A 72,089-nucleotide genomic window follows, 5' to 3' on the forward strand; every position below is an offset into this window, starting at 1 on the left:
ATATGCATGTGTAGACAACAGATTAATACATTTGTCTAGACAAAGTTCAATACACATGTGTAAACAACAGATCAATATGCATGTGTAGGCAACAGATCGATACACAGTTGTAGACAACAGATTCATACATTTGTGTAGACAACAGATCAATACGTTTGTGCAGGCAACAGATCGATACATTTGTGTGGACAACAAATCAATACACATGTGTAGACAATAGATCGACATGTTTGTGTAGACAACAGATCAACACACAGGTGTACACAACAGATCAATAGGCAAGTGTATAAAACAGATCAATATGGCTGTGTAGATGACAGATCGATACATTTGTGTAGACAACAGATCGATAAGGCTGTGTAGACAACAAATCAATACATTTGTGTGGAGAACAGATCGATATATTTCTGTAGACAACAGATCGATATGTCTATGTAGACAACAAATCAATACATTTGTGCAGTCAACAGATCGATACGTCTGTGTAGACAGCAAATCAATATGGTTGTGCTGTCAACAGATCCATACTCGTGCAGACAGCAGATCAAAATGTATGTGTAGACGGATTGAATTGAATTCAATTGTCTTTATTTCTTACATCCTTCACATACGAGGAGTAAAAATCTTTACATTACGTCTCCATCTAAATGTGCAATGTGCAATCATAGTAATTTAAGATAATTTATAATAAATAGAACAGTCAATGTAATACAGAGTACACTCAAGTCAGCGTGAGTTCATCAGTCTGATGGCCTGGTGGAAGAAGCTGTCCCTGAGCCTGTTGATCCTGGCTTTTATGCTGTGGTACCATTTCCCGGATGGTAGCAGCTGGAATAGATTGTGGTTGGGATGGCTTGGGTCCACAATGATCCTACGGGCCCTTTTTGCACGCGCAGTGATGCTACGAGGTACTCGCCCTACTATCTGATGTTCGGACGGGAAGCGAGGTTGCCCATTGATCTGTGTTTTGGGACTGAAGCCGGTGAAATACCCTTGAAGCCATGTCTGAAGTACGTGTCCGATATGAGGAGAGAGTTGAAAAGGGCGTACGAGTTGGCTGAGGCGGCAGCCACCAAGCAGAACCAGTGGAATAAGAAGAGGTATGATTAGAAAGTAAAGTTCGTCCAGCTATTGCCGGGAGACCGAGTCCTTATCCGGAATTTAGGACCACCTGGTAAGCACAAGTTGGCGGACTGTTGGGCAGCCACCCCCTATGTGGTGGAGAGTCAGATGCCGAATCTCCCGGTTTACCGGGTGAGACCCGAGGATGGGAAGGGGCCTGTCAAGGTACTCCATCGGAACCACCTGTTGCCTCTGGGTCGAGAGGTGAAGATGGACCCAGAGCCCGAATGGGAGATTACGCCTAGTACGAGGAATCTGCGAGGGCGCGGGGCGAAGGAAGAGCCCGCTGCAAAGGAGACTGGGCCGGCCCCCACCTGGAGAAGGGATACGTCATCGGAAGATGATGATTCGGACGTGTGGTACCTGCTTCCATTCGCTGATTCCCCTGTGCCGGGAGAAGAGACTCCTGGCCCTTCCCTCACTGAGTCAGGGGAACCGAGGGAGGGTGTTGCAGAGCCGCCTGTATTACAGCCGGGACTGGGGGAGGAGAGGGTGGAGCCAGAGGGCTCACAGGAGCAGAGGGATCCCGGTGAAGGGGAAGGTCCGTCAGTTAGGCTCGAGGGGTCAACTGGGGTGTCTGAACAGGGAGAGTCAGCAGAGGAAGTACAGAGGCCTCAGAGGAGGAGGCATCCCCCGGAAAGACTAACTTGTACAGCGCCGGGAGAACAGGGTGTGATCTCTACTGCCCTGCAAAGTTATGTCACTGCTTTATGCACCTGGGTTGGGTTTTGTGTTTTACAAGGAGCACTGGTGAACTCTGTTAACGTTATGAGGGCATGACTTTTATTGGTTGGGGGAGAGTGTACGGGGTCTTTCTTTTTGTTAGATTTAAAATGGCTTCTTTTGTTATGTTATACTGGGGAATGCTGAGACAGTCTCTAACTAGACAGTTGCTTGGGTTATTTAGATAGCAGGGTGCTATTAGCCAATGGGTGGTCATGTATCATTTTGTTTTCGGATACCATGCTGTATCAAATGACTGGAGACGGGGTTTTTGGCGGGGAGTCGGAGGAGAGACGGGGTTTTTGACGCGGTGTCGGAGGAGAGACGGGGAGTTGGAGGAGAGACGGGGAGTCGGAGGAGAGACGGGGTTTTTGACGGGGAGTTGGAGGAGAGACGGGGAGGACGGGTTTTTGACGGGAAGTCGGAGGAGAGCCGGGGAGTTGGAGGAGAGACGGGGAGTCGGAGGAGAGACAAGGAGGACAGCGGATGTGCGGAGAGGCTCCAGTCGATCACTTTGGGTGGTCGTCAGGAATCAATTGAGCTCCAACGGTTGCGCGCGAAGACTTGGACTTTGATAAGTGTTGGCGCCTTTTTTTCCATTACTTCCCTTTCTGTATCAAATTTATATTAATGTCATAGAATTAGTAAAATTTATAAAGTGTACTTGTTAAAATTTACCGGGTGTGCTGGCTGATGATTGACGTTTGAGCTTGATTCAGGTGGCAACCGACCCTGTGGGGAGTGTTGAGGCAGGTGCTGGGTGGGATTTCCCCTAGACATATACAAGCCAATATAACGGAATGTTACATAAGGTTCAGGAAGAAAGGACCAGACAGGTTTCTGGAGAGTTACAAGGTAGTCAGCAAGGTGCTCAGAAATGAACTTAGGAAAGCAAGAGGGGGACATGAGAAGACCTTGGGGAGTAGGATTAAGGAAAACCCAAGGTGTTCTACACATATGTGATGAGTAGGAGGATGACTAGAGTGAGGGTTGGACTAGTCAGGTATAGAAGAGAAAACATGTGCCTGGAGACAGAGGAGTTAGTGAAGTCCTTAATGAACACTATGCTTCTGTGTTCCCCAGTGAGAGGGACCTTGGCATTTGTGAGGATAGTGTAAATCAGGCTTAGATGCTGGAACATGTTGATGTCAGAAAGATGATGTGCTGGAACTTTTGAAAAATGAAAGGATAGATAACATAAGACCATAAGACCATAAGATATAGGAGCAGAAGTAGGCCATTTGGCCCATCGAATCTGCTCCACCACTGAATCATGGGCTGATCCAATCCTTCCAGTTATCCCCACTCCCTTGCATTCTCCCTATACCCTTTGATGCCAGGTTAATTAAGAACCTATCTATCTCTGCTTTAAATACACCCAATGACTTGGCCTCCATAGCCATTCATGGCAACAAATTCCACAGATTTACCACCCTCTGACTAAAGTAATTTCTCTGCATCTCTGTTCTAAATGGACATCCTTCAGTCCTGAAGTCATACCCTCTTGTCCTAGACTCCAATACCATGGGAAATAACTTTGCCATATCTAATCTGTTCAAGCCTTTTAACATACAGAATGTTTCTATGAGATCTCCTCTCATTCCTCTGAACTCCAGGGAATATAGCACAAGAGCTGCCAGACGTTCCTCATTCGGTAACCCAATCTTCTCTGAACCCTCTCCAAAGTAGGTACATCCTTTCTAAAATAAGGAGCCCAAAACTGCATACAATACTACAAGTGTGGTCTCACAATTGCCTTATAAAGCCTCAACATCACATCTCTGCTCTTATATTGTATACCTTAAGAAATGAATGCCAACATTGCATTCACCTTCTTCACCACCGACTCAGTCTGGAGGTTAACCTTTAGGGTTTTCTGCATCAGGACTCCCAATTTCCTTTGCATCCCTACATTTTGAATTCTCTCCACATCTAAATAATAGTCTGCCTGTTTATTTCTTCCACCAAAGTGCATGAACATACACTTTCCTTTCTTTACTTTCTTTTTAAATCTTTTTATTGAATAAGTATACCATAGGTAAACCATATAGGCACTAATACACTGTTAGAATATAATAAATTACAGGAAATATTAATACAGGAAAAAAAATAATACAAACAGTGCAATTTAAACATAAAATAATAAGGCAAAATAATAGTATACTAATTTTTATATATATATCAATAGAGAAGGGGAAAAAAACCCAAAAAAACCCAAAAAAAACCCACCGTGCAACTAAACTAAAAGCAAAGCAAAGCAATGGGCTAACTTGGAAACAAATAGAGTTAAAGAACTTAAAATCACGTCCTCAAACCTGACCTCCATTAAAAACAGTTAAAAAAAAACAAGAAGGGAATATAAATATGGACCAAAAGAGAAAAAAATTACATTAAATGAAAATGTTGAATAAAAGATCCCCAGGTCTGTTCAAATTTAAGTGAAGAATCATAAAGATTACTTGTAATTTTCTCCAAATTTAAGCATAATATCATCTGAGAAAACCAAAAAAAAGTTGTTGGAGCATTAGGCTCTTTCCAATGTTGTAAGATACATCTTTTCGCCATTAAAGTAAGAAATGCAATCATTCTACGGGCTAAAGGAGAAAGATTACTAGAAATTTTAGGAAACCCAAAGATAGCAGTGATAGGATGAGGAGAGATATCTATATTTAATACCTTTGAGATAATATTAAAAATGTCTCTCCAAAAAGTTTCCAGAGTAGGACAAGACCAAAACATATGAGTTAAAGAGGCTATCTGCCCCGGGCATCTATCACAAAAAGGATTAATATGAGAATAAAAACAAGCTAATTTATCTTTGGACACATGTGCTCTATGGACAACTTTAAATTGAATTAGGGAATGTTTAGCACAGGTAGAGGAAGTATTGACTAATTGTAAAATCTGCCCCCAGTCATCCACTGAAATAATAAAACCCAATTCCTGTTCCCAATCTGACCTAATCTTATCAAATGGAGCTTTCCTAAGTTTCATAATAATATTATAAATAATGGCCATTGCACCCTTCTGACATGGATTAAGGTTAATTATAGTATCTAAAATATATGTGGGAGGGAACATTGGAAAGGAAGAAAGTATAGTACTTAGGAAGTTTCTAAATTGAAGATATCTAAAAAATGTATTCTTGGTAAACTATATTTATTAGATAATTGTTCAAAAGACATAAGGGAACCATCTAAAAATAAATCCAAAAACCGTGAAATACCCTTAGTCTTCCAAATTTGAAAAGCACGATCCGTGAAAGAGGGAGGAAAAAATATGTTACTTAAAATAGGGATCGCTAGCCCAAATTGGTTAAGATCGAAAAATTTTCTGAATTGAAATCAAATACGTAAGGTATATTTAACTATCGGGTTACAGGCCTGTTTGTGGCGTTTCAAATCAAAAGGAGGAGAAGAACCTAAAATAGAGCCAAGTGCATAGCCCTGAGCAGATTGTAATTCCAATACTACCCATTTAGGAATGGATAGTGTATCTTGGTCAAGTAACCAAAATTTCATGTGTCGAATATTAATTGCCCAATAATAGAATCTAAAGTTAGGTAATGCTAAACCTCCATCTCTCTTAGTTTCTGTAAATGTATTTTACCCAATCTCGGGTTTTTATTTTGCCAAATAAATGAAGAAATTTTAGAGTCAACTTTATCAAAAAAAGATTTTGGAACAAAAATCGGTAATGCCTGAAATATATATAAAAATTTTGGCAGAATAAACATCTTAACTGCATTAATACAACCAATCAAAGTTAAATATGATGGAGACCATTTAGATGAAAGTTGAGTAATATGATCAATTAAGGGTAAAAAAATTAGTCTTAAATAGATCTTTGTGTTTACAAGTAATTTTAATCCCAAGATATGAAAAATAATTATTAATCAATTTAAACGGAAAGTTGTGATACAAGGGAAGTTGTCTGTTAATCGAGAAAAATTCACTCTTACTAAGATTTAATTTATAACCTGAAAAAAGACTAAATTGTGCTAATAAATCTAAAGCAGTAGGGATAGATTTTTGAGGATTAGAAATATATAAAAGTAAGTCATCAGCATAGAGTGATATTTTATGGGACTTTTAGCCCCAAGTTATCCCAATAATATTTGGAGATTCTCGAATGGCAATTGCAAGAAGTTCTAATGCAATATCAAATAATAAAGGACTAAGAGGACAGCCTTGTCTGGTACCTCGAAAAAGAGGGAAAAAAGGTGAGCTTAAAGAGTTAGTACGGACTGAGGCCATAGGAGAATGATATAACAATTTGATCCAGGATATAAATTTCGAGCTAAAGTTAAACATTTCAAGCACCTTAAATAAGTAAGGCCATTCTACTCTGTCAAAGGCTTTTTCAGCATCTAAAGAGATAACGCACTCAGGAACATTTTGTGAGGGGGTATAAACAATATTTAACAGTGTGCGAATGTTATAGAAAGAGTAACGACCTTTAATAAAACCCGTTTGGTCTTCCGAGATAATAAAAGGAAGTACTTTTTCTAATCTGTTTGCTAATAATTTAGAAAAAAATTTAGAATCAACATTCAATAAAGATATTGGTCTATAAGATGCACGTTGGGCAGGATCTTTATCCTTCTTTAATATTAGAGAAATTGATGCTCTATAGAAGGATTTGTGAAGTTTACCAAGTTTTAATGACGCCTCCAAAACCCTATAAAACCAAGGGATTATGAAGGTGCAAAAAATTTATAAAATTCCGCGGTAAACCCATCAGGGCCAGGAGCTTTCCCCAGGTTCATAGAGGAAATAACATTCTTAATCTCATCAGTGGTAATGGGAGTATCCAGCATAGAAGACATATCCTGTGAAATCTCAGGGAAATCTAGGTTATCTAAAATGTCATTCATATATTTAGAGTCCCGTAAAGACTCTGATTGATATAAGGAGGAATAAAAATCAAAAAAGGTTTGATTAATCTCAGCATGATCAAATATCAGTCGATCATTTTGATTATAAATCTGATTAATTTGAGATTTAGTATAATTAGTCTTCAGTTGGTTAGCCAACAGTTTGCCAACTTTGTCACTATGTACATAAAATTCACTTCTTGTTTTCTTTAATTGATTTACAATCGAGGACGAAAGTAATAAACTGTGTTCCATTTGAAGTTCAGTTCTTTGTTTATACAACTCCTCAGAGGGAGCTGTAACATATTTCTTATCAATTTCCTTAATCTTGTCCACAATTACCAGCTCCTCCTTCAGCTTCTTCCTCAAAGCAGCAGAATACGAGATAATCTGACCACGAATATAAGCTTTAAAAGTATCCCAAAGGATGTTCACAGAAATATCCTCTGTGTAGTTGATTGTAAAAAAAAGATCAATCTATTCATTCACAAAGTTAACAAAATCGGAGTCCTGAAGCAACAATGAATTAAAACGCCATTGTCTATTATTTTGTGTATTGACCTGAATTTTAATAGAAAGCTTAAGTGGAGCATGATCCGAAATGGTTATAGAGTCATAATCACATTTAATCACTGAAGAAATGAGACGAGAATCAATAAAGAAATAATCAATTCTTGAATAGGAATGGTGAACATGTGAAAAAAAGGAAAAATCTTTTTCCTGAGGATGCAAAAAACACCAAGTGTCTGTCGACCCAGAATCAGAGAGGAATGAGTTAATCAAAGTTGCAGATTTATTGGGTAAGGTCCGTAAAGGAGCCGAACGGTCCAAAACTGGAGATAAGCAAGTATTAAGGTCTCCGCCCCAGATCAGTGAAAACTCATTCAAATTCGGGAACAGATTAAATAGTGATTTATAAAATTCCGGACAGTCCATATTGGGAGCATAAACATTAACCAAAACTACCTTTTTATGAAATAGTAGACCACTAACCAGTAGAAATCTATCATTCGGATCAGAGATAATATCATGTTGTACAAAAGTAACTGAGGAATCTATAAAAATAGAGACACCTCGAATCTTAGCGTTAGAGTTCGAAGGAAACTTTTGGCCCTTCCAAAATTTTAAAAAACGTAGTCTGTCCCCCCTCCGCACATGGGTCTCTTGTAAAAATAGAACATGTGCTTTAAGTCTCCGGAATACTTTAAAAACTTTTTTCCTTTTAATTGGATGATTAAGACCGTTAGTATTCCAAGAGCCAAAATTAATAATAGACTCCATAAACCCTAAAGTCAACCCGCAAAAAAAAAGGATTGACAATAGGTTCGACCCACGAACCCGGAAAGGGAACAGAACAAACCAGAGATAACGGGAAGGAGAACGCAACCAATGCTTCAGTAATGTAAATAGCCCAAGAAGAAAAAAACTAAAACGTGAAGCCCCTCCCACCACCCCCCACCCCATGACCCCAAAGCTAATTCTAAAGCAGACCAGCCAGAAAGAAGCAAGCACTAAGACTACCCCCATGACTTCCGATAGACGCTCACTAAAAAAAAGTATAAATATAAAAAAGATCAGTTAGTTATAATACAGTAAAAGAATTTAAAAAAAGACCAAATAAGACAAACATGATATAAAACAGAAAAAAAAGCCAGTAAATATAAAGAAAACCATAACAAACCACAGACCCTATGACTAAACAAAAAAAAAGAAACAAAATTATTAACATAAACTAGTTAGGAAAAACTACAAAAAAAGTACATTTGAAAACTACGAAATTTAAGGCCTCAAAGGAAATACGTGAAATGATGCTGAAGGAATAACCGCCCAGAATCCCCAGGGAAAAAGAAAGAAATGACGCAGTTAGAAAAAAAGTTTGGCAACCATATTAATTAACCAAAAATAAACTTTTCTGCCCATATAAAGCAAAGAAAAAAATTAAAGCCGACAGATTAACAGCCTCCGATCAAACGGAGATAATTAAAAATTACGATTAATATGTTGAAGGTGAAAATTGATCCAGATAACTCTGGGCATCCGATGGAGATTCAAAAAAACGTCAGGCGTGCGAATCCTTAAACGCGCTGGGTAAAGCAGCACTGGTTTTAAAACCATCTTGTAGAGTTCCGACATCACATATCTGTAACGAACCCGTTGATCTCGAATCTGTTTGCTGAAGTCCTCCACGAATCAGAAATAAAAATCCAAAAAAATCAATGTAGCCTTTAGATCGAACAAATCGAAGCAGTTTCTCCTTGTCTTGAAAGTAATGAAAGCGTAAAATGACATGCCGAGGTTTATCTGACTTAGACAAATATGATGGAACTCTGTGAGCCCGATCCAATAACGGTGGTTGGTCAGGAAATACGGTAGGAAATGCGTCTTTCAAAAGTTGAGAAAAAAACTTTATAGGGTTGTCAGATTCAACAGCTTCACGAACACCAATAATTCGAATATTCTGCCGTCGCATTCTGGATTCTAAGTCAGAGTTTTTAAAAGTCAGAAAGTCAAGTTTTTTCATCATTATAGTAATTGTTTCTTCAATTTCCGCATGCATCAGCTCCGTTATAGAGGTTGAAATTTCCGTTTGAATTAGATCCGATATAGCTTTCAAAGTCAACGATGGTTCAGTCGGAGGAAGATCGGTACCTTTCGGTCTAACCGGAGGTTTGCCGTCTTTCCCATTTTTCCCGTTCTTAGACATAGCAGACCTTAAAAGCATCCGAATATCAAAAAGCCCAATTTGTTTCAAAGTATTGTAAAAGTAGATGCCTTAATGGTTAGCTTAAATATAGCTGATCATAGAAAAAAAACTCAGAGGTAATGGAGCGAGTCAAGAACACAACTTCACTCCATGAGCTCTACCGGAAGTCTCATACATTTTCCAACATTGTACTTCACTTGCCACTTCTTTGCCCATTCCACTAAACTATCTAAGTCTCTCTTCAGGCTCTCTGTTTCTTCGACACTACTCGCTCCTCCACCTATCTTTGTATCATTGGCAAATTTAGCCACAAATCCATTAATACCATAGTACAAATCATTGCCATACATTGTAAAAAGCAACGGTTCCAACACTGACCCCTGTGGAACTCCACTGGTAACTGGCAGCCATCCAGGATAGAAACATAGAAACATAGAAAATAGGTGCAGGAGTAGGCCATTCGGCCCTTCGAGCCTGCACCGCCATTTATTATGATCATGGCTGATCATCCAACTCAGAACCCCGCCCCAGCCTTCCCTCCATACCCCCTGACCCCCGTAGCCACAAGGGCCATATCTAACTCCCTCTTAAATATAGCCAATGAACTGGCCTCAACTGTTTCCTGTGGCAGAGAATTCCACAGATTCACCACTCTCTGTGTGAAGAAGTTTTTCCTCATCTCAGTCCTAAAAGGCTTCCCCTCTATCCTCAAACTGTGGCCCCTCGTTCTGGACTTCCCCAACATCGGGAACAATCTTCCTGCATCTAGCCTGTCCAATCCCTTTAGGATCTTATACATTTCAATCAGATCCCCCCTCAATCTTCTAAATTCCAACGGGTACAAGCCCAGTTCATCCAGTCTTTCTTCATATGAAAGTCCTGCCATCCCAGGAATCAATCTGGTGAACCTTCTTTGTACTCCCTCTATGGCAAAGATGTCTTTCCTCAGATTAGGGGACCAAACCTGCACACAATACTCCAGGTGTGGTCTCACCAAGGCCTTGTACAACTGCAGCAGTACCTCCCTGCTCCTGTACTCGAATCCTCTCGCTATAAATGCCAGCATACCATTCGCCTTTTTCACCGCCTGCTGTACCTGCATGCCCACTTTCAATGACTGGTGTATAATGACACCCAGGTCTCGTTGCACCTCCCCTTTTCCTAATCGGCCACCATTCAGATAATAATCTGTTTTCCTATTTTTGCCACCAAAGTGAATAACTTCACATTTATCCACATTAAATTGCATCTGCCATGAATTTGCCCACTCACCCAACCTATCCAAGTCACCCTGCATCCTGTTAGCATCCTCCTCACTGTTAACACTGCCACCCAGCTTCGTGTCATCCGCAAACTTGGAGATGCTGCATTTAATTCCCTCATCCAAGTCATTAATATATATTGTAAACAACTGGGGTCCCAGCACTGAGCCTTGCGGTACCCCACTAGTCACCGCCTGCCATTCTGAAAAGGTCCCGATTATTCCCACTCTTTGCTTCCTGTCTGCTAACCAATTCTCCACCCACACCAATACCTTACCCCCAATACCGTGTGCTTTAAGTTTGCACACTAATCTCCTGTGTGGGACCTTGTCAAAAGCCTTTTGAAAATCCAAATATACCACATCCACTGGTTCTCCCCTATCCACTCTACTAGTTACATCCTCAAAAAATTCTATGAGATTCGTCAGACATGATTTTCCTTTCACAAATCCATGCTGACTTTGTCCGATCATTTCACCGCTTTCCAAATGTGCTGTTATCACATCCTTGATAACTGACTCCAGCAGTTTCCCCATCACCGACGTTAGGCTAACCGGTCTATAATTCCCCGGTTTCTCTCTCCCTCCTTTTTTAAAAAGTGGGGTTACATTTGCCACCCTCCTATCCTCAGGAACTAGTCCAGAATCTAATGAGTTTTGAAAAATTATCACTAATGCATCCACTATTTCTTGGGCTACTTCCCTAAGCACTCTAGGATGCAGACCATCTGGCCCTGGGGATTTATCTGCCTTCAATCCCTTCAATTTACCTAACACCACTTCCCTACTAACTTGTATTTCGCTCAGTTCCTCCATCTCACTGGACCCTCTGTCCCTTACTATTTCTGGAAGATTATTTATGTCCTCCTTAGTGAAGACAGAACCAAAGTAATTATTCAATTGGTCTGCCATGTCCTTGCTCCCCATAATCAATTCACCTTATTTCTGTCTGTAGGGGACCTACATTTGTCTTTACCAGTCTTTTCCTTTTTACATATCTATAAAAGCTTTTACAGTCCGTTTTTATGTTCCCTGCCAGTTTTCTCTCATAATCTTTTTTCCCCTTCCTAATTAAGCCCTTTGTCCTCCTCTGCTGAACTCTGAATTTCTCCCAGTCCTCAGGTGAGCCACTTTCTGTGGCTAATTTGTATGCTTCTTCTTTGGAATTGATACTATCCCTAATTTCTCTTGTCAGCCACGGATGCACTACCTTCCTTGATTTATTCTTTTGCCAAACTGGGATGAACAATTGTTGTAGTTCATCCATGCAACCTTTAAATGCTTGCCATTGCATATCCACCGTCAATCCTTAAAGTGTCATTTGCCAGTCTATCTTAGCTAATTCACGTCTCATACCTTCAAAGTTACCCCTCTTTAAGTTCAGAACCTTTGTTTCTGAATTAACGATGTCACTCTCCATCTTAATGAAGAATTCCACCATATTATGGTCACTCTTACCCAAGGGGCCTCTCACGACAAGATCGCTAATTAACCCTTCCTCATTGCTCAAAACCTAGTCCGGAATAGCCTGCTCTCTAGTTGGTTCCTCGACATGTTGGTTCAAAAAACCATCCGGCATACATTCCAAGAAATCCTCTTCCTCAGCACCTTTACCAATTTGGTTCACCGAATCTACATGTAGATTGATAGGATCCCTTTATTCCCACTGTCTGTTTTCTGCTGATCAGCCAATGCTCCACCCATGCTAGTAACGTCCCTGTAATTCCATGGGCTCTTACCTTGCTCAGCAGCCTCGTGCGGCACCTTGTCAAAGGCTCCTTTGTCTACCCTGCTTGTAATTTCCTGAAAAAATTGCAGTAGCTTTGTTAGGCAGGATTTTCCTTTCAGGAAACCATGCTGGCTTTGGCCTATCTTGTCATGTGCCTCCAAGTACTCTGTAATCTCATCCCTAACAATCGATTCCAACAACTTCCCAACCACTGATATCAGGCTAATGGGTCTATAGTTTACTTTCTGCTGCCTCCCACCCTTTTTAAATCGTGGAGTATCATTTGCAATTTTCCAGTCATCCGGTACAATGCCAGAATCTATCGATTCTTGAAAGTGCATCGTTAATGCCTCTGCAATCTCTCCAGCTACTTCCTTCAGAACCCGAGGGTGCATTCCATCAGGTCCAGGAGATTTATCCACGCTCAGACCATTAAGTTTCCTGAGGACTTCTCAGTTGTAATTTTCACTGCACATACTTCACTTCCCTGACACTCTTGAATGTCCAGTATACCGCAGACATCTTCAACTATGAAGTCTGATGCAAAATATACATTCAGTTCCTCTGACATCTCCACATCTCTCATTACAATATCTCCAGTGTCATTTTCTATTGGCCCTTTATCTACCCTCAACTCTCTTTTATCCTTTATATACATAAAAAAAAGCTTTTAGTATTTTCTTTGATATTAGTCACCAGCTTTCATTCATAATTCATCTTTTCCTTCCTTATGACCATTTTTGTTTCTTTCTGCAAGTTTTTAAAAGCTTCCCAATCCTCTATATTCCCACTAGCTATGGTTTCCTTGTATGCCCTCTCTTTTGCTTTTACTTTGGCTCTGACTTCACTTGTCAGCCATGGTAGTGTCCTTCTTCCATGCAAAACTTTCTTCCTATTTGGAATATATCTGTCTTGTATTTCCCTCATTTTTCACAGAAACTTCAGCCATTGCTGCTCTGCTGTCCTTCCTGCCAGTGTCCTTCTCCAGTCAACCTTGGCCAGTTCCCCTCTCATGCCATTGTAATTTCCTTGATTCCACTGAAATACCGACACATTGGAATTTAGTTTCTCCTCAAATTTCAAAGTGAACTCAGTCATAGTGTGATCACTGTTCCCTAAGGGTGCCTTAACCTTAAGCTCTCTTATCACCTCTGGATCATCGCACAACACCCAATCCAGCACAGCCGATCCCCTAGTGGGCTCAACAACAAGCTGTTCTAAAAAGCCATAGAATGTAGAACCATAGAAACTACAGCACAGAAACAGGCCTTTTGGCCCTTCTTAGCTGTGCCGAACCATTTTTCTGCCTAGTCCCACTGACCTGCACCTGGACCATATCCCTCCATACACCTCTCATCCACGTACCTGTCCAAGCTTTTCTTAAATATTAAATGCATTTACTTCATCTGGCAGCTCATTCCATACTCCCACCACTCTCTGTGTGAAGAACTCCCCCCTAATATTCCCTTTAAACTTTTCCCCCTTCACCCTTAACCCATGTCCTCTGTTTTTTTTCTCCTCTTGCCTCAGTGGAAAAAGCCTGCTTGCATTCACTCTATCTATACCCATCATAATTTTATGTACCTCTATCAAATCTCCCCTCATTGTTCTACGCTCCAGGGAATAAAGTCCTAACCTAGTCAACCTTTTTCTGTAACTCAGTTTCTCAAGTCCTGGCAACATCCTTGTAAACCTTCTCTGCACTCTTTCAACCTTATTAATATCCTTCCTGTAATTTGGTGACCAAAACTGTACACAATACTCCAAATTCGGCCTCACTAATGCCTTATACAACCTCACCATAACATTCCAACTATTATACTCAATACTTTGATTTATATAGGCCAATGTACCAAAAGTTCTCTTTACGACCCTATCTACCTGTGACACCACTTTTAAGGAATTTTGTATCTGTATTCCCAGATCCCACTATTCTACTGCCCTCCTCGGTGCCCTACCATTTACCTTTTATGTTGGACCTTGGTTTCATCCCTTAGACATTCTACAAATTCTCTCTCTTGAGGTCCAGTACTGGTCTGGTTTTTCCAATCCAGTTTCATGTTAAAATCCCCAACGATTATCATGACATTGCCCTTCTGACATGCCTTTCCTATCTCCTGCTATAATTTGTAATCCACATCTTAGCTATTGTTTGGAGGCTTGTATACAACAGCCATTAGTGTCCTTTTACCCTTGCTATTTCTTACCTCATCCCATTGAGATTCTACACCTTCTGATCCTATGTCATCCCTTCCTAATGATTTAATATGATTTCTTATACACAGGATCACACCACCCCCTCTGCCTCCTAACCTATCCTTGCGATACACTGTATATCCTTGGAAGTTCAGCTCCCAATGGCAGCCATCCTTCAGCCAAGTTTCAGAGATGGCCACAACGTCGTACTTGCCAATCTGTAGCTGAATTTCAAGATCGTCCATTTTATTTCTCATGCTGCATGCTTGCAAATATATACACATTCAGCCCAGTGTCACTTTCACTTCCAGTCCATTATGATGAAAGTGTTGGTGAGGTGGTCACATCCAGAGTGCAGGTTCAGACTGTGGATGGGTGACCACCAGGAGAAATAAGGTGAGTCAGCAGCCCCTCAGTCACAACTATACCTCTTTGATACAGCTGGGCTTGGGGGCTGGGTAGGTTGATCTTAGACAGGATAAAAGGTTGGTACAACATTGACTCACAGGCTCACCAACACGTGGACCTGAAACACTGACCCTGTTTCTCTCTCCACAGATGCTGACTGACCTGCTGAGTAATTCAACGATTCTCTGATATCAACCCAGGAAAAAAACCTGCAGAATCTTCATTACATTTCCTCGGGAGAAAGTGCAACATTAATTTACTAAGGACAACAAGTTTGTATCCAGTCCTCCTGGTGGGGTGTCACCAAGGCCAGGTATAATTCTGTGACCAATTCCAGGTTGCCATGGTGATCACCTACTGACTGTACTCAGTTACACACGGTGCCAGAACAACGAGACCTGACAGAGGATCACCAGCCAGAGGCACGGAACCATTCAGCCCTGTGATCCTGGGACAAGAACTGTGTGTTCCAGTAGGACATCAGGTAGGGCAAAGATCCTGGACTGGGATCAAGTCAAAACAAAAAATCTTTGGAGAGAAGTTTTACCTTCTACGGAATTTCAGAAATTCACATGTATCTTCAAAGCACTACCACCCCTGAGAAAGATAACACAGATTCCAGGAGAACACAGAGCATATCGGAGACGATGATGAGCATTTTACCAGCTGGAAATAATGAGTCTGAAAATCTCAGCGTCCCACAAATTGTAAAGGATTTGGGATTACAGGATCATTATCCTCACAAACTGACCCTTCAGACTGTGCAGGAGGTGTCAAAGATTAAACTGGAGGACAGCAAACCAACTCGAGCAGAAGATCTTCCCCGGAGATTTCTCCAAAGGATCCTCGCAGCCAATTCACTGGCAAGGAATCCCGAATGGCCACCTGATCTGTCCTCTGAAGGTGAAGGCAATAAACATGAAGACTTCAGTGATTTCTTTGAAGTTAGGGGACCAGAGGATGATGGGATGAATCCTCTGGATATCATTGCTGCCATTTTCCTCTGTGCTGACCACTTTCTCCAGCAGGAACTGATGCTGAAGATGTCTCTGTGCCAGTTTGCATTACCCTTTCTGATGCCAGACACACACAGTCACCCCATGGATAAGGTGAGTGGACACACAGAAGGGTCTGGTGCCACCCTTCTCCTCTGGGCCATGAGGCCCATTGTTAAATCATGGTGCCCACATTCTCCTACAGACAGTAGCCCCATTGTGGAGGTGCCCATCGTGACAGCAGCCATGCCAATGGTGTCCTTCCTCAGACTGGGAAGGTGCACAGTGTCCAAATCCCGAATCCTCAATCTCACCCTGAGTCAGGCACAGCTGCAGCAGAACATCTTCCTGCACTCCGAGATGAAATGTGGGAATGTGCCCCGCAGGATATCCGATGGAATGGCTGAGATCAGCTGGTATCTCCCTTCTGGGAAGAGTAACGCGGATATTTTCCCAGAGGCTGCTGCATTCATTAACCTCCGAGGTGATGCTGAAACTTTCCAGGGAAACGCTCGGTTTCTGGCGAAAGTATCTGCTGCTCTCTTTATTTTCATTGACGTTATCGGTGAGAAGGAAAGAGAATTCCTCACCCCTCTCACACAGTCACCAGCAAAACTCTTTCTCATAGTCAACACACACATCAATCAGCAACACATAACCCCTGAGCAGGTGAAGAAACTGTTCAAAGATCTAAAGTTAGAACCTCAACAATGCCTTCTTCGGGCAAATGTAAATGAGGCTAAAATTGTGGAAAAGCTCCGTTCTCAGATCAAACAAGTAATTCTAATGAGGGACGGGGACCAGACCTTGCTGAGCCTGGAGCAAATGGCTGACATTGCGATGGAAGGTGGGATTGACGTCGATGAACGTCAACCTGAAATACAACGAGCCAAGGAACTGACCAAAATACTGGACAGACTTGACTCAGGAGACATTACTGGGTATAAAAGGAGAGTGTTGCCCTTCCATGGAGAGCCCTGGCAAGGGTTGTCTAAAGTTGAAAAAGAGAAATCTCGGATGAAACTCCGTGGGGACAGAACCACAGAAATGTATAACCAGGAACTGGACCGGAAGAAGAACAGAATCCGGGAATCTCAGCTCAGACAGAGTCTGTCGGAAGAGATGCGGCTGTTCATTGAACACCTCACCCGTCATGGTGGGGATGACAGAGCCATTTCCCTACAGTGGCTGAAGCTGGAGCTGGACAGTAAATCACGGGAAATTATGACAGGATTGTGTAGAATTTATAAAGAACTGTGTAAAGACTCAAAGCAGAAGGTGAAGGAACTGAAGGAGATGGATCAGAAGATGTCTGATAGTTCCCTGGGACTCGAGCATTTCATGAGGGAACTTGGCCAGGTTTATGAACTTTCAGTGACAGGACACAAAGTCACCCGAAGGACACAGATCCACCCAAAGGTGTCGCAGTTCCCGGGTGTTGCTGCTGAACTGTTGCTGGAAGGGTTCCCATTGGAACTCATCGATGGAGATGTTTCCAACGTTCCCATTCCATGGATCAGAGCCGTACTCACAGAAGTTGCTGACAAAGTGGGAAGAGCTTGCCGAGTGTTTGTGCTGACGGTGATTGGAGTTCAGAGCACGGGCAAGTCCACACTCCTCAACACAATGTTCTGTTTGCGGTTTGCTGTGAGCAGCGGCCGATGTACTCGAGGGGCCTACATGCAGTTGATCAAAGTCACAGGGAGCCTGGCCAAGGAGCTGGGCTGTGAGTTCATCCTGGTCATTGACACAGAGGGGCTGAGAGCCCCAGAACTCGCAACACTGACAGACAGCTACGAGCATGACAATGAGCTGGCAACGTTCGTGGTTGGATTAAGCAATTTAACGTTGGTAAACATCGGGATGGAAAATCTGTCAGAGATGAAGGATATTTTACAGATTGTTGTTCATTCCTTAATCCGCATGAGGGAGACAGGAAAAGGGCTAAAGTGCATATTTGTGCACCAGAACGTCGGCGATGTGAGTGCGCACAATCAGAATCTGAGAGGCCGTCAGAAACTCCTGGAACAGCTGGATAAGATGACAGCTGCTGCAGCAAAGCTGGAGAAGGTAGACCGAGTAACGTTTCGTGATGTGATGGACTATGATGCTGACAAGGACAACTGGTACATCCCTGGTCTGTGGCATGGTACACCCCCAATGGCTGCAGTCAACACCGGCTACAGTGAACACGTCTCCCAACTGAAGAAGAACCTAATTCAGTGTCTACTCCAACGGAGCAAAAACCAAAGAGCTTTCACTATCCCGGACTTTATCAAATGGATGGCTGGGCTTTGGGAGCAGGTGAAACATGAAAATTTCATTTTCAGCTTCCAGAACAGTCTGGTCGCAGAGGCTTACAACCACCTGTCCGTGAAGTACAAGGACTGGGAATGGGAACTCCACAAATTCACTCACTCCTGGGGAAATGGGGCTGAAAACAGAATCAGCAATGCCAGAGGAGATCTCACCGAACTGCTCCATAATCTGGAGAGGGAGATCAGGACAGAGATGAACAAAAGGGAGGGTGACACTCTGGATAAACTACAAGCTCTGTATGAAAGTGGGGCTGATAACGTGCATCTGATGGAGAAATACAGAGAGGAATTTAAGCTCAGCATCTCCAGTTTATGCAGCCGACTTCAGCACGATTCAATGCAGAGATGTAGAGATGCCGTGAATAGACGGGTGGGACTGCAGGGAGTGGATAATATTTGGAATAACAATCACAAGAAGATTGGAGAACAGGTCAAGGAGCTTTTACAGAAGTGTAAAGCAGCAAATCGGGTGTTGGGTGAACAGGAATTGCAAACTGAATTTGAAGGGATGTGGAAAGATACACTCTCTCAGCTGGAGTATCAGCCCTGTAGAGAAAGATACATCGAACAGGAGATGGAAAATCTTCTCAGAGAGGAAACAAAAACTCAAGGGAGAGTGATTAATGAACGACTGAAAGGTAAAAATCTCTGTAGTCTGGGAACCCAGTACTTTCAGATTGAAGAGAAACACATCAACGTGTCATATTGGAGACAGGGTGCAGGTAAACTCATTCCATCCAGATTGAAATCAGATCTCGAACAAGCAGCAATGATTACAAAGCCCATCGAGGATGAATGCATACATTGGATCACTGACATCACAGACCAGGATATGGATTATGACAACAAATATTGCATTGAACTTTTGAACATGATAGAGGGAAAAGTTGACAATATCTCACATCAACACTTGTCAATGTCTGAGGTTTTCAAGGCCGAGTTTAAACTTCACCTGTGTGGTTACGCTGTACCAAGATTCCAGCAGATGCACAGGAGGTTCATCCACAAACACGACCCACGGAGAAGACTGGAAAACATGAAGAGTAAATACTTTGATCTCTTCATGGATATTTACACAGAGCAGGATGTGAACCAGAGACAAGCAGATCGATTTGCACAATCTTGTTTCTTGCCAGCTCTCCGAGACGCCACCCTCAAGAGTCTCAGTGTGAAAATCATGGATGATATGAAAAAACACGACCCTGAGCGAAAGTACAGTCTCCGCAACAACTTCACTGTGGCCCTCCTGGTCCAACTGAAACAAACACATCAATTTGATAAATATCTCCAGTACATCAGACACTTTGAGAATTTCGCCAAAGACTGGCTCCATCAGCAAGTTATTAAACACTGCAAGACAGAACGTGATGGAGAGAGCACATTTACCCGTCTGGCTAAAGAAATCCTCACAGAGATCACTGAGCAAGCTAAGGACATTGTTCAGGATGCAGTGAAGCAGAACTTTGCTGGAAACGCTCAGACCTTCCTAAACACGATTATTGAAAAGTTAAACACAAGAATCTCGATGCCCAAAGATGAGATGAAACTTGTTGTGTTTCAGAGTGGCAGTGATGGCAAGAAATGTGCAGAAGCCATTCTGCCATGTATTGAAGAGGTGGAGCAGGATCTCCTCCGTGAGGTAAAAGGCTGGGATGTCAAAGCAAAGATTGAAAAATTATCCATTAAACCCAGGAAGGAGTTGTTCGAAGGGTTATTCAATTGTACTAAGAAATGTCCTTTCTGTGGGGTTTTCTGTGACTCAGAGACCCCGGTACACTCACAACACTCCTGTAAGCAGCACAGACCTGAAGGACTCAACAGATATCGATGGGCAGACAGTGAACGTCTTGTAACAGATATCTGCACAGCTTCAGTCACAAGTGATGCATCATTCCAAAATAAGGACACAAATGGGAAATACCATCCCTACAAGGATTATCAAACAGTGAATGATTACTACAAATCTTGGATTATCCAACGGGAAATTTCCACACAGGCAGCATCCTATTGGAAGAAGGTTTTCTACACTTTCAATCAGCAGTTTGCTGATGCATACAAAGCAAAGCCTGCAGAGATCGATGGAAGCTGGAACATTGACTGGGATGTGGTGAGGGAAGAAATGAACAAGACGTATAATATGACCATTCCGTCTTGGTAATGTCCGTTCAAATGACATTACTCAGTGAGAGACAGACAAAGGAAAACTCTCTGTCTCGGAAGGACTGGGCAGAGTAAATCACAGAGCGTTCAAATCCAAATCCAATCTCAAATCATCAAAAGAATTAGCAGAGCAGAAGGAATGTTTTTGATTGATAGTTTACCAAATCAGGGAATAATTGATGAATTAGATCAGGGATCAATGAGAAGTATTACTGGAGAGAGGTAACAGGTATCCAGAGGGTAGGGACAAAATGTGAGGGTGAAGGATGGGAAATGAGGATCTAGTGTTGGAATTGAGGTACTTTGAGTGTTGGGATCAGGGGAACTCCAAAGTGGGACTGACATACTGTATAGGTTGAAGAGGGAAAGAGAGATATTGTGAGGATGGATTGAAGGATAGGGTGGGGGAATTAAGGGAGATGGTGAGGAGAGATTGAGGAGTAGAGTGAGGAGGGAAGTGATTAGAAACCATTTCAGAAGGTAGTGGAGGATTGAGGGATAGGGTGAGGCGGGATTGAGGGGAAGGGGTGAGGAGAGACTGAGGGACGGGTGAGGCAGGATTGAGGGATAGAGTGAGGAGGGAAGTAATTAAAAACTATTTCAGAAGATAGAGGAGGATTGAGGGACAGGCAGAAAGTGTGATGCTCGAAGTACAATGTTCGAAGAGAATCTAAGGATATATCAGAGAGCAGCAGGCTGTTCAGCCCATCAAGTCTATACTGTTCTTCATCAACGACATGGCTGGTCTTCTACATTGAGCACAATAGCACAGAAGCAAACCCCTTGGCCCATCTAGTCCATGCTGACTCAATCTTCTCCCTGGTCTCATCTACCTGCAACTGAAATATTTCCTCCAAACCCCTCCTATTCATGTAGGTATGCAAACTACCCTGAAATTTTATAATCAAACCCACATCTACCACTTTCACTGGCAGCTCGTTTCAAATTTGCACCACCTTCTGAGTGAAAAAGTTCTCCCTCATGTTCCCCTTAAATATTTTACGTTTCACCTAAAACCTATGAACTAATATCACACATCCTGCGGGAGAAATCCTGCTAGCATGCACCTCAATTGTGTACAACTCTCAGTCTCCTACGTTCATGGTCAATAAAGTCCTCACCTACTCACCCTTTCCCCATAACTCAGGTCCTCAAGTCCTGGCAACATCCTTGTAAATTGTCTCTACACTCTTCTAGGGTTATTAATATCTTTCCTGTGGGGAGATGACCAGAACCGCACACAATACTCCAAATTAGCCTCTCCAAAGTGTTGTCCAGCTTCCAAATCCCAACTCCTGTACTCAGTGTCCTGGTTTATGAAGGACAATGCACCAAACACTCTCTTTATGACCCTATCTACCTGTGAAGCCACTTTCAATGATGGCTCTCTATTTCCATGTCCCTTTGTTCTACATCAACACTATTTCCCACCCTTATCCTGATATCCCTGATTCCTCTCATTCCCAGAAATCTGTTGATCTTGTGTTGCGCCCAGCCAGTCCCTGAGCCTCTCTCTACAGCTCCAGGGTAGAGAATCCCAATGATTCATCATCCCCAGTGAAGATGTCTATCCTCACTTCAGTCCCTGATGGCCTCCCCCTTAGTCTGCCCTCTCACTCTGGACCCCTCCGTCACAGAGACCATCCCCTGTGAAGCCCCTCGGGATTTTACGTCCCCCAGGTCCTGCCTCATTCTTCCAAACTGCCAGGAGTCAGTGGCCAGCCGACTCAGTCTCTTCTCATGTGTCAGAGCTGCCGTCCCAGGAACCGGTCAGGTGAAACTTTGATGCTCTCCCCCTGTGCCGGGTACATCTTTTACAGACAAGGACATTAACCCTTTCCCCAGTACCCTGGGTGCAGTCACACCGAGACTCTCTATAGTCACAGTGAGTCATCATTCCTCAAATCCCCTTGCATTAAAGGCCAACATTTCCATCTTACCTGCCTGCTGTCTGTGCATGTTGGCTGCCAGTGACCTGTGTACAAGGTCACCCAGGTCTCTGTGAACATGAACATTCCCCAGTCCCTCACCATTTAAACAATGGTCAGTGTTTCTGTTTCTCTCCCCATTTTCTACACTGGCTCCGTCTGCCCTGCTGTTGTCTTCTCACTTACTGTCTTTATCCCCTTGCAACCTCTTTGCCCCTCATCTCTACTCACTTCCCCATTTTAGCAAACTTGGAAATGTTACTTTTGGTCTGCTCAGGCAAATAACTGACTGTGAATAACTGGGACCCAAGCACTGATCCCGGTCTGAAATACCCCACGGATCACAGACCTGTCATGTGAGAAGGACTTATTCCTTCCTACCATTTCCTTTCTCTGCATTAACCAATGTTCAGTCCATGCTGGAAATCTCTCCCAGTTCCAAGTGCTCTCGTCTTCTCTCCCCAACTCCTCCCTCAGATGCTGCCTGACCTGCTGAGTACTTCCAGATTTCCAGCCTCACTGACTCTGTTTGACCGTGTGAGATTTTCTAAATACCTTGTCATCGTTCCTTCAGTGTGTGTTCAGCATTTTCCCAGTGACAGACATCAAGACACCGAGTTTCCTGCTTTCTACCTTGGGAGTTAGGGAGGGAAGAAGAGAGCACTTGGAACTGGGAGAGATTTCCAGCATGGACTGAACATTGGTTAATGTAGGGAAAGGAAATGGTAGGAAGGAACGGGTCCTTCTCATATGACAGGTCTGTGATCCATGGGGTGTTTCAGACAGGAATGGGATCCTTACATTTGTAGTTTTCCAATCAGCTGGACCCATTCCAGAATCTGGGAAATTCTGGAACATCCCAAAAAAATGGAAGTCCAACATTGGAACATGGAACAGTGTGTCACAGTACAGGCCTTTTCCCCATGAGATTGTGCCAACACTTTAAACAACTCCAAGATCAATCTAACCCCTCCCTCCCACATAGCCCTCCATTGTCCTATCACCCATGTGCCTGTCTAAGAGACTATTAAATGCCCCCAATGTATCTGCCTCTACCACCACCCCAGGAGTGTGTTCCACACACCCACCACTCTCTGTGTAAAAATAACTTACCTCTGACATCTGTCCTGTACTTTCCTCCCAACACTTTAAAGTTATGCCCCTCGTATTAGCCTTTTCCCCCCAGAAAAATATCTCTGGCTGTCCACTCGATCCATAGCAGTTATCATTCTCTACACCTCTATCAAATCACCTTTCATCCTCATTGCCTCCAAAGGGAAAATTGCTTGCTCACTCATGATATATAATGTTGGAAAATGCATGGTGATGCACTTTGGTAATAGAAATAAATATGCAGGCTATTTTCTAAATGGAGAGAAAATGCAACAATTTGAAATTCAAAGGGACTTGGGAGTCCTTCTGCAGAACATCCTAAAGGTTAACTTGTAGGTTGAGTCAGTGGGGAGGAGGGAAATGTTAGCATTCATTTCAGGAGGTCCAGAATACAAGAGCAGGGATATGATGCTGGGGCTTTATAACGCACAGGTGAGGCCTCACCTTCAGTATTGTGAACAGTTTTTGGCTCCTCACCAAAGAAATGTGCTGGCATTGAAGAGTGTTCAGAGGAAGTTCACAACGACGATTTCGGGAATGAAAGGGTCATCGTACAAGGAACGTTTGATGGCTCCGGGTCTACAATCACTGGAATTTAGTAGAATGGCGGGGGGGGGGGAGGGTGGTGGGTGGGTGGCATTGCAACCTTTTTATGTTGAAAAGCCTGGACAGAGTAGGTGTAGGTGTGGAAAGAATGTTTCCCGTGGTGGGGAAGTCTAGGACAAGAGGGCACAACCTGTCATAGTCCGTTCCGTGAAGTCCGTGTTCCGGTTCACGGTCCGGTCCATGGTTCCTTGTTCTGGGGTTTCTGTTTTTCCCTAGTTTCTGTTGTGGGCACGTTTCTTGTTTTGGAGCTGAGACATAAATACCTCTGTAAACCAGGGATTCCCTGCTGGAGTGTTCTGTTCCCCTGCTTGTCTTTCTCCCCCTTGCCTGACTCCTGCCTGGATACCTTGCGTGACTCTCTGCCTGCTCACCTAGCCTGGATACCCCGCCTGTATTGCTGAAGTCTTACTGCCGGAGCAAGACTGGAGCCTCGCTATGTCAAGATAAGGAACTGTCTTTCGTTTTGTGGCATTGTCTCTCTGTGTCCATGCCTTCGCTAGGTAGATCTGGCCGTTTGCTGCTACCTAGTGTTTAGATCTGGTTCTGTGTCCATGCCTTCACTAGGTGGGTCCGGCCATTTGCCGCTACCTTGTGTTAGGATCCATCTCTTCATGTTCAGTGTTCTGTTTATGAGTCCCGGCCCTACGTCCTGTTCCCAAGGAGGGGTCCCGGCTTTGTGTTATGTGTGTGATTCCTGGCCCTATGTCCTGTTCCCAAGGAGGGGTCCTGGCTCTGTTTTCCGTGCTCCTGTCTCTTCTAGTCCAAGGCTCTGTGCTGCAGAAGGCCCTCGTCTAGTCCATGCCTAGTCCAGTCCTATCCAAGTCCTGTCCACGTGCCTTTGCCTGTCCCTGTGTCTCGCCCTACCCAGGAGTTCCACACCCAAGCCATGCCCAGTCTCTGGCTCAGAGTCCATACCCAAGCCTCGAAGTAGCCTAGACCCAAGATCCTAGACCCCAAGCCTGTCTCCAAGCTCAAGCCTCTAGACCCAAAACCTGTCTCCAAGCTCAAGCCTCTAGACCCCAAGCCCGTCTCTAAGCTCAAGCCTCAAGACCCCAGCTTCCAGTCCTGCAGTCATGTCATGTCCTTGCCTAGTTCTGGGGCCCAAGCCTGAGGCAAGACCTAGGTTCTGGGTCCTTGTCCAGTCTCTGGCTTGGAGTCCAAGCCCAAGTCGCGTTCTAGTCCCTGCTCCTTGTCTGTATCCTGTCAGGTCCCTACTCTAGTAAAGTCCTGTTCTTTGTACTTCAGTGTCTGTGTCTTGCATTTGGGCCCACTACCAACTTTGCGACACAACCTCAGGCTAGAGGGCTGTCCATTTGGAAACCAGATCATTGGGTGTACTTAAGGCAGAGATTGATAGGTTCGTGATTGGCCACAGCATCAAAGGTCATGGGCAGAAGGTGAGGGAGTTGGGTTGAGGAAGGGAGAAAAGGATTAGCCATGATTAAATGGCGGAACAGACTCGATAGGTCCAATGGCCTAATTCTGCTCCTCTGTCTTATGATCTTTTGGTCTCATAAAATGTTCTCTTTATTCCAGACAACATCCTGTTTCATCTCTGCACCCTCTCAAAAACTTCCACACCCTCCCTATAATGAGCAGCCAGAATCTCAGGCTATTGAACTCATTGTCCTGACGAGTGAAGGTCAACATACCATACACCTTCTTCACCATCTGTTAATTTACAGCAACTTTGAGGGATCTATGGATTTGGACCCCAAGATCCCGCTGTTCCTCGACACTGCTATGAATCCTGTATTCTGCCTTGACATTTCACCTTCCAGAATGAATCACTTGACACTTTTCTGGATTGAAGTCCATCTGCCTCTTCTCAGCCCGGCTCTGCACCCCGTCAATGTCGTTGTAACCTACAACAGCCTTCTACACTATCCACCACTCCACCAATCTTCATATCATCTGCAAAGTTACTAACCCCCACTTCCACTTCCTCATCCAAGTCCTTTGTAAAATCCACAAAGAGCAGGGACCCCAGAACAGATCCCCATGGAACACATTGGTCACGGATCTCCAGGCAGAATAACCTTCCTAACCTCCCACCCTCTGCCTTAGATGGGCAAGCCAATTCTGAATCCATGCGGCCATGTTTCAGATCCCATGCCTCCTGGCTTTGTGAATGAGTCTACCTGGGGAGAGGAAGAGGAAGAAAGGGGAGGAGGATGAGGAGGGAGGTGGGGAGAGGGAGTTAGTAGGGGGAGGTGGAGGGGGTAGGGGATGATGGATGGATAACGTTTGAACTGTGTAATTACTCCCTGAACACATCCTGATCAATAAAGACAACAGTTATTGGGCAGTCATCGTCTGGTATGTTCTATCATGTGATGTGTTTAACTGGGAATAGGGTTCACCAGTGAAGTTCACTCTGTGATCAGAAAGCCGTGGAAATGTCCAGCTAAATGTGAGTCAAAATACAACAGTCCAATCCTAGAGGGGTGGGGATGGAGTTTAAAGGAGATGTCTGAGATTCAGTATTTGGGAGAAAGGCTGGAAGCAGGGAGTGAGCAAGATCCTCGTCACTCAGGACCAGTGAGGATTTCTACATTCACATTATCTAATGATTCATGGCTGGAGATACAACTGGCTGCTGTGACCTTGCTGAGTTCAAAAAGGCCAACGTTTCAGAACTTGTACCTGTGGAAATACAGACATACTCCAGAATATCAGAGTACCCTTCCAATAACTTTCCACTGTCTGCATCCTCCCTAGCCTTTACTGATAAGTAGTATTTATTTAGGATCTCTCTCAGACTGCTGTGACCTTGCTGTGTTCACAAAAGGTCAACGTTTCAGAACTTGCCATCATTATGTGCCATGTCATTTGATGTAGGTGAACATGGTCCCGTGACCATAATTGTTCTTGGCATTTCTTTCTACAGAAGTGGTTTGCCATTGCCTTCTTCTGGGCAGAGTCTTTACAAGACTGGTGACCCCAGCCATTATCAATACCCTTCAGAGATTGTCTGCCTGGTGTCAGTGGTCACATAACCAGGACTTGTGATATGTACCAACTGCTTGTACGACCATCCACCACCTGCTCCCATGGGTTCATGTAACCATGATTGGGGGCTCTAAGCAGCTGCTACACTTTGCCCTCGGGTGCCTGCTGACTAGAAGAGGGAAGGATCGCCTTACAGCTCCTTTGGTAGAGATGAATCTCCACCCAACCATCCAGAACTTGTACCTGTGGAAATACAGACAAACAATACTCCAGAATATCAGTGTAGCCTTCCAATAACTTCCCACCATCCACATGCTCCCTGGCCTATACTGAGGAGTGGTATTACTTTAGGATCTTGCTCAATACCCAAGATTAATAATTCACATACATTAGATTAATATTTACCGACTATAGTTTTGCTTTCATAAGACCAGGAGGCACAGGTACAGAATGAAGTCATTGAATCTATTCTGGCATTCCATCACGTCGGAATTATTACTCCTCTCAACCCTATTCTCCTGCTTTCTCCTGTAACCTTTCACTTCTTACTAATCAAGAACCTATCAACTGCTGCTTTAAACATACCCAATGATTGTCTCCACAGCCGTCTGAGGCAATGAATTCACTACCCTCTGATTAAAGAAGCTCCTCTTGATATCTGTTCTAAATGGACATCCCTCTGTAACACTTGTGTAGCACCCGTCTATTCACGTGTGACTAGACGACACAGTCTTTGAGAAAAATCAAATTACACTAGGTGCTAGTAGGCCATCAGAATTCTAGGTATCGGAAGGAGGCAGTGAGTAGAAACCACACACTTCTGGAGATGAGGTTTGTTTATAAGAAAAAAGTGTACAAAGTATTTACATGAGCAAGAACAATTCAAAATTCAAACATTCTGTTTAGGTTCCGAATCTCAGATATCAAACCACAACAAATTCCTTTTTAATTAGAATCAGTGAGATTCCTGAATTACTCTAATCTCTAATTAGACCTAATGGTATCCCCTATTTAACAGTTTACAGACTAAACTTTTCTTTTTACTTATCCCTAGTTTCTTAGAAAACCAAATATAATTCCAATTCTTAAGTATTATAATTAACTTCAGGTTCAGTACCAGGCGGTATATCTATAAGTTTAAATTCTAATTCAACAATTATATATACACAGTTTAAGTCCTATCACAATAATTCTCCAACATCACAACTTTTAAACAAAGTAAATCTCATTCAGTAACTTATCAAAATCTTTGTAAAAATAATCAGTTCTTGCAGAGAATCAAATTCGGATTCTTCCAATGAAAATAAACTTACACATCCGACTGTATTAAATCCTCTCCGTCATCACACATTGGTTCGTCAACTCTTGGGTAGCTCGCCATCTTCGTTCTTGGTTCATGGGAATGAAATAGTTTACCATCCACAGTAAGTCAGTTCACAAACTTATACAAAAATTTGACCAAATCCCTTGGTGTGATTTTACGGAACCAATTCCTGACTACACGGTAGGGATTTTGGACACTCGTCTCTGCCGATATTGTCTCGTTATATTTGCTGTGTGTTATAGCCGTAGCTTGAATTAATCTTTTATCGCTATTGTCTCTCCTCCAGGGGTTTCACCCTGAGGTTTTCAAATTAGTAGGGTAAAGATACTCACTACTAATTCCACTCTTAACAGTTCGTCTTCAGCTTCTAATCATTGCTGCGTCTCTCCCCTTGTCCGTCCTGCTCCACCACATCTCCTCTCGCCTCACGATTTTTTTTTCAAATTCTTTTTTTTCAAAATTGGGGAACCTCATTTATATCCCTCTGCAGGTGGGGCTTTCTAACATTACATCTTTGGATTTAGCTAACCTGGGTTACACTTCTGTTCTGAGGCTGTGCCCTCTGGTCTTATACTTCCATGTGATGCATTTAATATTTAAACAATATTTCAATCACCCTGTATGGACTGTATATTGATTAATTAGGCATTTGGTTGTTTAAGCATTAAGCATCCATTAATTTCTCTCTTTCACAAATGACAACTGGTAATTTATGGCCCTTTGTCCAAAATCAGTTACAAAACCAGGAACCAGTTCCAATCACTCATCATTAACAACTACTCAGAAATAACTTCTCATTTGGAAATCATCTACATTCCAGCAGATTTCAGGAAGCATCACTGCGTCGCCTTTAAAAAAACTAATTTAGCTAAGCAAAACCAGTTCACAAAATGGAGGGCACAGAGCAGCTTCACAGGATGGCAGAGTCCATCCCTTGAACCTCATGGAAAGAGCGAAAATTGAACAGCTTTGTGGGCCGAAGGGCCTGTATTGTGCTGTAGGTTTTCTACGTAAAAATTCATCTGTCTGCTTCCACTGTCCTTGATTCATTGAAATTTACTGATTTGCAGACTGTAGTTCTTTCTGGAAAACATCTCCCTCTTTTTCATCCAAAGGTATTTATCTTCAGACCATTGTCCTCCTCTGTTCTTTTAACTACCCACTGGACTGTCATGAACCCCAGCAGGTGTGCTACACTTATATTATGTAAAGATAAAGGTACCTTTACTCACTGAATTCATACACTTTTTATACTGACAATCGTATTCTCTGTTTTTCAAAACCATCACCCTCTATCTTTTGCATAATTTCAGCCTTGCACCTTCAAAGATTATACACATTAAACAATACAATTATCAGCATTAATTAATATTACAACAGTATTTGATACTATCTGTTACATTTTGTAACTTTGTAACTTCAAAACATTAAACTAATTCAAAGGACGACACGGGAGATGGAAATGTGGGTGTAACTTTGAGTTTACTTTCAGTGAAGTGTGCACATGTCACATGGTCGTGTAATGACGTATACAATTCATGTATTTATATACAAAACCCATAATGAATTATTTAAACAAAGAAAAATGATTATTCAACCAATATATTTCCAAGATTACACAGATATTATTGAAATATTAAATACAAAACACTGCTTAGCAATGAACTCCAAGTCAATAGAGAATGTATCTAAACTCCTTACACAGTACACTGTATAATACAATGACTACATACAGACATCCACAGCAGAGTAAATTTTAAATCATCATCAGCCCTAAAGGTTTAATCACTGTGAAGGATTTCTTACTCCTGTGAGATAACATGTTTCCTGACAAAGGGAATCACTCTGCCTGACAGACGAAGCTTTTGGCTGTGAGGCAATCTCACGTTCTGGGGCCTGCTCCATGGTGGTTGTAGGAGTTGACTCTGAGACTGCAGGAAGTGGTTCTGATAGCCGCTGCCAACTTTCTTCTCTAACAATTCCCTCAGATGTGCTCAACTACTCGATGTGTGGTGCAGTTCTGTCTTAATCTTTCCCAGTACCCAGTTTTGATAACCTCTGTAGTCACTCGCCAGGACTGTTTGTGAAACACTGAACCTCTTTATCTGAGGAGTTCAATTTGTCTGAGCTGCTTGTCCTGCATCCTCCTCCTGAGATTGGGTTTGAGGAGATCCAAGTGTGAGTGCGAGGGATGACCCTGGAACAGCAGAGCTAGTGAGTTGTGGGCTATGGATTCTGAAACATTACGATTTGCAAGGAGGAAATTGGTAAGGTTCTGTTGTGTGGTATGTTACAGACAAACCTTTCCACTAAGCCATTTGTAGCTGGGTGGTACGATACAGATGCAAAACATCTCATTCCATTCATTTTTAGGAATAATTGAAATTATTTCCCCACAAACTATGGTCCATTGTCACTGACTAAGTGTTCTGGAACACCAGTCCTTGTGAAGAGACTTCTCAATAGATCAATAGTGGGCGAAACTGTAGTGGAGATAACTGGGAACACTCCTGGCCAATTTGTAGCTGCATCCACTACAACCAAGAAATTTGTGCCCATGAATGGTCTGGCAAAATCCACATGAATCCTCTGCCAGGGCAATGCAGGGATGGCAGTGCTGCTCTTGGCATCTTCTGGACATGTTGGCATCCCATACAGAGCATAGAAAGCTGGTCAATCTGCTGATCTATCCCAGACCACCAGACAAAGCATCAAGCCAACACTTCCATTTTAACCACACCTAGATGACAGGCAGGTAGCTCCTCCAACACTTCAGCTCTCACCTTGGATGGTACAACAACTCTCCATCCCTACACAATGCAAACCCTGTCAAGGGCAAGTTCATCCCGGCACTGGTAAAATGGGGGTAGTAGATTTCTGCTGCACATTCCAGACATTGTGGGTGACCATGTAAACCTGAGACAGTGTGGGGTCATTTCCAGTTTCTCTTTGGATTATCTCTGTCGTAATAGGGAGACTTTTGATTTGCATTAGGGAGAATACGTCAAGAGCAGTGGCTTTTTCAGTATTTTTTTCTGGTACTTCCTTATCCAAGGGTAAATGGGACAATCCATCAGCATCACCATGACTGGTCATCCTCTTGAATTCAGTCTTGTAATTGTGTCCTCCAAGAAACTGAGCCCATCTCCGAATTTGTGCTGCTGCTGTCAGTGAAACACCCTTCTGTGGATTGAAAATGGACACTAGTGATTGACAAGGGTGTATGGGGTGGTTTGGTCCTGACTAAGTATCAGGAAATGCCAATAGTGATTACATAGCTTCTACCACCCAAGACAACTCCAGCTTCAAGTAGGACTTAGGTTCGGGTGCACCCTGTCTCGCTGAAGGAGCTCCGTCTATGGCGAGTGTCTGGCGCCAGAAAAATTTCCAGACCAATGGTGGTGGTGTCACCTAAAATCACTGAAGCCTCCGGCAGCAGGGAGATGGATTCCAAGCTTTGGTGGAGGATTGTCTTTGTACAACAACAGCAAAGGTTGGGTGACGTCCAGTGTATGATTCCCAATTGGGAACACCAGTAGAGGTCAAATGCTTTAGTTAGATGGGCACTGCGGCAACAGAAGGCAACGGCAAACCACTGTTGAAATTTCTGCCTAGTCAATCATGGAAAGAAACAAAAGAAGGAAACCAGACAACAGCATGAATGGGGTTGAGTCTAATCAACAGAACAACACCTCGCTCGGTAGGGGTAGTCATGGGCTGCAGGTGACACCAGACCATCATCCAGAGACTGTAAGCAATAGGGAAAGGCTAAGGGTAGCAACATGGAACGTACGTACACTTTACCAGAAAGGAAAGTTGGACAACACGTTAAATGAAATGAAAAGATATCTTAGGCCTGTCAGAAATTAGATGGACCAACAGAGGCAAATTCACTAAGAATAGTTCTCTGATAATGTATTCGGGAGGTCAACAGCATATGTATGGAATTGAAATTATTTTAAACAAACAAGTATCAAAATGTCTTATTGGATATTTTGATGAATTGAAAGTGCAGATTGTTATTAATGATTATGATATAGTTGGGATCACAGAGACATGGCTCCAGGGTGACCAGGGATGGGAGCTCAACGTTCAGGGATATTCAATATTCAGGAGGGATAGACACGAAGGAAGGGGAGGTGGGGTGGCGTTGCTGGTTAAAAAAGAGATTAACGCAATAGAAAGGAAGGACATAAGCCAGGAAGATGTGGAATCGATATGGGTAGAGCTGCGTAACACTAAGGGGCAGAAGACGCTGGTGGGAGTTGTGTACAGGCCACCTAACAGTAGTAGTGAGGTCGGAGATGGTATTAAACAGGAAATTAGAAATGTGTGCAATAAAGGAACAGCAGTTATAATGGGTGACTTCAATCTACATGTAGACTGGGTGAACCAAATTGGTAAAGGTGCTGAGGAAGAGGATTTCTTGGAATGTATGCGGGATGGTTTTTTGAACCAACATGTCGAGGAACCGACTAGAGAGCAGGCTATTCTGGACTGGGTTTTGAGCAATGAGGAAGGGTTAATTAGCGATCTTGTCGTGAGAGGCCCCTTGGGTAAGAGTGACCATAATATGGTGGAATTCTTCATTAAGATGGAGAGTGACATAGTTAATTCAGAAACAAAGGTTCTGAACTTAAAGAGGGGTAACTTTGAAGGTATGAGACATGAATTAGCTAAGATAGACTGGCAAATGACACTTCAAGGATTGACGGTGGATATGCAATGGCAGGCATTTAAAGGTTGCATGGATGAACTACAACAATTGTTCATCCCAGTTTGGCAAAAGAATAAATCAAGGAAGGTAGTGCACCCGTGGCTGACAAGAGAAATTAGGGATAGTATCAATTCCAAAGAAGTAGCATACAAATTAGCCAGAGAAAGTGGCTCACCTGAGGACTGGGAGAAATTCAGAGTTCAGCAGAGGAGGACAAAGGGCTTAATTAGGAAGGGGAAAAAAGATTATGAGAGAAAACTGGCAGAGAACATACAAACGGACTGTAAAAGCTTTTATAGATATGTAAAAAGGAAAAGACTGATAAAGACAAATGTAGGTCCCCTGCAAACAGAAACAGGTGAATTGATTATGGGGAGCAAGGACATGGCAGACCAATTGAATAATTACTTTGGTTCTGTCTTCACTAAGGAGGACATAAATAATCTTCCAGAAATAGTAAGGGACAGAGGGTCCAGTGAGATGGAGGAACTGAGCGAAATACATGTTAGTAGGGAAGTGGTGTTAGGTAAATTGAAGGGATTGAAGGCAGATAAATCCCCAGGGCCAGATGGTCTGCATCCCAGAGTGCTTAAGGAAGTGGCCCAAGAAATAGTGGATGCATTAGTGATAATTTTTCAAAACTCGTTAGATTCTGGACTAGTTCCTGAGGATTGGAGGGTGGCTAATGTAACCCCACTTTTTAAAAAAGGAGGGAGAGAGAAACCGGGGAATTATAGGCCGGTTAGCCTAACGTCGGTGGTGGGGAAACTGCTGGAGTCAGTTATCAAGGATGTGATAACAGCACATTTGGAAAGCGGTGAAATGATCGGACAAAGTCAGCATGGATTTGTGAAAGGAAAATCATGTCTGACGAATCTCATAGAATTTTTTGAGGATGTAACTAGTAGAGTGGATAGGGGAGAACCAGTGGATGTGGTATATTTGGATTTTCAAAAGGCTTTTGACAAGGTCCCACATAGGAGATTAGTGTGCAAACTTAAAGCACACGGTATTGGGGGTAAGGTATTGGTGTGGGTGGAGAATTGGTTAGCAGACAGGAAGCAAAGAGTGGGAATAAACGGGACCTTTTCAGAATGGCAGGCGGTGACTAGTGGGGTACCGCAAGGCTCAGTGCTGGGACCCCAGTTGTTTATAATATATATTAATGACTTGGATGAGGGAATTAAATGCAGCATCTCCAAGTTTGCGGATGACACGAAGCTGGGTGGCAGTGTTAGCAGTGAGGAGGATGCTAAGAGGATGCAGGGTGACTTGGATAGGTTGGGTGAGTGGGCAAACTCATGGCAGATGCAATTTAATGTGGATAAATGTGAAGTTATCCACTTTGGTGGCAAAAATAGGAAAACAGATTATTATCTGAATGGTGGCCGATTAGGAAAAGGGGAGGTGCAACGAGACCTGGGTGTCATTATACACCAGTCATTGAAAGTGGGCATGCAGGTACAGCAGGCGGTGAAAAAGGCGAACGGTATGCTGGCATTTATAGCGAGAGGATTCGAGTACAGGAGCAGGGAGGTACTACTGCAGTTGTACAAGGCCTTGGTGAGACCACACCTGGAGTATTGTGTGCAGTTTTGGTCCCCTAATCTGAGGAAAGACATCTTTGCCATAGAGGGAGTACAAAGAAGGTTCACCAGATTGATTCCTGGGATGGCAGGTCTTTCATATGAAGAAAGACTGGATGAACTGGGCTTGTACTCGTTGGAATTTAGAAGATTGAGGGGGGATCTGATTGAAACGTATAAGATCCTAAAGGGATTGGACAGGCTAGATGCGGGAAGATTGTTCCCGATGTTGGGGAGGTCTAGAACGAGGGGTCACAGTTTGAGGAGAGAGGGGAAGCCTTTTAGGACCGAGGTTAGGAAAAACTTCTTCACACAGAGAGTGGTGAATCTGTGGAATTCTCTGCCACAGCAAACTGTTGAGGCCAGTTCATTAGCTATGTTTAAAAGGAAGTTAGATATGGCCCTTGTGGCTACAGGGGTCAGGGGGTATGGAGGGAAGGCTGGGTTCTGAGTTGGATGATCAGCCATGATCATAATAAATGGCGGTGCAGGTTCGAAGGGCCGAATGGCCTACTCCTGCACCTATTTTCTATGTTTCTATGTTTCTATATTGGGCGATATCCGACCGGCTGCTTTTAGTTAAATTAAGGGGTATCCCTTTTAACATTAGCATAATCAAAGCCTACACGCTAACAAATGATGCGGATGAAGAAGATATCAACAAGTTTTATGAAGACCTCGACAGTGCTTATGAGCAATGTAAATCTCAGGATATAAAACTAGTCATTGGAGATCTTAACTCCAAAGTTGGACAGGAAAGGGTTTATAACATCATAGTACTGTTTGGATTAGGGGAGAAAAATGAAAATGGAGAAAGGTTTACTGATTGGTGTGTCAGAAACAACCAAGTGATCACCAATACTTGGTATAACAATCATCCACGTAGATTGTGTACTTGGATTAGCCCTGGAGATAGAACAAGAAATCAGATAGATTTCATTACCATCAATGAACGCTTTAGAAATAATATCACAAATTCTAAAGCCTACCCAGGAGCAGACTGTGGTTCAGATCACCATCCAGTAGTAGTTATCATTAAAACAAAATTAAAGAACTGAAACGTGGAAAAAAGAGAAAGAAGTATATGTTGGGAGAACTTAAGAATGATAGCATACTTAAGCAATAATTCAAAATAGCTGTAGAAGAACACCTCAATGAAAACAAAACAACAACTATTTGAGACAGATTTAAATATGCTATATGTGCCCTTCCCTTGGACAACATCGGTGGCGTGGAGAGGAGAGACTTGCAGCATGGGCAACTGCCGGTCTTCCATACAATCTCGCCCAGGTCTGCGCCCTGGAATCATTCCAAGGTGCAAATCCACAGGCGCACGAGACTGACGGATGCCTTATTTATTTAAATATGCTATACAGCAATCAGCAGAGGAGATAATCCCAGTACAAGAAATCCAACACACCAGCAAGGGGTGGATAACCCAAGAAATGTTAGTTCTGATGGAACAAAGAAGGTTAGTGAAGGATAAAGAAGTGCATTACAGAGAGCTAGACAGATGGACCAGACAATTGTGCAATATTGCAAAGGAAGTGCTTAAGGAAGTAGCCCAAGAAATAGTGGATGCATTAGTGATAATTTTTCAAAACTCGTTAGATTCTGGACTAGTTCCTGAGGATTGGAGGGTGGCTAATGTAACCCCACTTTTTAAAAAAGGAGAGAGAGAGAAACCGGGGAATTATAGGCCGGTTAGCCTAACGTTGGTGGTGGGGAAACTGCTGGAGTCAGTTATCAAGGATGTGATAACAGCACATTTGGAAAGCGGTGAAATGATCGGACAAAGTCAGCATGGATTTGTGAAAGGAAAATCATGTCTGACGAATCTCATAGAATTTTTTGAGGATGTAACTAGTAGAGTGGATAGGGGAGAACCAGTGGATGTGCTATATTTGGATTTTCAAAAGGCTTTTGACAAGGTCCCACACAGGAGATTAGTGTGCAAACTTAAAGCGCACAGTATTGGGGGTAAGGTATTGGTGTGGGTGGAGAATTGGTTAGCAGACAGGAAGCAAAGAGTGGGAATAAACGGGACCTTTTCAGAATGGCAGGCGGTGACTAGTGGGGTACCGCAAGGCTCAGTGCTGGGACCCCAGTTGTTTACAATATATATTAATGACTTGGATGAGGGAATTAAATGCAGCATCTCCAAGTTTGCGGATGACACAAAGCTGGGTGGCAGTGTTAGCAGTGAGGAGGACGCTAAGAGGATGCAGGGTGACTTGGATAGGTTGGGTGAGTGGGCAAACTCATGGCAGATGCAATTTAATGTGGATAAATGTGAAGTTATCCACTTTGGTGGCAAAAATAGGAAAACAGATTATTATCTGAATGGTGGCCGATTAGGAAAAGGGGAGGTGCAACGAGACCTGGGTGTCATTATACACCAGTCATTGAAAGTGGGCATGAAGGTACAGCAGGCGGTGAAAAAGGCGAACGGTATGCTGGCATTTATAGCGAGAGGATTCGAGTACAGGAGCAGGGAGGTACTACTGCAGTTGTACAAGGCCTTGGTGAGACCACACCTGGGGTATTATGTGCAGTTTTGGTCCCCTAATCTGAGGAAAGACATCTTTGCCATAGAGGGAGTACAAAGAAGGTTCACCAGATTGATTCCTGGGATGGCAGGTCTTTCATATGAAGAAAGACTGGATGAACTGGGCTTGTACTCGTTGGAATTTAGAAGATTGAGGGGGGATCTGATTGAAACGTATAAGATCCTAAAGGGATTGGACAGGCTAGATGCGGGAAGATTGTTCCCGATGTTGGGGAGGTCCAGAACGAGGGGTCACAGTTTGAGGATAGAGGGGAAGCCTTTTAGGACCGAGGTTAGGAAAAACTTCTTCACACAGAGAGTGGTGAATCTGTGGAATTCTCTGCCACAGCAAACTGTTGAGGCCAGGTCATTGGCTATGTTTAAGAGGGAGTTAGATATGGCCCTTGTGGCTACAGGGGTCAGGGGGTATGGAGGGAAGGCTGGGTTCTGAGTTGGATGATCAGCCACGATCATAATAAATGGCGGTGGAGGCTCGAAGGGCCGAATGGCCTACTCCTGCACCTATTTTCTATGTTTCTATGTTTCTAAGAATGGCTGAACCAAAAATGCAATGAAGTGGAAGGCCATATTAACAACAGCAAAGAAATGCACAAGAAAATTAAGGAAATTACTGGAATTAAGAAAACCTCCTCTACAGGATGCATAAGATCAGCAGATGGATCCCTACTAACAGATCCAGATAAGGTATGTGAGACTCACAACACGCTGGAGGAACTCAGCAGGTTGGGCAGCATCCGTGGAAAAGATCAGTCGATGTTTTGGGGGTTCCGGCTGAAACGTCGACCGATCTTTTCCACGGATGCTGCCCGACCTGCTGAGTTCCTCCAGAGTGTTGTGAGTGTTGCTTTGACCCCAGCATCTGCAGATTATTTTGTGTTTAAAGTATGTGAGAGGTGGATTCAGCATATAGAACAGCTTTTTGAAGATAATAGAGGGGAACCCCCGGATATTAAACACCCTAATTCCAGCCCACCTATTACCAAAGAAGAGGCAACTAAAGCAATGAAAAACATGAAACATGGTACAGCCACTGGACCTGACGGAATTTCAGTGGAAATGATACAAGCCCCAGAAGATCTGGGCTTAGATATTCTTTTTGAACTGTTTAATGGTATATATGAGTCTGGTGTATTGCCTGACGATCTCTTGAAATCAGTATTATAACTCTGCCAAAAATTCCTGGAACTATTGACTGCGAAAATTAAAGAACAATCAGTCTTATGAGTCACATAATAAAGATTTTGTTGAGAATTGTTCTGAGTCAAAATAAAAACAAGTTAAGCATAAAAACTTCTAAACTACAATATGGGTTTATTGAGAATAGAGGAACTAAGAACGCAATTTTCATACTACGAATGCTTTCAGAAAGGGCAATTAAATATCAAAATGATGTCTTTTTATGTTTTATTGATTTCACGAAAGCATTCGACAAAGCGCACCATGAAAAATTATTTCAAATTCTCGCTAAGCTAAACATAGACGGAAGGGACCAACAACTGCTTCAAAATTTATATTGGAATCAAACAGCGGCGGTAAAAATTGATGAAAATATAAGCAGTTGGACTAAAATTCAAAGAGGAGTTGGAGAGGGATACGTTGCCTCACCGGAATTATTTAATATCTATAGTGAAATGATTCTCAGAGAAACAGAAGACTTAGATGGGATAAAAATTGGAGGTGTTAACATCAACAATATAAGATATGCAGACGATACCATCCTAATAGCAAATGCTGCAGAAGACCTACAAATCCTCCTAGACAAAGTAGTACAAACAAGTGCAGATTTTGGTCTAACCATTGGCTGTAAAAAAACGAAATGTATGGTAATATCAAAACAGCAGGATATTCCCAACTGCCAATTGTACATCGGTAACCAAGAGATTGAACAAAAGACCAGCTTTAATTACCTTGTTAGTTTTATATCACAAGATGCTAGAAGTAAAGTAGGAATAAAAAGAAGAATTGCCATTACCAAAAACCAACTTCCAAAAAATGAAACCCATTTTTAACAACAGACACATTTCTATGACAACAAGGCTTAGGCAACTAAAATGTTACATCTGGTCATTCTTGCTGTATGCTTCTGAAACATGGACTACCAGAACTCCAAAGAAACTTAGAAGCAACAGAAATGTGGTTTCTTAGAAGAATGCTGAAAATATCATATAGAGATAGGGTAACTAATGAGACAGTACTCCAATGTGCCCTTACAAAAAGGTCTTTAATGAGAACAATAAATGAGAGGAAACTTAAGTTCCTGGGCCATGTCATCAGAAAGGGAGAAATAGAATGCCTTACATTACAAGGCCGTATGTCTGGGAAACGTGCTAGAGGAAGGCAAAGAAGAAAATACACGAAAACTGTGAAAGAACTAACAGATCTAAGCGTGCGAGATATCATTGAGGAATCATTCACTGTGGAGAGACATGATCGCCCAAGCATGTAATACGCAAGGCACGTGAAGAAGAAGTGGTTGATGATCAGTAACGAGGGTAAATTCCCTCCCATACAAGTACAGGTTGAAAGGTTTTACACCCCAAACCAGACTCAAGGCCTCTGTCAATCTGTGTGTAATGTTCCTGCGCAGCGGTAAAGGAGCATATGGAAAGGCTATCTGTCATTCATATCCATCGCTCATAACATGATATGACTGTAGATAAGACAAGGTGTTAAAGACAAGCTTCACTGGATGATGTGGATTATAATGTGTTAGTACAGTGTCTGATCTCACCATTTCCTTTACCTTTTTGAAAGCCATCTCACACTGCCTTGTCCATTGCCATTTCTTCCTGATCTGCAGTAATGATTTCATTGGGTGGAGCTCAGTAGCTAGATTTGGTAGCAACCCATTATAACAGTTGACAAATCCTAAAAAAAGACTGCAATTGTGATATATCCTTTGGCCTTGGGGCATCTACCACTGTTTGAATTTTCGCAGCACACTTGTGTAATCCTTGCGCATCAATCGTGTGATAAAAAATTAACTAGATTAGATTAGATTAGATTATGAGGACACTCAATCCTTGTTTATTGTCATTTAGAAATGCATGCATGCATTAAGAAATGATACAATGTTCCTCCAGAGTGATATCATAGAAAAACAGGACAAACCAAAGACTAACACTGACAGAACCACATAATTATAACATTTAGTTACAGCAGTGCAAAGCAATACCAAAATTTGATAAACAGCAGACCATGGGCACGGTAAAAAAAAGTTTCAAAGTCCCAATCGACTCCTGATAGTCCACGATAGCAGGCTACAAAAGGCAGAAACTCCCTGCCATAAACCTCCAGACCCCGACAACTGCTGATGCATTGGAAGCACCCGACCACAGCCAACACTGAGTCCGTCCGTCCGAAAACTTCGAGCCTCTGACTAGCCCCTCTGATACAGCTTCCCAAGCGCCATACTCTGCCAAGCGCCTTTGACCTTGTCCCGGCCGCCGAAACAAGCAAAGCCGAGGATTTGGGGCCTTCTCCTCCAGAGATTCCAGACCACACAGTAGCAGCGGCAGTGAAGCAGGCATTTCAGAAGTTACTCCAGAAGTTCCTCCGTACTCTCACGTCTGTCTCAATCAAATCAGAATCGTGCACGATACCCTACTTGACACATAACAGATATCATTCACTGGAGTAGCCCTGCACGCTGCATCGCGCCGCCATATTCTCCTCCTCCTAAAGGTGTCAGAAAGGCAATGTCAGGATAATCTTCGAGGATTTTAACATTAAAGTGGATTGGGAAAACTAGGCCAGCACTGGACCTCAAAAGAGAGAGAATTTGTAGAATGTCTAAGGGATGGCTTTTCCGCTTCACGAAACAGCGTAATAGCACGTATGAGGGAAACAAGCTTTTCCTCGCTCAGGACTTCTCAGCTGAGACTATGCAACAGTGAAATGAGTTACACATGGTCAGAAGAGTGTTCGTCGAAAAAGGAACATTCCGCGGATTTCAACATAAGCCTTGCAAGATGAGGGTCCTTCATAATGAGAAAATACACCTGTTTTCATCACCAAAACAGGCAGAAGATTTCCATTGAGGACACGCCTGAGGGGTCTGACTAAGGCAGTGGTGAGATTTGTTTACTTTCATACCCATGAGTCCCAGCTGATACTGACTACTCAACAGGTATGAACCTACAGTGAGACCCAGCTGATACTGACTACTCAACAGGTATGAGCCTACACTGAGACCCAGCTGATACTGACTGCTCAACAGGTATGAGCCTACACTGAGACCCAGCTGATACTGACTGCTCAACAGGTATGAGCCTACACTGAGACCCAGCTGATACTGACTGCTCAACAGGTATGAGCCTACACTGAGACCCAGCTGATACTGACTACTCAACAGGTATGAGCCTACACTGAGACCCAGCTGATACTGACTGCTCAACAGGTATGAGCCTACATTGAGACCCAGCTGATACTGACTACTCAACAGGTATGAGCCTACACTGAGACCCAGCTGATACTGACTACTCAACAGGTATGAACCTACACTGAGACCCAGCTGATACTGACTGCTCAACAGGTATGAGCCTACACTGAGACCCAGCTGATACTGACTACTCAACAGGTATGAGCCTACACTGAGACCCAGCTGATACTGACTACTCAACAGGTATGAGCCTACACTGAGACCCAGCTGATACTGACTGCTCAACAGGTATGAGCCTACACTGAGACCCAGCTGATACTGACTACTCAACAGGTATGAACCTACACTGAGACCCAGCTGATACTGACTGCTCAACAGGTATGAGCCTACACTGAGACCCAGCTGATACTGACTACTCAACAGGTATGAGCCTACACTGAGACCCAGCTGATACTGACTGCTCAACAGGTATGAGCCTACACTGAGACCCAGCTGATACTGACTGCTCAACAGGTATGAGCCTACACTGAGACCCAGCTGATACTGACTGCTCAACAGGTATGAGCCTACACTGAGACCCAGCTGATACTGACTACTCAACAGGTATGAGCCTACACTGAGACCCAGCTGATACTGACTGCTCAACAGGTATGAGCGTACACTGAGACCCAGCTGATACTGACTACTCAACAGGTATAAACCTACACTGAGACCCAGCTGATACTGACTGCTCAACAGGTATGAGCCTACACTGAGACCCAGCTGATACTGACTGCTCAACAGGTATGAGCCTACACTGAGACCCAGCTGATACTGACTGCTCAACAGGTATGAGCCTACACTGAGACCCAGCTGATACTGACTACTCAACAGGTATAAGCCTACACTGAGACCCAGCTGATACTGACTACTCAACAGGTATGAGCCTACACTGAGACCCAGCTGATACTAACTACTCAACAGGGATAAAACTACACTGAGACCCAGCTGATACTGACTGCTCAACAGGTATGAGCCTACACTGAGACCCAGCTGATACTGACTACTCAACAGGTATGAACCTACACTGAGACCCAGCTGATACTGACTGCTCAACAGGTATGAGCCTACACTGAGACCCAGCTGATACTGACTGCTCAACAGGTATGAGCCTACACTGAGACCCAGCTGATACTGACTGCTCAACAGGTATGAACCTACACTGAGACCCAGCTGATACTGACTGCTCAACAGGTATAAGCCTACACTGAGACCCAGCTGATACTGACTACTCAACAGGTATGAGCCTACACTGAGACCCAGCTGATACTGACTGCTCAACAGGTATGAACCTACACTGAGACCCAGCTGATACTGACTACTCAACAGGTATGAGCCTACACTGAGACCCAGCTGATACTGACTGCTCAACAGGTATGAGCCTACACTGAGACCCAGCTGATACTGACTACTCAACAGGTATGAGCCTACACTGAGACCCAGCAGATACTGACTACTCAACAGGTATGAAGCGACACTGAACCAAGCTGATACTGACTACTCAACAGGTATGAGCCTACACTGAGACCCAGCTGATACTGACTGCTCAACAGGTATGAGCCTACACTGAGACCCAGCTGATACTGACTACTCAACATGTATAAACCTACACTGAGACCCAGCTGATGCTGACAACTCAACAGGTATGAGCCTACACTGAGACCTAGCTGATACTGACTGCTCAACAGGTATGAACCTACACTGAGACCCAGCTGATACTGACTGCTCAACAGGTATGAGCCTACACTGAGACCCAGCTGATACTGACTGCTCAACAGGTATAAGCCTACACTGAGACCCAGCTGATACTGACTACTCAACAGGTATGAACCTACACTGAGACCCAGCTGATACTGACTACTCAACAGGTATGAGCCTACACTGAGACCCAGCTGATACTGACTGCTCAACAGGTGGAGCCTACACTGAGACCCAGCTGATACTGACTGCTCAACAGGTATAAGCCTACACTGAGACCCAGCTGATATTGACTACTCAACAGGTATGAGCCTACACTGAGACCCAGCTGATACTGACTACTCAACAGGTATGAGCCTACACTGAGACCCAGCTGATACTGACTACTCAACAGGTATGAACCTACACTGAGACCCAGCTGATACTGACTACTCAACAGGTATGAGCCTACACTGAGACCCAGCTGATACTGACTACTCAACAGGTATGAGCCTACACTGAGACCCAGCTGATACTGACTGCTCAACAGGTATGAACCTACACTGAGACCCAGCTGATACTGACTACTCAACAGGTATGAGCCTACACTGAGACCCAGCTGATACTGACTACTCAACAGGTATAAGCCTACACTGAGACCCAGCTGATACTGACTACTCAACTGGTATAAGCCTACACTGAGACCCAGCTGATACTGATTACTCAACAGGTATGAGCCTACAGTGAGACCCAGCTGATATTGACTACTCAACAGGTATGAGCCCACACTGAGACCCAGCTGATACTGACTACTCAACAGGTATGAGCCTACACTGAGACCCAGCTGATACTGACTGCTCAACAGGTATGAGCCTACACTGAGACCCAGCTGATACTGACTACTCAACAGGTATGAACCTACACTGAGACCCAGCTGATACTGACTACTCAACAGGTATGAGCCTACACTGAGACCCAGCTGATACTGACTACTCAACAGGTATGAAGCGACACTGAGACCCAGCTGATACTGACCACTCAACAGGTATGAGCCTACACTGAGACCCAGCTGATACGGACTACTCAACAGGTATGAACCTACACTGAGACCCAGCTGATACTGACTGCTCAACAGGTATGAGCCTACACTGAGACCCAGCTGATACTGACTGCTCAACAGGTATGAACCTACACTGAGACCCAGCTGATACTGACTGCTCAACAGGTATGAGCCTACACTGAGACCCAGCTGATACTGACTGCTCAACAGGTATGAGCCTACACTAAGACCCAGCTGATACTGACTGCTCAACAGGTATCAACCTACAGTGAGAACCAGCTGATACTGACTGCTCAACAGGTATGAGCCTACACTGAGACCCAGCTGATACTGACTGCTCAACAGGTATGAGCCTACACTGAGACCCAACTGATACTGACTGCTCAACAGGTATGAACCTACACTGAGACCCAGCTGATACTGACTGCTCAACAGGTATGAGCCTACACTTAGACCCAGCTGATACTGACTGCTCAAGAGGTATGAGCCTACACTGAGACCCAGCTGATACTGACTGCTCAACAGGTGGAGCCTACACTGAGACCCAGCTGATACTGACTACTCAACAGGTATGAGCCTACACTGAGACCCAGCTGATACTGACTGCTCAACAGGTATGAGCCTACACTGAGACCCAGCTGATAATGACTACTCAACAGGTATGAGCCTACACTGAGACCCAGCTGATACTGACTGCTCAACAGGTATGAGCCTACACTGAGACCCAGCTGATACTGACTACTCAACAGGTATGAGCCTACACTGAGACCCAGCTGATACTGACTACTCAACAGGTATGAGCGTACACTGAGACCCATCTGATACTGACTACTCAACAGGTATAAACCTACACTGAGACCCAGCTGATACTGACTACTCAACAGGTATGAGCGTACACTGAGACCCAGCTGATACTAACTACTCAACAGGTATGAACCTACACTGAGACCCAGCTGATACTGACTGCTCAACAGGTATGAGCCTACACTGAGATCCATCTGATACTGACTGCTCAACAGGTATGAGCCTACACTGAGATCCAGCTGATACTGACTGCTCAACAGGTATGAACCTACACTGAGACCCAGCTGATACTGACTGCTCAACAGGTATGAGCCTACACTGAGACCCAGCTGATACTGACTGCTCAACAGGTATGAGCCTACAGTAAGAACCAGCTGATACTGACTGCTCAACAGGTATGAGCCTACACTGAGACCCAGCTGATACTGACTACTCAACAGGTATGAATCTACACTGAGACCCAGCTGATACTGACTGCTCAACAGGTATGAGCCTACACTGAGACCCAGCTGATACTGACTGCTCAACAGGTATGAGCCTACACTGAGACCCAGCTGATACTGACTACTCAACAGGTATGAGCCTACACTGAGACCAGGCTGATACTAACTACTCAACAGGTATAAGCCTACACTGAGACCCGCTGATACTGACTACTCAACAGGTATGAGCCTACACTGAGACCCGGCTGATACTGACGACTCAACAGGTATGAACCTACACTGAGACCCAGCTGATACTGACTGCTCAACAGTTATGAGCCTACACTGAGACCCAGCTGATACTGACTACTCAACAGGTATGAGCTTACACTGAGACCCAGCTGATACTGACTGCTCAACAGGTATGAGCCTACACTGAGACCCAGCTGATACTGACTACTCAACAGGTATGAGCCTACACTGAGACCCAGCTGATACAGACTGCTCAACAGGTATGAGCCAACACTGAGACCCAGCTGATACTGACTGCTCAACAGGTATGAGCCTACACTGAGACCCAGCTGATACTGACTACTCAACAGGTATGAGCCTACACTGAGACCCAGCTGATACTGACTGCTCAACAGGTATGAGCCTACACTGAGACCCAGCTGATACTGACTACTCAACAGGTATGAGCCTACACTGAGACCCAGCTGATACTGACTACTCAACAGGTATGAAGCGACACTGAGACCCAGCTGATACTGACTGCTCAACAGGTATGAGCCTACACTGAGACCCAGCTGATACGGACTACTCAACAGGTATGAACCTACACTGAGACCCAGCTGATACTGACTGCTCAACAGGTATGAGCCTACACTGAGACCCAGCTGATACTGACTGCTCAACAGGTATGAGCCTACACTGAGACCCAGCTGATACTGACTACTCAACAGGTATGATCCAACACTGAGACCTAACTGATACTGACTGCTCAACAGGTATGAGCCTACACTGAGACCCAGCTGATACTGACTGCTCAACAGGTATGAGCCTACACTGAGACGCAGCTGATACTGACTGCTCAACAGGTATGAGCCTACTTTGAGACCCAGCTGATACTGACTACTCAACAGGTATAAGCCTACACTGAGACCCAGCTGATACTGACTACTCAACAGGTATGAGCCTACACTGAGACCCAGCTGATACTGACTACTCAACATGTATAAACCTACACTGAGACCCAGCTGATGCTGACAACTCAACAGGTATGAGCCTACACTGAGACCTAGCTGATACTGACTGCTCAACAGGTATGAACCTACACTGAGACCCAGCTGATACTGACTGCTCAACAGGTATGAGCCTACACTGAGACCCAGCTGATACTGACTGCTCAACAGGTATGAACCTACACTGAGACCCAGCTGATACTGACTGCTCAACAGGTATGAGCCTACACTGAGACCCAGCTGATACTGACTGCTCAACAGGTATGAGCCTACACTGAGACCCAGCTGATACTGACTGCTCAACAGGTATGAACCTACACTGAGACCCAGCTGATACTGACTGCTCAACAGGTATGAGCCTACACTGAGACCCAGCTGATACTGACTGCTCAACAGGTATGAACCTACACTGAGACCCAGCTGATACTGACTGCTCAACAGGTATGAGCCTACACTGAGACCCAGCTGATACTGACTGCTCAACAGGTATAAGCCTACACTGAGACCCAGCTGATATTGACTACTCAACAGGTATGAGCCTACACTGAGACCCAGTTGATACTGACTGCTCAACAGGTATGAGCCTACACTGAGACCCAGCTGATACTGACTGCTCAACAGGTATGAACCTACACTGAGACCCAGCTGATACTGACTGCTCAACAGGTATGAGCCTACACTGAGACCCAGCTGATACTGACTACTCAACAGGTATGAGCCTACACTGAGACCCAGCTGATACTGACAACTCAACAGGTATGAGCCTACACTGAGACCCAGCTGATACTGACTACTCAACAGGTATGAACCTACACTGAGACCCAGCTGATACTGACTGCTCAACAGGTATGAGCCTACACTGAGACCCAGCTGATACTGACTACTCAACAGGTATGAGCCTACACTGAGACCCAGCTGATACTGACTACTCAACAGGTATGAACCTACACTGAGACCCAGCTGATACTGACTGCTCAACAGGTATGAGCCTACACTGAGACCCAGCTGATACTGACTGCTCAACAGGTATGAGCCTACACTGAGACCCAGCTGATACTGACTGCTCAACAGGTATGAGCCTACACTGAGACCCAGCTGATACTGACTGCTCAACAGGTATGAGCCTACACTGAGACCCAGCTGATACTGACTGCTCAACAGGTATGAACCTACACTGAGACCCAGCTGATACTGACTGCTCAACAGGTATGAGCTTACACTGAAACCCAGCTGATACTGACTGCTCAACAGGTATGAGCCTACACTGAGACCCAGCTGATACTGACTGCTCAACAGGTATGAACCTACACTGAGACCCAGCTGATACTGACTGCTCAACAGGTATGAGCCTACACTGAGACCCAGCTGATACTGACTGCTCAACAGGTATGAGCCTACACTGAGACCCAGCTGATACTGACTGCTCAACAGGTATGAGCCTAGACTGAGACAAAGCTGATAATGACTACTCAACAGGTATGAGCCAACACTGAGACCTAGCTGATACTGACTGCTCAACAGGTATGAGCCTACACTGAGACCCAGCTGATACTGACTGCTCAACAGGTATGAACCTACAATGAGACCCAGCTGATACTGACTGCTCGACATGTATAAGCCTACACTGAGACCCAGCTGATACTGACTACTCAACAGGTATGAGCCTACACTGAGACCCAGCTGATACTGACTACTCAACAGGTATGAGCCTACACTGAGACCCAGCTGATACTGACTACTCAACAGGTATGAAGCTACACTGAGACCCAGCTGATACTGACTACTCAACAGGTATGAGCCTACACTGAGACCCAGCTGATACTGACTACTCAACAGGTATGAACCTACACTGAGACCCAGCTGATACTGACTGCTCAACAGGTATGAGCTTACACTGAGACCCAGCTGATACTGACTGCTCAACAGGTATAAGCCTGCACTGAGACCCAGCTGATACTGACTGCTCAACAGGTATGAACCTACACTGAGAACCAGCTGATACTGACTGCTCAACATGTATGAGCCTACACTGAGACCCAGCTGATACTGACTGCTCAACAGGTATGAGCCTACAGTAAGAACGAGCTGATACTGACTGCTCAACAGGTATGAGCCTACACTGAGACCCAGCTGATACTGACTACTCAACAGGTATAAATCTACACTGAGACCCAGCTGATACTGACTGCTCAACAGGTATGAGCCTACACTGAGACCCAGCTGATACTGACTGCTCAACAGGTATGAGCCTACACTGAGACCCAGCTGATACTGACTACTCAACAGGTATGAGCCTACACTGAGACCAGGCTGATACTAACTACTCAACAGGTATAAGCCTACACTGAGACCCAGCTGATACTGACTACTCAACAGGTATGAGCCTACACTGAGACCCAGCTGATACTGACGACTCAACAGGTATGAACCTACACTGAGACCCAGCTGATACTGACTGCTCAACAGTTCTGAGCCTACACTGAGACCCAGCTGATACTGACTACTCAACAGGTATGAGCATACACTGAGACCCAGCTGATACTGACTGCTCAACAGGTATGAGCCTACACTGAGACCCAGCTGATACTGACCACTCAACAGCTATGAGCCTACACTGACACCCAGCTGATACTAACTGCTCAACAGGTATGAGCCTACACTGAGACCCAGCTGATACTGACTGCTCAACAGGTATGAGCCTACACTGAGACCCAGCTGATACTGACTAATCAACAGGTATGAGCCTACAGTGAGACCCAGCTGATACTGACTGCTCAAAAGGTAAGAGCCTACACTGAGACCCAGCTGATACTGACTACTCAACAGGTATGAGCCTACACTGAGACCCAGCTGATACTGACTGCTCAACAGGTATGAGCCTACACTGAGACCCAGCTGATACTGACTGCTCAACAGGTATGAGCCTACACTGAGACCCAGCTGATACTGACTGCTCAACAGGTATGAGCCGACACTGAGACCCAGCTGATACTGACTACTCAACAGGTATGAGCCTACACAGAGACCCAGCTGATACTGACTACTCAACAGGTATGAGCCTACACTGAGACCCAGCTGATACTGACTACTCAACAGGTATGAAGCGACACTGAGACCCAGCTGATACTGACTACTCAACAGGTATGAGCCTACACTGAGACCCAGCTGATACTGACTGCTCAACAGGTATGAGCCTACACTGAGACCCAGCTGATACTGACTACTCAACAGGTATGAACCTACACTGAGACCCAGCTGATACTGACTACTCAACAGGTATGAGCCTACACTGAGACCCAGCTGATACTGACTGCTCAACAGGTATGAGCCTACATTGAGACCCATCTGATACTGACTACTCAACAGGTATAAACCTACACTGAGACCCAGCTGATACTGACTACTCAACAGGTATGAGCCTACACTGAGACCCAGCTGATACTGACTGCTCAACAGGTATGAGCCTACACTGAGACCCAGCTGATACTGACTGCTCAACAGGTATGAGCCTACACTGAGACCCAGCTGATACTGACTACTCAACAGGTATGAGCCTACACTGAGACCCAGCTGATACTGACTGCTCAACAGGTATGAGCCTACACTGAGACCCAGCTGATACTGACTGCTCAACAGGTATGAACCTACACTGAGACCCAGCTGATACTGACTGCTCAACAGGTATGAGCCTACACTGAGACCCAGCTGATACTGACTACTCAACAGGTATGAGCCTACACTGAGACCCAGCTGATACTGACTACTCAACAGGCATGAGCCTACACTGAGACCCAGCTGATACTGACTACTCAACAGGTATGAAGTGACACTGAGACCCAGCTGATACTGACTGCTCAACAGTTCTGAGCCTACACTGAGACCCAGCTGATACTGACTACTCAACAGGTATGAGCTTACACTGAGACCCAGCTGATACTGACTGCTCAACAGGTATGAGCCTACACTGAGACCCAGCTGATACTGACTACTCAACAGGTATGAGCCTACACTGAGACCCAGCTGATACAGACTGCTCAACAGGTATGAGCCAACACTGAGACCCAGCTGATACTGACTGCTCAACAGGTATGAGCCTACACTGAGACCCAGCTGATACTGACTAATCAACAGGTATGAGCCTACAGTGAGACCCAGCTGATACTGACTGCTCAAAAGGTAAGAGCCTACACTGAGACACAGCTGATACTGAATACTCAACAGGTATGAATCTGCACTGAGACCCAGCTGATACTGACGGCTCAACAGGTATGAGCCGACACTGAGACCCAGCTGCTTTTGACTGCTCAACAGGTATGAGCCTACACTGAGACCCAGCTGATACTGACTACTCAACAGGTATGAGCCTACACTGAGACCCAGCTGATACTGACTACTCAACAGGTATGAGCCTACACTGAGACCCAGCTGATACTGACTACTCAACAGGTATGAACCGACACTGAGACCCAGCTGATACTGACCACTCAACAGGTATGAGCCTACACTGAGACCCAGCTGATACGGACTACTCAACAGGTATGAACCTACACTGAGACCCAGCTGATACTGACTGCTCAACAGGTATGAGCCTACACTGAGCCCCAACTGATACTGACTGCTCAACAGGTATCAACCTACACTGAGACCCAGCTGATACTGACTGCTCAACAGGTATCAACCTACAGTGAGAACCAGCTGATACTGACTGCTCAACATGTATGAGCCTACACTGAGACCCAGCTGATACTGACTGCTCAACAGGTATGAGCCTACAGTAAGAACCAGCTGATACTGACTGCTCAACAGGTATGAGCCTACACTGAGACCCAGCTGATACTGACTACTCAACAGGTATGAGCCTACACTGAGACCCAGCTGATACTGACTGCTCAACAGGTATGAGCCTACACTGAGACCCAGCTGATACTGACTGCTCAACAGGTATGAGCCTACACTGAGACCCAGCTGATACTGACTACTCAACAGGTATGAGCCTACACTGAGACCAGGCTGATACTAACTACTCAACAGGTATAAGCCTACACTGAGACCCAGCTGATACTGACTACTCAACAGGTATGAGCCTACACTGAGACCCAGCTGATACTGACGACTCAACAGGTATGAACCTACACTGAGACCCAGCTGATACTGACTGCTCAACAGTTCTGAGCCTACACTGAGACCCAGCTGATACTGACTACTCAACAGGTATGAGCTTACACTGAGACCCAGCTGATACTGACTGCTCAACAGGTATGAGCCTACACTGAGACCCAGCTGATACTGACTACTCAACAGGTATGAGCCTACACTGAGACCCAGCTGATACAGACTGCTCAACAGGTATGAGCCAACACTGAAACCCAGCTGATACTGACTGCTCAACAGGTATGAGCCTACACTGAGACCCAGCTGATACTGACGAATCAACAGGTATGAGCCTACAGTGAGACCCAGCTGATACTGACTGCTCAAAAGGTAAGAGCCTACACTGAGACCCAGCTGATACTGAATACTCAACAGGTATGAATCTACACTGAGACCCAGCTGATACTGACTGCTCAACAGGTATGAGCCTACACTGAGACCCAGCTGATATTGACTGCTCAACAGGTATGAGCCGACACTGAGACCCAGCTGATACTGACTACTCAACAGGTATGAGCCTACACAGAGACCCAGCTGATACTGACTACTCAACAGGGATGAGCCTACACTGAGACCCAGCTGATACTGACTACTCAACAGGTATGAAGCTACACTGAGACCCAGCTGATACTGACTACTCAACAGGTATGAGCCTACACTGAGACCCAGCTGATACTGACTGCTCAACAGGTATGAGCCTACACTGTGACCCAGCTGATACTGACTATTCAACAGGTAGGAAGCTACTCTGAGACCCAGCTGATACTGACTACTCAACAGGTATGAGCCTACACTGAGACCCAGCTGATACTGACTGCTCAACAGGTATCAACCTACACTGAGACCCAGCTGATACTGACTGCTCAACAGGTATGAGCCTACACTGAGACCCAGCTGATACTGACTGCTCAACAGGTATGAGCCTACAGTGAGACCCAGCTGATACTGACTACTCAACAGGTATGAACCTACAGTGAGACCCAGCTGATACTGACTACTCAACAGGTATGAGCCTACACTGAGACCCAGCTGATACTGACTGCTCAACAGGTATGAGCCTACACTGAGACCCAGCTGATACTGACTGCTCAACAGGTATGAGCCTACACTGAGACCCAACTGATACTGACTACTCAACAGGTATGAGCCAACACTGAGACCTAACTGATACTGACTGCTCAACAGGTATGAGCCTACACTGAGATCCAACTGATACTGACTGCTCAACAGGTATAAACCTACACTGAGACCCAGCTGATACTGACAGCTCAACAGGTATGAGCCTACACTGAGACCCAGCTGATACTGACTACTCAACAGGTATGAGCCTACACTGAGACCCAGCTGATACTGACTACTCAACAGGCATGAGCCTACACTGAGACCCAGCTGATACTGACTACTCAACAGGTATGAAGTGACACTGAGACCCAGCTGATACTGACTGCTCAACAGTTCTGAGCCTACACTGAGACCCAGCTGATACGGACTACTCAACAGGTATGAGCTTACACTGAGACCCAGTTGATACTGACTGCTCAACAGGTATGAGCCTACACTGAGACCCAGCTGATACTGACTACTCAACAGGTATGAGCCTACACTGAGACCCAGCTGATACTGACTGCTCAACAGGTATGAGCCTACACTGAGACCCAGCTGATACTGACTGCTCAACAGGTATGAGCCTACACTGAGACCCAGCTGATACTGACTAATCAACAGGTATGAGCCTACAGTGAGACCCAGCTGATACTGACTGCTCAAAAGGTAAGAGCCTACAGTGAGACACAGCTGATACTGAATACTCAACAGGTATGAATCTGCACTGAGACCCAGCTGATACTGACGGCTCAACAGGTATGAGCCGACACTGAGACCCAGCTGCTTTTGACTGCTCAACAGGTATGAGCCTACACTGAGACCCAGCTGATACTGACTGCTCAACAGGTATGAGCCGACACTGTGACCCAGCTGATACTGACTACTCAACAGGTATGAGCCTACACTGAGACCCAGCTGATACTGACTACTCAACAGGTATGAAGCTACACTGAGACCCAGCTGATACTGACTGCTCAACAGGTATGAGCCTACACTGAGACCCAGCTGATACGGACTACTCAACAGGTATAAACCTACACTGAGACCCAGCTGATACTGACTGCTCAACAGGTATGAGCCTACACTGAGACCCAGCTGATACTGACTGCTCAACAGGTATGAACCTACACTGAGACCCAGCTGATACTGACTGCTCAACAGGTATGAGCCTACACTGAGACCCAGCTGATACTGACTGCTCAACAGGTATGAGCCTACACTGAGACCCAGCTGATACTGACTGCTCAACAGGTATCAACCTACAGTGAGACCCAGCTGATACTGACTGCTCAACAGGCATGAGCCTACACTGAGACCCAGCTGATACTGACTGCTCAACAGGTATGAGCCTACACTGAGACCCAGCTGATACTGACTGCTCAACAGGTATGAACCTACACTGAGACCCAGCTGATACTGACTGCTCAACAGGTATGAGCCTACACTGAGACCCAGCTGATACTGACTGCTCAACAGGTATGAGCCTACAGTAAGACCCAGCTGATACTGACTGCTCAACAGGTATGAGCCTAGACTGAGACAAAGCTGATAATGACTACTCAACAGGTATGAGCCAACACTGAGACCTAACTGATACTACCTGCTCAACAGGTATGAGCCTACACTGAGACCCAACTGATACTGACTGCTCAACAGGTATAAACCTACACTGAGACCCAGCTGATACTGACTGCTCAACAGGTATGAGCCTACACTGAGACCCAGCTGATACTGACTACTCAACAGGTATGAGCCTACACTGAGACCCAGCTGATACTGACTACTCAACAGGTATGAGCCTACACTGAGACCCAGCAGATACTGACTACTCAACAGGTATGAAGCGACACTGAACCAAGCTGATACTGACCACTCAACAGGTATGAGCCTACACTGAGACCCAGCTGATACGGACTACTCAACAGGTATGAACCTGCACTGAGACCCAGCTGATACTGACTGCTCAACAGGTATGAGCTTACACTGAAACCCAGCTGATACTGACTGCTCAACAGGTATAAGCCTGCACTGAGACCCAGCTGATACTGACTGCTCAACAGGTATGAACCTACACTGAGACCCAGCTGATACTGACTGCTCAACAGGTATGAGCCTACACTGAGACCCAGCTGATACTGACTGCTCAACAGGTATGAGCCTACACTGAGACCCAGCTGATACTGACTGCTCAACAGGTATGAGCCTACACTGAGACCCAGCTGATACTGACTACTCAACAGGTATGAGCCTACACTGAGACCCAGCTGATACTGACTGCTCAACAGGTATGAGCCTACACTGAGACCCAGCTGATACTGACTGCTCAACAGGTATGAGCCTACACTGAGACCCAGCTGATATTGACTACTCAACAGGTATGAGCGTACACTGAGACCCATCTGATACTGACTACACAACAGGTATAAGCCTACACTGAGACCCAGCTGATACTGACAACTCAACAGGTATGAGCGTACACTGAGACCCAGCTGATACTAACTACTCAACAGGGATAAAACTACACTGAGACCCAGCTGATACTGACTGCTCAACAGGTATGAGCCTACACTGAGACCCAGCTGATACTGACTACTCAACAGGTATGAGCCTACACTGAGACCCAGCTGATACTGACTGCTCAACAGGTATGAGCCTACACTGAGACCCAGCTGATACTGACTGCTCAACAGGTATGAGCCTACACTGAGACCCAGCTGATACTGACTGCTCAACAGGTATGAGCCTACACTGAGACCCAGCTGATACTGACTACTCAACAGGTATGAACCTACACTGAGACCCAGCTGATACTGACTGCTCAACAGGTATGAGCCTACACTGAGACCCAGCTGATACTGACTGCTCAACAGGTATGAGCCTACACTGAGACCCAGCTGATACTGACTGCTCAACAGGTATGAGCCTACACTGAGACCCAGCTGATACTGACTACTCAACAGGTATGAGCCTACACTGAGACCCAGCTGATACTGACTACTCAACAGGTATGAGCCTACACTGAGACCCAGCTGATACTGACTACTCAACAGGTATGAACCTACACTGAGACCCAGCTGATACTGACTACTCAACAGGTATGAGCCTACACTGAGACCCAGCTGATACTGACTACTCAACAGGTATGAACCTACACTGAGACCCAGCTGATACTGACTGCTCAACAGGTATGAGCCTACACTGAGACCGAACTGATACTGAGTGCTCAACAGGTATCAACCTACACTGAGACCCAGCTGATACTGACTGCTCAACAGGTATCAACCTACACTGAGACCCAGCTGATACTGACTGCTCAACAGGTATGAGCCTACACTGAGACCCAGCTGATACTGACTACTCAACAGGTATGAGCCAACACTGAGACCTAACTGATACTGACTGCTCAACAGGTATCAACCTACACTGAGACCCAGGTGATACTGACTACTCAACAGGTATGAGCCTACACTGAGACCGAGCTGATACTGATTACTCAACAGGTATAAGCCTACACTGAGACCCAGCTGATACTGACTGCTCAACAGGTATGAGCCTACACAGAGATCCAGCTGATACTGACAACTCAAGAGGTATAAGCCTACACTGAGACCCAGCTGATACTGACTACTCAACATGTATGAAGCTACACTGAGACCCAGCTGATACTGACTGCTCAACAGGTATGAGCCTACACTGAGACCCAACTGATACTGACTGCTCAACAGGTATCAACCTACAGTGAGAACCAGCTGATACTGACTGCTCAACAGGTATGAGCCTACACTGAGACCCAGCTGATACTGACTGCTCAACAGGTATGAGCCTACAGTAAGACCCAGCTGATACTGACTGCTCAACAGGTATGAGCCTACACTGAGACCCAGCTGATAATGACTACTCAACAGGTATGAGCCAACACTGAGACCTAACTGATACTGACTGCTCAACAGGTATGAGCCTACACTGAGACCCAACTGATACTGACTGCTCAACAGGTATAAACCTACACTGAGACCCAGCTGATACTGACAGCTGAACAGGTATGAGCCTACACTGAGTTCCAGCTGATACTGACTACTCAACAGGTATGAGCCTACACTGAGACCCAGCTGATACTGACTACTCAACAGGTATGAGCCTACACTGAGACCCAGCTGATACTGACTACTCAACAGGTATGAAGGTACACTGAGACCCAGCTGATACTGACTACTCAACAGGTATGAGCCTACACTGAGACCCAGCTGATACGGACTACTCAACAGGTATGAACCTACACTGAGACCCAGCTGATACTGACTGCTCAACAGGTATGAGCCTACACTGAGACCCAACTGATACTGACTGCTCAACAGGTATCAACCTACACTGAGACCCAGCTGATACTGACTGCTCAACATGTATCAGCCAACACTGAGACCTAACTGATACTGACTGCTCAACAGGTATGAGCCTACAATGAGATCCAGCTGATACTGACTACTCAACAGGTATAAGCCTACACTGAGACCCAGCTGATACTGACTACTCAACAGGTATGAAGCTACTCTGAGACCCAGCTGATACTGACTACTCAAGAGGTATGAGCCTACACTGAGACCCAGCTGATACTGACTGCTCAACAGGTATGAGCCTACACTGAGACCCAGCTGATACTGACTGCTCAACAGGTATGAGCCTACACTGAGACCCAGCTGATACTGACTACTCAACAGGTATGAGCCTACACTGAGACCCAGCTGATACTGACTACTCAACAGGTATGAGCCTACACTGAGACCCAGCTGATACTGACTACTCAACAGGTATAAGCCTACACTGAGACCCAGCTGATACTGACTACTCAACAGGTATGAGCCTACACTGAGACCCAGCTGATACTGACTACTCAACAGGTATGAGCCTACACTGAGACCCAGCTGATACTGACTGCTCAACAGGTATGAGCCTACACTGAGACCCAGCTGATACTGACTACTCAACAGGTATGAGCCTACACTGAGACCCAGCTGATACTGACTACTCAACAGGTATGAACCTACACTGAGACCCAGCTGATACTGACTGCTCAACAGGTATGAGCCTACACTGAGACCCAGCTGATACTGACTACTCAACAGGTATGAGCCTACACTGAGACCCAGCTGATACTGACTGCTCAACAGGTATGAGCCTACACTGAGACCCAGCTGATACTGACTACTCAACAGGTATGAGCCTACACTGAGACCCAGCTGATACTGACTGCTCAACAGGTATGAGCCTACACTGAGACCCAGCTGATACTGACTGCTCAACAGGTATGAGCCTACACTGAGACCCAGCTGATACTGACTACTCAACAGGTATGAGCCTACACTGAGACCCAGCTGATACTGACTGCTCAACAGGTATGAGCCTACACTGAGACCCAGCTGATACTGACTACTCAACAGGTATGAACCTACACTGAGACCCAGCTGATACTGACTGCTCAACAGGTATGAGCCTACACTGAGACCCAGCTGATACTGACTGCTCAACAGGTATGAGCCTACACTGAGACCCAGCTGATACTGACTGCTCAACAGGTATGAGCCTACACTGAGACCCAGCTGATACTGACTACTCAACAGGTATGAGCCTACACTAAGACCCAGCTGATACTGACTGCTCAACAGGTATGAGCCTAGACTGAGACCCAGCTGATAATGACTACTCAACAGGTATGAGCCAACACTGAGACCTAACTGATACTGACTGCTCAACAGGTATGAGCCTACACTGAGACCCAACTGATACTGACTGCTCAACAGGTATAAACCTACACTGAGACCCAGCTGATACTGACAGCTCAACAGGTATGAGCCTACACTGAGTCCCAGCTGATACTGACTACTCAACAGGTATGAGCCTACACTGAGACCCAGCTGATACTGACTACTCAACAGGCATGAGCCGACACTGAGACCCAGCTGATACTGACTACTCAACAGGTATGAAGTGACACTGAGACCCAGCTGATACTGACCACTCAACAGGTATGAGCCTACACTGAGACCCAGCTGATACGGACTACTCAACAGGTATGAACCTACACTGAGACCCAGCTGATACTGACTGCTCAACAGGTATGAGCCTACACTGAGCCCCAACTGATACTGACTGCTCAACAGGTATCAACCTACACTGAGACCCAGCTGATACTGACTGCTCAACAGGTATCAGCCAACACTGAGACCTAACTGATACTGACTGCTCAACAGGTATGAGCCTACAATGAGATCCAGCTGATACTGACTACTCAACAGGTATAAGCCTACACTGAGACCCAGCTGATACTGACTACTCAACAGGTATGAAGCTACTCTGAGACCCAGCTGATACTGACTACTCAAGAGGTATGAGCCTACACTGAGACCAAGCTGATACTGACTGCTCAACAGGTATGAGCCTACACTGAGACCCAGCTGATACTGACTGCTCAACAGGTATGAGCCTACACTGAGACCCAGCTGATACTGACTACTCAACAGGTATGAGCCTACACTGAGACCCAGCTGATACTGACTACTCAACAGGTATGAGCCTACACTGAGACCCAGCTGATACTGACTACTCAACAGGTATGAGCCTACACTGAGACCCAGCTGATACTGACTACTCAACAGGTATGAGCCTACACTGAGACCCAGCTGATACTGACTACTCAACAGGTATGAACCTACACTGAGACCCAGCTGATACTGACTGCTCAACAGGTATGAGCCTACACTGAGACCCAGCTGATACTGACTACTCAACAGGTATGAGCCTACACTGAGACCCAGCTGATACTGACTACTCAACAGGTATGAACCTACACTGAGACCCAGCTGATACTGACTGCTCAACAGTTCTGAGCCTACACTGAGACCCAGCTGATACTGACTACTCAACAGGTATGAGCCTACACTGAGACCCAGCTGATACTGACTGCTCAACAGGTATGAGCCTACACTGAGACCCAGCTGATACTGACTACTCAACAGGTATGAGCCTACACTGAGACCCAGCTGATACTGACTGCTCAACAGGTATGAGCCTACACTGAGACCCAGCTGATACTGACTGCTCAACAGGTATGAGCCTACACTGAGACCCAGCTGATACTGACTAATCAACAGGTATGAGCCTACAGTGAGACCCAGCTGATACTGACTGCTCAAAAGGTAGGAGCCTACACTGAGACCCAGCTGATACAGAATACTCAACAGGTATGAATCTACACTGAGACCCAGCTGATACTGACTGCTCAACAGGTATGAGCCTACACTGAGACCCAGCTGATATTGACTGCTCAACAGGTATGAGCCTACACTGAGACCCAGCTGATACTGACTGCTCAACAGGTATGAGCCTACACTGAGACCCAGCTGATACTGACTACTCAACAGGTATGAGCCTACACTGAGACCCAGCTGATACTGACTACTCAACAGGTATGAGCCTACACTGAGACCCAGCTCATACTGACTACTCAACAGGTATGAAGCGACACTGAGACCCAGCTGATACTGACCACTCAACAGGTATGAGCCTACACTGAGACCCAGCTGATACGGACTACTCAACAGGTATGAACCTACACTGAGACCCAGCTGATACTGACTGCTCAACAGGTATGAGCCTACACTGAGACCCAACTGATACTGACTGCTCAACAGGTATCAACCTACACTGAGACCCAGCTGATACTGACTGCTCAACAGGTATCAACCTACACTGAGACCCAGCTGATACTGACTGCTCAACAGGTATGAGCCTACACTGAGACGCAGCTGATACTGACTACTCAACAGGTATGAGCCAACACTGAGACCCAACTGATACTGACTGCTCAACAGGTATCAACCTACACTGAGACACAGCTGATACTGACTACTCAACAGGTATGAGCCTACACTGAGACCGAGCTGATACTGACTACTCAACAGGTATGAGCCTACACTGAGACCCAGCTGATACTGACTGCTCAACAGGTATGAGCCTACACAGAGATCCAGCTGATACTGACTACTCAACAGGTATAAGCCTACACTGAGACCCAGCTGATACTGACTACTCAACAGGTATAAACCTACACTGAGACCCAGCTGATACTGACTACTCAACAGGTATGAGCCTACACTGAGACCCAGCTGATACTGACTGCTCAACAGGTATGAGCCTACACTGAGACCCAGCTGATACTGACTACTCAACAGGTATGAACCTACACTGAGACCCAGCTGATGCTGACAACTCAACAGGTATGAGCCTACACTGAGACCTAGCTGATACTGACTGCTCAACAGGTATGAACCTACACTGAGACCCAGCTGATACTGACTGCTCAACAGGTATGAGCCTACACTGAGACCCAGCTGATACTGACTGCTCAACAGGTATGAGCCTACAGTGAGACCCAGCTAATACTGACTACTCAACAGGTATGAACCTACAGTGCGACCCAGATGATACTGACTACTCAACAGGTATGAGCCTACACTGAGACCCAGCTGATACTGACTGCTCAACAGGTATGAGCCTACACTGAGACCCAGCTGATACTGACTACTCAACAGGTATGAACCTACACTGAGACCCAGCTGATACTGACTACTCAACAGGTATGAGCCTACACTGAGACCCAGCTGATACTGACTACTCAACAGGTATGAGCCTACACTGAGACCCAGCTGATACTGACTGCTCAACAGGTATGAACCTACACTGAGACCCAGCTGATACTGACTGCTCAACAGGTATGAGCCTACACTGAGACCCAGCTGATACTGACTACTCAACAGGTATGAGCCTACACTGAGACCCAGCTGATACTGACTACTCAACAGGTATGAGCCTACACTGAGACCCAGCTGATACTGACTACTCAACAGGTATGAAGCGACACTGAGACCCAGCTGATACTGACCACTCAACAGGTATGAGCCTACACTGAGACCCAGCTGATACGGACTACTCAACAGGTATGAAGCTACACTGAGACCCAGCTGATACTGACTGCTCAACAGGTATGGGCCTGCACTGAGACCCAACTGATACTGACTGCTCAACAGGTATCAACCTACAGTGAGAACCAGCTGATACTGACTGCTCAACAGGTATGAGCCTACACTGAGACCCAGCTGATACTGACTGCTCAACAGGTATGAGCCTACACTGAGACCCAGCTGATACTGACTACTCAACAGGTATGAGCCTACACTGAGACCCAGCTGATACTGACTGCTCAACAGGTATCAACCTACACTGAGACCCAGCTGATACTGACTGCTCAACAGGTATGAGCCTACACTGAGACCCAGCTGATACTGACTGCTCAACAGGTATGAGCCTACAGTGAGACCCAGCTGATACTGACTACTCAACAGGTATGAACCTACAGTGAGACCCAGATGATACTGACTACTCAACAGGTATGAGCCTACACTGAGACCCAGCTGATACTGACTGCTCAACAGGTATGAGCCTACACTGAGACCCAGCTGATACTGACTACTCAACAGGTATGAACCTACACTGAGACCCATCTGATACTGACTACTCAACAGGTATGAGCCTACACTGAGACCCAGCTGATACTGACTACTCAACAGGTATAAACCTACACTGAGACCCAGCTGATACTGACTGCTCAACAGGTATGAACCTACACTGAGACCCAGCTGATACTGACTACTCAACAGGTATGAGCCTACACTGAGACCCAGCTGATACTGACTACTCAACAGGTATAAGCCTACACTGAGACCCAGCTGATACTGACTACTCAACAGGTATGAGCCTACACTGAGACCCAGCTGATACTGACTACTCAACAGGTATGAACCTACACTGAGACCCAGCTGATACTGACTGCTCAACAGGTATGAGCCTACACTGAGACCCAGCTGATACTGACTACTCAACAGGTATGAGCCTACACTGAGACCCAGCTGATACTGACTACTCAACAGGTATAAACCTACACTGAGACCCAGCTGATACTGACTACTCAACAGGTATGAGCCTACACTGAGACCCAGCTGATACTGACTGCTCAACAGGTATGAGCCTACACTGAGACCCAGCTGATACTGACTACTCAACAGGTATGAGCCTACACTGAGACCCAGCTGATACTGACTACTCAACAGGTATGAGCCTACACTGAGACCCAGCTGATACTGACTACTCAACAGGTATGAGCCTACACTGAGACCTAGCTGATACTGACTGCTCAACAGGTATGAACCTACACTGAGACCCAGCTGATACTGACTGCTCAACAGGTATGAGCCTACACTGAGACCCAGCTGATACTGACTGCTCAACAGGTATGAACCTACACTGAGACCCAGCTGATACTGACTGCTCAACAGGTATGAGCCTACACTGAGACCCAGCTGATACTGACTGCTCAACAGGTATGAGCCTACAGTGAGACCCAGCTGATACTGACTGCTCAACAGGTATGAACCTACACTGAGACCCAGCTGATACTGACTGCTCAACAGGTATGAGCCTACACTGAGACCCAGCTGATACTGACTGCTCAACAGGTATGAGCCTACACTGAGACCCAGCTGATACTGACTGCTCAACAGGTATCAACCTACAGTGAGAACCAGCTGATACTGACTGCTCAACAGGTATGAGCCTACACTGAGACCCAGCTGATACTGACTGCTCAACAGGTGGAGCCTACACTGAGACCCAGCTGATACTGACTGCTCAACAGGTATAAGCCTACACTGAGACCCAGCTGATATTGACTACTCAACAGGTATGAGCCTACACTGAGACCCAGCTGATACTGACTGCTCAACAGGTATGAGCGTACACTGAGACCCAGCTGATACTGACTACTCAACAGGTATGAAACTACACTGAGACCCAGCTGATACTGACTGCTCAACAGGTATGAGCCTACACTGAGACCCAGCTGATACTGACTACTCAACAGGTATGAGCCTACACTGAGACCCAGCTGATACTGACTACTCAACAGGTATGAGCCTACACTGAGACCCAGCTGATACTGACTACTCAACAGGTATGAAGTGACACTGAGACCCAGCTGATACTGACCACTCAACAGGTATGAGCGTACACTGAGACCCAGCTGATACTAACTACTCAACAGGGATAAAACTACACTGAGACCCAGCTGATACTGACTGCTCAACAGGTATGAGCCTACACTGAGACCCAGCTGATACTGACTGCTCAACAGGTATGAACCTACACTGAGACCCAGCTGATACTGACTGCTCAACAGGTATGAGCCTACACTGAGACCCAGCTGATACTGACTGCTCAACAGGTATGAGCCTACACTGAGACCCAGCTGATACTGACTACTCAACAGGTATGAGCCTACACTGAGACCCAGCTGATACTGACTACTCAACAGGTATGAAGCTACACTGAGACCCAGCTGATACTGACTACTCAACAGGTATGAGCCTACACTGAGACCCAGCTGATACTGACTGCTCAACAGGTATGAGCCTACACTGAGACCCAGCTGATACAGAATACTCAACAGGTATGAGCCTACACTGAGACCCAGCTGATACTGACTAATCAACAGGTATAAGCCTACACTGAGACCCAGCTGATACTGACTACTCAACAGGTATGAGCCTACAGTGAGACCCAGCTGATACTGACTACTCAACAGGTATGAGCCTACACTGAGACCCAGCTGATACTGACTACTCAACAGGTATAAACCTACACTGAGACCCAGCTGATACTGACTGCTCAACAGGTATGAGCCTACCCTGAGACCCAGCTGATACTGACTACTCAACAGGTATGAGCCTACACTGAGACCCAGCTGATACTGACTACTCAACAGGTATGAAGCTACACTGAGACCCAGCTGATAATGACTGCTCAACAGGTATGAGCCTACACTGAGACCCAACTGATACTGACTGCTCATCAGCTATCAACCTACACTGAGACCCAGCTGATACTGACTGCTCAACAGGTATCAACCTACACTGAGAACCAGCTGATACTGACTGCTCAACAGGTATGAGTCTACACTGCGACCCAGCTGATACAGACTGCTCAACAGGTATGAGCCTACAGTGAGCCCCAGCTGATACTGACTGCTCAACAGCTATGAGCCTACACAGAGACCCAACTGATACTGACTACTCAACAGGTATGAGCCAACACTGAGTCCTAACTGATACTGACTGCTCAACAGGCATGAGCCTACACTGAGATCCAGCTGATACTGACTACTCAACAGGTATGAGCCTACACTGAGACCCAGCTGATACTGACTGCTCAACAGGTATGAGCCTACACTGAGACCCAGCTGATACTGACTACTCAACAGGTATGAAGCTACACTGAGACCCAGCTGATACTGACTACTCAACAGGTATGAGCCTACACTGAGACCCAGCTGATACTGACTGCTCAACAGGTATGAGCCTACACTGAGACCCAGCTGATACTGACTGCTCAACAGGTATGAGCCTACACTGAGACCCAGCTGATACTGACTACTCAACAGGTATGAGCCTACACTGAGACCCAGCTGATACTGACTGCTCAACAGGTATGAGCCTACACTGAGACCCAGCTGATACTGACTGCTCAACAGGTATGAACCTACACTGAGACCCAGCTGATACTGACAACTCAACAGGTATGAGCCTACACTGAGACCCAGCTGATACTGACTACTCAACAGGTATGAACCTACACTGAGACCCAGCTGATACTGACTGCTCAACAGGTATGAGCCTACACTGAGACCCAGCTGATACTGATTACTCAACAGGTATAAGCCTACACTGAGACCCAGCTGATACTGACTACTCAACAGGTATGAGCCTACACTGAGACCCAGCTGATACTGACTGCTCAACAGGTATGAGCCTACATTGAGACCCAGCTGATACTGACTACTCAACAGGTATGAGCCTACACTGAGACCCATCTGATACTAACTACTCAACAGGTATAAACCTACACTGAGACCCAGCTGATACTGACTGCTCAACAGGTATGAGCCTACACTGAGACCCAGCTGATACTGACTGCTCAACAGGTATGATCCTACACTGAGACCCAGCTGATACTGACTGCTCAACAGGTATGAACCTGCACTGAGACCAAGCTGATACTGACTGCTCAACAGGTATGAACCTACAATGAGACCCAGCTGATACTGACTGCTCGACATGTATAAGCCTACACTGAGACCCAGCTGATACTGACTGCTCAACAGGTATGAGCCTACACTGAGACCCAGCTGATACTGACTACTCAACAGGTATGAGCCGACACTGAATCCCAGCTGATACTGACTGCTCAACAGGTATGAACCTACACTGAGACCCAGCTGATACTGACTACTCAACAGGTATGAGCTTACTTTGAGACCCAGCTGATACTGACTACTCAACAGGTATGAGCCTACACTGAGACCCAGCTGATACTGACAACTCAACAGGTATGAGCGTACACTGAGACCCAGCTGATACTAACTACTCAACAGGTATAAACCTACACTGAGACCCAGCTGATACTGACTGCTCAACAGGTATGAGCCTACACTGAGACCCAGCTGATACTGACTACTCAACAGGTATAAGCCTACACTGAGACCCAGCTGATACTGACTACTCAACAGGTATGAGCCTACACTGAGACCCAGCTGATACTGACTGCTCAACAGGTATGAGCCTACACTGAGACCTAGCTGATACTGACTGCTCAACAGGTATGAACCTACACTGAGACCCAGCTGATACTGACTGCTCAACAGGTATGAGCTTACACTGAGACCCAGCTGATACTGACTGCTCAACAGGTATGAACCTACACTGAGATCCAGCTGATACTGACTGCTCAACAGGTATGAGCCTACACTGAGACCCAGCTGATACTGACTGCTCAACAGGTATGAGCCTACACTGAGACCCAGCTGATACTGACTGCTCAACAGGTATGAGCCTACACTGAGACCCAGCTGATACTGACTGCTCAACAGGTATGAACCTACACTGAGACCCAGCTGATACTGACTGCTCAACAGGTATGAGCCTACACTGAGACCCAGCTGATACTGACTGCTCAACAGGTATGAGCCTACACTGAGACCCAGCTGATACTGACTACTCAACAGGTATAAACCTACACTGAGACCCAGCTGATACTGACTACTCAACAGGTATGAGCCTACACTGAGACCCAGCTGATACTGACTGCTCAACAGGTATGAGCCTACACTGAGACCCAGCTGATACTGACTACTCAACAGGTATAAACCTACACTGGGACCCAGCTGATACTGACAACTCAACAGGTATGAGCGTACACTGAGACCCAGCTGATACTGACTACTCAACAGGTATGAGCCTACACTGAGACCCAGCTGATACTGACTGCTCAACAGGTATGAGCCTACACTGAGACCCAGCTGATACTGACTGCTCAACAGGTATGAGCCTACACTGAGACCCAGCTGATATTGACTACTCAACAGGTATGAGCCTACACTGAGACCCAGCTGATACTGACTACTCAACAGGTATGAGCCTACACTGAGACCCAGCTGATACTGACTACTCAACAGGTATGAGCCTACACTGAGACGCAGCTGATACTGACTGCTCAACAGGTATGAGCCTACTTTGAGACCCAGCTGATACTGACTACTCAACAGGTATGAGCCTACACTGAGACCCAGCTGATACTGACTACTCAACAGGTATGAGCCTACACTGAGACCCAGCTGATACTGACTACTCAACAGGTATGAGCCTACACTGAGACCCAGCTGATACTGACTGCTCAACAGGTATGAGCCTACACTGAGACCCAACTGATACTGACTGCTCAACAGGTATCAACCTACAGTGAGAACCAGCTGATACTGACTGCTCAACAGGTATGAGCCTACACTGAGACCCAGCTGATACTGACTGCTCAACAGGTATGAGCCTACAGTAAGACCCAGCTGATACAGACTGCTCAACAGGTATCAACCTACAGTCAGAACCAGCTGATACTGACTGCTCAACAGGTATGAGCCTACACTGAGACCCAGCTGATACTGACTGCTCAACAGGTATGAGCCTACACTGAGACCCAACTGATACTGACTGCTCAACAGGTATCAACCTACAGTGAGAACCAGCTGATACTGACTGCTCAACAGGTATGAGCCTACACTGAGACCCAGCTGATACTGACTGCTCAACAGGTATGAGCCTACAGTAAGACCCAGCTGATACTGACTGCTCAACAGGTATGAGCCTAGACTGAGACCCAGCTGATAATGACTACTCAACAGGTATGAGCCAACACTGAGACCTAACTGATACTGACTGCTCAACAGGTATGAGCCTACACTGAGACCCAACTGATACTGACTGCTCAACAGGTATAAACCTACACTGAGACCCAGCTGATACTGACTGCTCAACAGGTATGAGCCTACACTGAGACCCAGCTGATACTGACTACTCAACAGGTATGAGCCTACACTGAGACCCAGCTGATACTGACTACTCAACAGGTATGAGCCTACACTGAGACCCAGCTGATACTGACTACTCAACAGGTATGAAGCGACACTGAGACCCAGCTGATACTGACCACTCAACAGGTATGAGCCTACACTGAGACCCAGCTGATACGGACTACTCAACAGGTATGAACCTACACTGAGACCCAGCTGATACTGACTGCTCAACAGGTATGAGCCTACACTGAGACCCAGCTGATACAGACTGCTCAACAGGTATCAACCAACACTGAGACCCAGCTGATACTGACTGCTCAACAGGTATCAAGCTACACTGAGACCCAGCTGATACTGACTGCTCAACAGGTATAAGCCTACACTGAGACCCAGCTGATACTGACTACTCAACAGGTATGAGCCTACACTGAGACCCAGCTGATACTGACTACTCAACAGGTATGAAGCTACACTGAGACCCAGCTGATACTGACTACTCAACAGGTATGAGCCTACACTGAGACCCAGCTGATACTGACTGCTCAACAGGTATGAGCCTACACTGAGACCCAGCTGATACTGAATACTCAACAGGTATGAGCCTACACTGAGACCCAGCTGATACTGACTAATCAACAGGTATAAGCCTACACTGAGACCCAGATGATACTGACTACTCAACAGGTATGAGCCTACAGTGAGACCCAGCTGATACTGACTACTCAACAGGTATGAGCCTACACTGAGACCCAGCTGATACTGACTACTCAACAGGTATAAACCTACACTGAGACCCAGCTGATACTGACAGCTCAACAGCTATGAGCCTACACTGAGACCCAGCTGATACTGACTACTCAACAGGTATGAGCCTACACTGAGACCCAGCTGATACTGACTACTCAACAGGTATGAAGCTACACTGAGACCCAGCTGATACTGACTACTCAACAGGTATGAGCCTACACTGAGACCCAGCTGATACGGACTACTCAACAGGTATGAACCTACACTGAGACCCAGCTGATACTGACTGCTCAACAGGTATGAGCTTACACTGAGACCCAGCTGATACTGACTGCTCAACAGGTATGAACCTACACTGAGACCCAGCTGATACTGACTGCTCAACAGGTATGAGCCTACACTGAGACCCAGCTGATACTGACTGCTCAACAGGTATGAGCCTACACTGAGACCCAGCTGATACTGACTGCTCAACAGGTATGAGCCTACACTGAGACCCAGCTGATACTGACTGCTCAACAGGTATGAGCCTACACTGAGACCCAGCTGATACTGACTACTCAACAGGTATGAGCCTACACTGAGAACCAGCTGATACTGACTGCTCAACAGGTATGAGCCTACACTGAGACCCAGCTGATACTGACTACTCAACAGGTATGAGCCTACACTGAGACCCAGCTGATACTGACTGCTCAACAGGTATGAGCCTACACTGAGACCCAGCTGATACTGACTACTCAACAGGTATGAAGCTACACTGAGACCCAGCTGATACTGACTACTCAACAGGTATGAGCCTACACTGAGACCCAGCTGATACTGACTACTCAACAGGTATGAGCCTACACTGAGACCCAGCTGATACTGACTGCTCGACATGTATAAGCCTACACTGAGACCCAGCTGATACTGACTACTCAACAGGTATGAGCCGACACTGAATCCCAGCTGATACTGACTGCTCAACAGGTATGAACCTACACTGAGACCCAGCTGATACTGACTACTCAACAGGTATGAGCCTACTTTGAGACCCAGCTGATACTGACATCTCAACAGGTATGAGCCTACACTGAGACCTAGCTGATACTGACTGCTCAACAGGTATGAACCTACACTGAGACCCAGCTGATACTGACTACTCAACAGGTATGAGCCTACTTTGAGACCCAGCTGATACTGACAACTCAACAGGTATGAGCCTACACTGAGACCCAGCTGATACTGACTACTCAACAGGTATGAGCCTACACTGAGACCCAGCTGATACTGACTACTCAACAGGTATAAACCTACACTGAGACCCAGCTGATACTGACTGCTCAACAGGTATGAGCCTACACTGAGACCCAGCTGATACTGACTACTCAACAGGTATGAGCCTACACTGAGACCCAGCTGATACTGACTACTCAACAGGTATGAGCCTACACTGAGACCCAGCTGATACTGACTGCTCAACAGGTATGAGCCTACACTGAGACCCAGCTGATACTGACTGCTCAACAGGCATGAACCTACACTGAGACACAGCTGATACTGACAACTCAACAGGTATAAACCTACACTGGGACCCAGCTGATACTGACAACTCAACAGGTATGAGCCTACACTGAGACCCAGCTGATACTGACTGCTCAACAGGTATGAGCCTACACTGAGACCCAGCTGATACTGACTACTCAACAGGTATGAGCCTACACTGAGACCCAGCTGATACTGACTGCTCAACAGGTATGAGCCTACACTGAGACCCAGCTGATACTGACTGCTCAACAGGTATGAACCTACACTGAGACCCAGCTGATACTGACTACTCAACAGGTATGAGCCTACACTGAGACCCAGCTGATACTGACTACTCAACAGGTATGAACCTACACTGAGACCCAGCTGATACTGACTGCTCAACAGGTATGAACCTACACTGAGACCCAGCTGATACTGACTACTCAACAGGTATGAGCCTACACTGAGACCCAGCTGATACTGACTACTCAACAGGTATGAACCTACACTGAGACCCAGCTGATACTGACTGCTCAACAGGTATGAACCTACACTGAGACCCAGCTGATACTGACTACTCAACAGGTATGAGCTTACTTTGAGACCCAGCTGATACTGACATCTCAACAGGTATGAGCCTACACTGAGACCTAGCTGATACTGACTACTCAACAGGTATGAGCCTACACTGAGACCCAGCTGATACTGACTACTCAACAGGTATGAACCTACACTGAGACCCAGCTGATACTGACTACTCAACAGGTATGAGCCTACACTGAGACCCAGCTGATACTGACTACTCAACAGGTATGAGCCTACACTGAGACCCAGCTGATACTGACTGCTCAACAGGTATGAGCCTACACTGAGACCCAGCTGATACTGACTGCTCAACAGGTATGAACCTACACTGAGATCCAGCTGATACTGACTGCTCAACAGGTATGAGCCTACACTGAGACCCAGCTGATACTGACTGCTCAACAGGTATGAGCCTACACTGAGACCCAGCTGATACTGACTACTCAACAGGTATGAGCCTACACTGAGACCCAGCTGATACTGACTGCTCAACAGGTATGAACCTACACTGAGACCCAGCTGATACTGACTACTCAACAGGTATGAACCTACACTGAGACCCAGCTGATACTGA

General features: G+C 45.4%; 1 protein-coding gene across 1 annotated transcript; it reads left to right on the plus strand.

The window, feature by feature from the left end:
- Nucleotides 1–15,666: 15,666 nt before the first annotated feature.
- LOC134345884 (up-regulator of cell proliferation-like) lies at nucleotides 15,667–20,490 on the plus strand. The gene has a single exon (XM_063047203.1). The coding sequence runs from the start codon at nucleotides 15,667–15,669 to the stop codon at nucleotides 20,488–20,490; it is 4,824 nt and encodes a 1,607-aa protein (XP_062903273.1).
- The last annotated feature ends 51,599 nt before the right edge of the window (nucleotides 20,491–72,089 follow it).

Source organism: Mobula hypostoma, chromosome 4, assembly GCF_963921235.1.
Source record: "Mobula hypostoma chromosome 4, sMobHyp1.1, whole genome shotgun sequence".
NCBI classification, from domain to species: domain Eukaryota; kingdom Metazoa; phylum Chordata; class Chondrichthyes; order Myliobatiformes; family Myliobatidae; genus Mobula; species Mobula hypostoma.

What these genes read in the sequence shown, in the direction of transcription:
- LOC134345884 (XM_063047203.1), top strand. Translation starts at nt 15,667, where the DNA reads ATGATGAGCATTTTACCAGCTGGAAATAATGAGTCTGAAAATCTCAGC.